The 64491-nt window shown below is 36.6% G+C and overlaps 3 protein-coding genes across 3 annotated transcripts; all 3 read right to left on the bottom strand.

Annotated features, from left to right (window-relative positions):
- Positions 1–4991: 4991 nt before the first annotated feature.
- On the bottom strand, positions 4992–15972 carry LOC110458799 (glyoxal reductase-like). The gene is made up of 7 exons (XM_021510706.1): positions 15864–15972; positions 13504–13704; positions 12122–12250; positions 10870–10983; positions 9325–9543; positions 8561–8708; positions 4992–8113 (listed from the first exon to the last, which is right to left on the bottom strand). Exons 2-7 carry the CDS (start codon positions 13692–13694, stop codon positions 8054–8056), a joined length of 861 nt encoding a protein of 286 aa, XP_021366381.1. The 5' UTR covers positions 13695–13704; positions 15864–15972; the 3' UTR covers positions 4992–8053.
- A 2532-nt stretch (positions 15973–18504) lies between these two features.
- On the bottom strand, positions 18505–25892 carry LOC110458798 (glyoxal reductase-like). The gene is made up of 7 exons (XM_021510704.1): positions 25819–25892; positions 25332–25529; positions 24401–24529; positions 21998–22111; positions 20884–21102; positions 19737–19884; positions 18505–19181 (listed from the first exon to the last, which is right to left on the bottom strand). Exons 2-7 carry the CDS (start codon positions 25520–25522, stop codon positions 19119–19121), a joined length of 864 nt encoding a protein of 287 aa, XP_021366379.1. The 5' UTR covers positions 25523–25529; positions 25819–25892; the 3' UTR covers positions 18505–19118.
- Positions 25893–34650: 8758 nt separating this feature from the next.
- LOC110458796 (fibrinogen-like protein A) lies at positions 34651–43288 on the bottom strand. The gene is made up of 5 exons (XM_021510702.1): positions 42997–43288; positions 36008–36126; positions 35618–35714; positions 35181–35348; positions 34651–34898 (listed from the first exon to the last, which is right to left on the bottom strand). Exons 1-5 carry the CDS (start codon positions 43286–43288, stop codon positions 34651–34653), a joined length of 924 nt encoding a protein of 307 aa, XP_021366377.1.
- Positions 43289–64491: the final 21203 nt, after the last annotated feature.

Below are 64491 nucleotides of genomic sequence, written 5' to 3'. Positions count from 1 at the left end.
ACACTGTCACAGTAAATATACTACATTTATAAGTGTATTACACTGTCACAGTAAATACACTACATTTACAATGTACTCAATGTATTGACAGATTTGTATGTAAACAGACTTAAAGTCCCTTTACCTGTATTGTCATATATGTATATAAGGATCCCTGTACCACTGCCAACAACTGTAACTAGGTATCTGAAATTGTTTTTCCACATGACATTAGCTTTGATAAATCATTTCTGAAAAGAAAATCATACCTTGTGGGACACTTATGAGAACCAATAGACATTAAATACTGGTATATAAGAAATAATTATCACCAGAGTTCTGAGCGAAAAAAAGACACACCTTGGCAAGACACATAACTAGAAGTTCACACTGCTAAACCACAGGCGCTTGTATCTGGTATTTCATACCTGAGCTAATATCCAAAATCCACTACTGATATATATATATGTAAATAGTGGATTTTGGAATTTAGCTGAGGTATTAAATACCATATACAAGCGCCTGTGGCTAAACTATCGCTCTAACCAATTGAGCTACCTTGTTATTCTAGTATGTTACTTGCCATATATCATCATCCTGGATCTTGTGGTTATTCAGAAGAAGTTGTTTAAAGGTATTTTTGAGAAATTGACCCCTGTTACATTGAGTATGAGTGAAGGTCATTCATTTGAGCAAACGTGGTAGCCCTTCATCCCAGCATGCTACTGCCCAAATATTACCATCCTGCATGGTTCTTTTGATTATTCAGAAGAAGTTGTTGAAAGGCTTTTTAAGTCAATCGACCCCTTTGACCTTGAATATGAGTGAAGGTCATTCATTTGAAAAACTTAATAGCCCTTCATCCCAGGTTGCTACTGGGCAAATATCATCACCCTGGGCATTTTGGTTATTCATAGCAGTTTTTTAAAAGTTTTTAACATATATGACCCCTGTGACCTTGAATATGGGTGAAAGTCATTTATTTGAACAAACTTGGTAGCCCTTCATCCATGCATGCTTCTGGCCAGATATCATTACCCTAAGCGTTTTTGTTATTAAGAAGAAGTTGTTTAAAGTAAAATATTAACGCCACTCGAGAGAGGGACAGACAACGGACTCCGCGCCACGGCATAAGCTAACTTGCCCTTCAGGCCAGTTGAGCTAACTAGAGACCAAGGGAAACCTACAAATCACATTTGAGAAAGATAACTTCAGTACTTTCTTGAAAGAAATAGCCTTCACTGTCAAAAGCCAAGCTGGCCATCTGTCGGCTATTTTGCTTATTCAATCAGTCTCAAAAGTAAACATGCACAGCTACTGACCAAGGGAAGCCGGGTACATACTAAATTTGAGAAAGATCCCTGAAGTAATTTCTGAGAAATAGCGCTAAAAATCTTTAAATCTTAAAATCCAAGATGGCTGCCTGTCGGCAATTTCGTTTATCCAATTTGTCTTGAAAGTAAACATGCACAACCACATACCAAGGCGAACATGCATATCAAATTTGAGAACGATCCCTTCAATAGTTTCTGTTCTGAGAAATAGCGCCAAAATATTTTACTCTTAAATTCAAGATGGCCCCTGACGACCATTTTAGTTTTTCGATCAGTCCCAAAATTTATTATGCATAAAAACGGGCCACGGGGAGCCTTTATCTTAAATATGAGAAAGATCCATAACGTAATAATTGAGAAATAGCGCTAACTAACTTTAACTCTGAAAATTCAAAATGGCGCCTATCCCAAAATAATTTGATATGCATAAAAACATACCATGGGAAACCTTCATGTGACATTTAAGAAAGATCCCTGCAGCTATTTCGAAGAAATAGCGCTAACAAACTTTACATAGGCCCGGAGGGCCTTATCGCTCACCTGGATATTTAAGCAGTCATAGCAAAATATCAAATAAATATACTGTCTACAAATATTTCCAAATATTGGCTCTGTCTCTCATTAACACCTTTCCTTATTGAGTCACATTCTCTTGTCCCCATTTGGATAGGGCATGGTTTCTACAACATTGAATTATGTTGGGCCAATGCTACTCTATATCAAATTAGATGAAGATAAAGCTATAGGATAAAGTAGGTAAAGGTCATTGTCATTCGCGAACTTTGTTGATCTTCATCTAAGGAAGCTACTTGTTAAATATAACGACTCAATGCCTTTCACTTCTTCTAAAGAAGCTGTTTGCAGTTTTTGCTATATTTGACAACTGTGACCTTGACCGAAGTAGGTTAGGGTAATTTTCAATAGCAAACTTTTTCGGGCTATATCTGCGATAGTTACCATCCAAATATTACAATTCTATGCCATTAGATTATTCAGAAGAAGTCATTTGAAATGTTTTCACATATTTGGCCCCTGTGACCTAGAAAGTAGGTTGAGGTCATTTTCATTCGCAAACATTGTCAAGCTCAATCCAAGAAGCAATCAGCCAAATAATATGATTATATGCATTTTTATTATTCAGAAAACGTTGTCACATAAGTTTGATATATTTGACTCCCGTGAGCTTGAAAGTGGGTCAAGGTATTTTCATTCGCAAATATTAAAATTCTATTCCTTTCAGTTCTTCAGAAGAAGTCGTTTGAAGTGTTTGACATATTTGACCCCTGTGACCTTGATAGTAGGTCAAGGTCATTTTTAATTTTCAAAATTGTCGGGCTCCATCCGAAGAAGCCACCAGCCAAATATTAAGATTCTGTACCTTTCTGTTCTTCAGACGAAGTTGTTTAAAGAATTTAACCCCAGTGACCTTGATAGTAGGTCAAGGTAATTTTCATTTTCAAACTGTGTGGGGCTCTATCCAAAAACGCTACCAGCCAAATATAAAGATTCTATACCTTTTCGTTCTTCAAAAGAAATCATTTTAAGTATTTGACACTTTTTACCCCTGTGACCTTGAAAGTAGGTCAATGGTATTTTCGTTCTCAAACTTTGTTGGGCTCTTACCAATGAAGCTACCAGCCACATACTAAGTTTCGATACTTTTCAGTTCTTCAAAAGAAGTCGTTTTAAGTAAATGACACTTTTTACCCTTGTGACCTTGAAAGAAGGCCAAGGTCATTTTCGTTCTCAATCTTTGTTGGGAACTTACCCAACACAATGTCCTTTAAATCAGGTTTTATTGTATGTTACAGGATGTCCTTAAAGTCAGGGGTCAGTAAAGTAAGGTTTTACTATATATATTACAGGATGTCTTCAAAAGCAGGTGTCAGTAAAGTCAGGTTTTGCTGTATATTACAGGATGTCTTTTAAATCAGTTGTCAGTAAAGTGAAGTTTTACTGTATATTACAGGATGTCCTAAAGTCAGGTGTCAGTAAAGAAAGGTTTAAATGTAAATTATAGGATGTCTCAATCAGGATTACATTAGAACGGATGTCAGAATCAGGATCACATTAGAACAGATGTCAGAATCAGGATCACATTAGAACAGATGTCAAAGTCAGGTTTCACTGTATATTTCAGACTTTCTTTAAAATCAGGTAACAGTGAAGTCAGGCTTTATCATAAAGTACACGATGTCCTGAAAGTCAGTTGTCAGCAAAGTCAGGTTTAACTGTATTGTTCACAATGTCCTTTAAATCAGGTGTCAGTAAAATCAGGTTTTATTGTATGTTTCAGGATGTCCTTAAAGTCAGGTGTTTGTAAATTAAGGTTAAACTAGATATTACAGGATATCTTCAAAAGCAGGTGTCATTAAAATCAGGTTTTACTGTATATTACTGGATGTCCTTATAAAATCAGGTTTTACTGTATGTTACAGAATGTCTTTAAAATTGGGTAACATGCCTTATCATATAGTACACGATGCCCTGAAAGTCAGGTTTAACTGTATTGTTCACCGTGTCCTTTAAATCAGGTGTCAGCAAAATCAGGTTTTACTGTATGTTATATAATGTCCTTAAAGTCAAGTGTCAGTAAAGTCAGGTTTTACTGTATATTACAGGATGTCTTTTAAGTCAGGTGTCAGTAAAGTCAGGTTACCCCGTATATTACAGGATATCCTTAAAGTCAGGTGTTACTTTATATTACAGGATGTCCTTAAAGTTAGGTGTCAGTAAAGTCAGGTGTTACTTTATATTACAGCATATCCCTAAAGTCAAGAGTCAGACCAAGATTAAATGCCTCGACCATATTACAGTCTGAAGTTGGATGCGGATGCTGACACTTGGGTATCTACATTGGCATCCCCCCCCCCCCCCAATTCTCACAATAGGTCAGCTAAACATGCCTTGCTATCTGTTTGCACTGTTCTTCCAGTAGTTGTAAGTCTTCGACTTGTGAGACTGTCCTATATCTTGTTGTCATCGATACTTTATGATACTATCACGACCAGCATTCAACCTTGTAATTAAATTGGTAGCACAATACTAATTGTGATATGAGACTCCCTAGTTAAAAAAAATTCAAAATCTAATTTAATATAATGTAATATATGTCGTATAAATTAAATGATAGAATTTCATATAAAATTGACAACAACTAACCAGATTTAAGATGGCCTTGAGGAGCTGAATATGTCCATGTTATGACTCAGAGACTAAGTCCCTAAGGGTGGGGCAGACCCCAAAGCCAATTATGGTAGTATGAATGTGTTCATCTCTTTAGGCCAAGCAATTGTACTAAATGTGCAGGGCTGTCACCAGACCCTAGAGTCAATTTTGTTCATCTTTTTATACCAAGCAATTGTATGTATATGATTATGCGGTTGGGATTGCAACCCTTTCAAAGTTATGACTGATGGACTAAGTCCTCCAGGATGGTACCGGTCCCCAGGGCTATCCTGGCAACAGACATGTATCCCTCTCTTTATACTCTGCTATTGTATGTATGGTTCTAGGATGCGTATCTCAACTCCTAATTTCAGAGAAGTTGCTTAAAAAGAAATTATTGACCGACACATAATGCATGATGGACACCACGTGTGGCATATTATAAGCTCAACTTGGTCTTTCAGAGTTGATCAACTCCTTTCAACAGAGTAAACATGATATAACAACACATGGATGTTTCCAACATTTTAATGACAAAATTTTCTTTTGATATTTCATATAAAACTGTAGTTTAGGTTTTCTTGTCACATCGCAGGCAAACTCTAATTATTCCGCTGCTAGTTTTCGTACATACATTTATCTCCCCTTAATGCTGTTTTGGATATGACCGTTACACCATGCAGGGTACTACCGTTGATCAGGTAGCTCATTTGGTGAGAGCGACATCTAGTATAATGACCTGAGGTCCATTGTTATTTTCCAAACCCTGGTCTGGCCCAGATGTTGCATTTTTACACTCATACTTAACTTTCACAAAGCGTTGTTTTTTAAGAAATTATTTATCAAAGCAATAGTCATACAGGGAATATGTTTCCAAGGCATAGCTACAGTTTTTGCAGTTTTGTTAAAAGGCTGATACGGGCATCCTTAACTGATATTTTGCTTCAAGTAATCCTGAGAAGGCAGTTGTGCCAGCCGGATTTAATACAGCCGAAACTGCAGTTACAAACCTCGAGGATATCGATGGGCCTATAAACAATTAACATGCCATTCAAATTGATATGTGTCGCCAGTGCCGCGCTTTGACCATCAATGCACATGTCAAGTTTGGTTGGTCTAGTACTTATAGTTTCAGAGAAACTAATTTCAACACAAAAACTTAAAGTTGATAGAGATGCTGACAAAGTCAATGGACCATGAAAGGTAGGCCACATCCAGCATTTGATGCATGGGTTGAGATGTACTCCCTAAAATGCATCTTTGGTCCAAGTTTGGTTGGTCTAGCATTTATACTTTCAGTGAAACTAACTTAAACGTAAAATCTTGATGTTGACGCCGCCGCTGGAAAAGCAACACCTTAGTCCCGCTTCCGCTATTTCGTGGCGACGAGACAAAAAATTATCAGCGTATTCATTACAATACAATAGACCATCTGATACAAACAATCACATTTTTCTCCAAAAGACACATTCTCAATGGATTCCATTTAAACACCACAAATAAGCATAGAAGATTTAATATTAAGGTTCTAAATAAAACAACAGGAACAGATGAGTATTTAAATATCCCTGCCATCTGATCTCTCTTAAAAAATGTGTCTTAAATTAAGCATTGCATGATTCTTTTCCTCTAAATTGGTGGATAAAGTGTGTTGTGAGGTAATAATAGGGCCCCGCATCAGAGATGGGGGTTCTCTATTGTAATCAAAGTATCCGTCTGTCTGTCCTAGATTATCTCTTAATCCAAAAGACTACTCTTCCTGCAATTTGGCATGGTGATACACTGGGATATATATATAGATAGGCAATATAGGGGTTAAAACAGTTTCTAAGGTTAAGGTCAATGTTACTGTTACTAAATATAGACTAGGAGTGGGGTACAGTCGGGCACATGGCGGGGCCCTTGCTGACCTGTGATTAGTGTTTTAGTTGTGTACTGTAAACCTACATACATGAGCAGTGGACAAGTTGCCCAAAGTCAATAGGTTTATTTGCATTTGCAAGAACAAATCACACACCAAGCTTGAACTTTGTATATGATCAATGATTTGTAAGTTATCATGCTGATAGGCACCACATAATGATGGCTCACCAATATATACTGTATTTATTTACCCTTTTTTCATATTTAAACTAAATTGGGAAAGCAAGGGCATTGGATTTGTCCAAAATGTATTTCAAAACACTTTTGAAACCATTTCCATTTGCAATATCTGGTTTACTGTATCTGTTGGGGACACCGATAGGGGACACATACTGATTCATCTATACCCTCAGGACGCTTGGTTACAGTTGTTAACTCTAAAATATCTGTGTGAAAAGATCACCTGCCGATAACCACGGTTCAAAGAATCCTAAAATGGTGATTTCCATATATCAGACAACCTTTCTATTTATAAATACAATTCTTAGTATGTCTCATATGATATTGTCTTTATATTACAACTTTTCTTTACAAGATAACCTGAGTATTAAGACCTTGTTGTCATAAGAGACCCCGGGGACCCCAGGGACCCCAGGGACCACACATAGACATGGATCTGTGGACGACAGCCGCTGTGACAGCCTATCCACATCTGAGGAGCAGTCTGACCTTTGGGCGTGATCTGGACGGGCCTATAGGTTTGAATCTTAAGAGGGTCTGTATGGTAAGTGGCAATTTATACTCTCATGTCGGCCGAACACAGGCCATCCTCAGTGAAGGAAGACGTAAAACCAGTAAACCAAAGCACACAAAACCAAGACCGTTTTTGCTCTCTACTTTGGTGGTCTTCATGATAGATTTGACAATAATATAAGATAATTATAAATGCCTTTGGTTATGTATACATACATTTAGATTATTACAAAGGTAATCAATAATAATACACATGTACTAAAATACTTATGTTGTACAAAATAACTAAGTCATCAAACGTCAGGTACTATTGGTATGATTGACATTTTCTTCGATAATAATTTTTTAAACCCTAACATGCATTGTGTCATAACTTTTATTCTCAACAAAGTATTTTCTTGATTGCAATTGATTTAAATAAATTTGAAATTTTATACATGATATATGATTTAAGATAAAGGGTACGACCGCTAGTACCAATAAGTGAAACTATATCATAACAACAAAACACCACTGACACTATTTTTATACATTTGGTTAAGTTTTCAAAAGAACTTTTCTATTGAAAGTACATGTTATGAAGTATTTTACATGATTAAAGTTGTTTGAAAGAAGACTTTTTGAAAATATTAATATGAAAAAACCCACCAAGCAGGACATTGGAATCAGGGCCTTTACAAGCCTCCACTTTACCAGGAATCCAGGATATATAATTGAAATCAAAGAGCACTAAAATGAAAATCCAAGTAACATGACAGGGGAAGTTACTCTAAGTCAGAAAAGCTCTATTTGGTTGCTTCATCTTTTATCTAGATAAAGGGAGATTTCTCCAAGTAAAAAAGTCAGAGTGGAACTCTTCTTTGCATATATAACTGATGTAGTGGTACCCTTTAACTTAAAATGTTAACTCGTGATTTCTTACAAACTTTGTAATTTATTTGTGATATTCACTAAAATCAGCCCATCCAGGGAGTTTTACAGGGATTCCATGTACAGGAGCAGTCAGGCATATCATTCTGAAACAAAAGATAAAAAAAATCCTGGGAATATATTGTTTTCAAGTCATTGCTTCTAAAATTTTAACAATACATTTTTTTGTGATTTTCTATTTTTCAAATCTTTTTCCATTTAACGATACTTATGAGTCTCTTAAATCCAACAATCATTAAGGATGCCTATCCAAATGAAGTTAATGTAACATAAGAGAATTCCACTTTTGTTTTTCATACATAGTTATCTCCCCTTAATTTCATTTTGTATTTTGATTGCTGTTTGACTGGACAAGAGTTATAAATCGTGTTCATAGGGCTATGAATGCAATTAGACCAGCATCAGTTTGAAGTTTCTTCTTCCGCCTTGATTAACATGAGACAACCGTTTGAAGCAAACATGTTGGTGACATTAGGCTGTTCTAAGAATCAATGGTATCTGACATATCAGGTTATCTAGTATTAATTACATACCAATATTTGGAGATCACTGGGATCTAAGCTCCAGGAGAAAACGTCCGCATTCTGTTCTATCCGTCCTGGATCTGCTGACTTGGGTATCGTTATAAAGCCTCTCTCAACGGACCACCGTATCAAAATCTGGGCGGGTGATTTGTTGTGTCTGTAATTTAGATATATTTAAACTCTGCATTGTGTTGACTATGAGCCAGTTTGAAGATAAAATGTTTATATTACCATATAAAAAATATATATCTATATGTAACGGGAAAAAGAGTAGTGTGCTTCCACCAGGGATAATTCCCTCCAGTGCGAAGCTAGAAGGCAACTGTAATCCTTTGTACAATTAAAACCTGCCATATATATATATGACAACCTTACAAATATTCAATATAGCATAGAGCAGTTCAAAGATTGTCATTCACAGAAAACAGTACATGTATATAATATTTGTTACATTTATGCTGATTGAGAAATGCATATCTGTAAGTCTTTCTACCTTAAGTAGCATAATAATATACAAAACTCCTACCTATCCTCGGGAAAATGATTAAATAGCGTGAAATTTAAGTGTACGGGGTGAGGAGGATGGTAGAGAAGACATAACCATTGATATTTACAACTAATTACTGTAGACAAATTTAAGGTTCAGTTACTGTAAAATATCGCAAAGTTAAGATGCTTGTAATACGATTCAATCATAGTTGAAAATAGTCTTGCAAGAAATTTCAGCAATACAGTATTTTCCAAAATTAATTACCACTGGGAAAGGGAAATACCTTTTGGCGATTTCTAATAAAGTTTTATCGGAGAGCTTTTGTCCTTTGGTTAATGGGGAGTAGCCCATGACAGTGATCCCATTTTTTCTGCAGTACTCAACAATGTCAGTCTTCTGTTGCCAGGGGTGGAGCTCAATTTGATTGACAGATGGTGTTGGAAGCCCTGCCTCTCTCAAGCCTTCGAGATGCTGTACCCCAAAGTTGGACACGCCCACAGATCTGAAGAATATCAAGATAATGATATGACTGGTACCTATGACTGGAATAAAACATTTTTATTATGACAGTGTTCCTTTATAGAGATATCAAAGAAATGAAGACTGATGTTTGTAGGAGTTTTCATTTTTAGTGGCTAAAACTGTATACATCACTGTAACTACTGCTTATCAAATCTGGAAGTCTCATGGACTGAATTTTCGGTAATAACTCTAGATCTATGATTATTTCAAAAGAATTGATATAAAATGAATATTAACATAATTTTATTCAATGAATCTTCATGTGAATATATATTACTTAATGAATAATCAACAGAATTCTCTCACTGAATATTCAACAGGATTTTTATCAATGAATATTCATTAGATTTTACACATTGAAATTTTACCCAATGATTATCCAAGCAGAATTTCACAAGTCATACATAATTTTCTTTCTTCTGCTAAATCAGCTAAATTTAGCTACCTGGTCACCCACAATCGACCCAGTCGAGTCCTACTACATTCCTAAACTTGTAGCTGCTGTCCAAATTTCTTGTAATTTGATCTTATTAAGGAATATTCGCATTGAAATGGAACTTTAATGGACAGATAGACAGAAGGGACAAAAGCAATACCAGAATATAACCTGTCCGAGGTGGACGAATAACATTACTATCTATTTAAGACAAGTGTTTGTATACTCCTGAGGAACGTCACATTGTGTCAAAATATTAGTATTTTCAAAACAGTCTATTAATGCTAAAAAGATTTCGACAATGGGCAAGGAACAGCCCCAAAACTTTTTCTTCCTGCGAGTAATTCATATATGGAACAACCTACCAGAGATCCTAGTAATGGCACCAAACATAATCAACCTACCTGAGATCGTAGTAACGGCACCAAACATAAACAACCTACCCGAGAGCGTAGTTACGGCACCAAACATAAACAACCTACCCGAGATCAAAGTAACGGCACCAAACATAAAAAACCTAACAGAGAGTGTAGGAACATGCAGCACCGAACATAGACACTTTTAAGAATAGATTAGATAATCGCTGTGAACTTTGGTATAATTATGAATCTGAAATTCATCAATATCGAGTATATGTATATGTACTATTGGGAGGCTGGTATAGAGGATCAGAAATGAAACTGTACCAGAACTGAATTTATAATATTATAAACCAGAGTGTGGAGCTTCCTAAAAAGACTCTAGGAAAAAATGAGAAAATTGGATTAAATTCAGAAAAGCAAAACTACAAAATGAGTTTATAAGAATGTAGTTATCTCCCCTACCAATAAATATAGCTGTACATAGAGTAGGGCAGCATGTCCAGATTACCTGACCAGTCCCTCCTGTTGGAGTTCCAGCATGGCTTTGTACGTCTCGACACACTTGCCTGGAGCGGAGGACGGATTATGTATGAGGTACAGGTCCACATAGCCTATATCCAACCTGGAGTATTAAAACTATATATATATATATGTTACTGTAGATAACTCTTATTCCATAAACTCATTTGTCAATAATATTTAGTACATGTTTCATACCATGTATTTAAGCTACGAAAAATAGTTGCAAAGCATGATACAAGTGTGAATGTAATTTTACATGAGGATATCTACAATGGAACAGGTTGATCTACAGTATATCCTTTATATAAACCTTTAAGAATAACCTCCCTTTGATGTTTCAATTGGCATTATCCAAAAGCATCAGCTTTACTCATTACACTGATAAATTTACATAAATCTGTGCATTTTTTCTTGGTGTTTTGGAGAAAACTTTAATTAAGAAAAAAACGTGGGATTTTTAAGAACACAGAGACTGGAAATGTTGATAGTTTGAAGGTGCAGTGTCAATTATGCCTAGCCAGCTACTGTTGGTAATTTCCAGATATTTTTCTACTTCCAAGTCTATTTTGGGAAAAAAATATTCCTAAAACAAGTTGGTAACATGATTGTTCCTCTAAAACAGCTGAAAAAACACTGTAAGTTATACATTTTTGTGTAAACCATATGCTGTGTTGTGTCTTCTGGTATGATTAAGGACATTTTTTTTTTAAATAAATAGGACAAATATTTTCACAAATTTTGTAATCGTTAGTGGGCTTATACCAGGGGATATATATCTCTGTATAATATATATATTGACAGAGATGATTTCTGGAATTTCTACGCCATATCCCAATTATCATCTTCGGACAAATCGTAATTTTTCCAGCTTCAGCATCTTCACACTTCAGTTTTCCAGGTATATTTGATCTCTTTGTCGTTGTTCGCACACACACGGTATCAGTGGTCAATGATCAGTCAGTGTAAATTCTGCCTTAGGCTAACACTAGCCAAGGGGCTTATTGTTTTCAAAATATTTTAGTTATATCCTATTATATTTCAAATATTGTTTTTATGTAATGTAACTGTTTTGTGTTTTTTTCCTTTGTATTGATAAAGGAGCGGATTGCTCCGAAATTTTGACAACATCATATTGTCTACACTGTAAGAATGACTTCCTTGCCCATATATATTTTTACAGAGTAACATGTAGGCTCATATAACCAACCTTACTTCCCTGCGATGTCACATGTACTTACATTTTCAGGCTTTTGTTGAATATTTTCTTACATCGACTGTAGCCATTTTCCCAGAGTTTTGTAACTACAAACAAATCCTCTCGCTTCAAACCTCCATTCTGTATTCCTCTTCCAACATCTGCTTCATTTCTGGAGATTAAACAATAAATGGCTGTTCAACATGATCATGTATACAGTATAAATAATACCAGACATGTGTTTTTATCTAACATCATAGAAATCACAATTTTATCATATGGATGTGTGCGTTGTAATGGTAGAGCTGGGATGTAAATCACATGTAGGCAATCTGAAGCATTATTTTCACTTACATGTCATCAGAAAACCACTACTGACAAAATTTTATGCATATACATTTTACTCGAGCATAATGTGTTCTCAAACCCTGCATTGGTATATCTCCTATTTTAGCCGTGACAGATCAGCTTGTCACCACGTTGGGATCGACAGCCTAGTGCAGAATAGCATGCGCTAAACTGTGACGTCATAAAAAAGTGAATGCCATGGCTTTGTGACGTCATAAAAAGGTGAATGGCAAATATTCATAGACCAAATATGCTTTTGTTTACAAATATGACTATTGTTGTTTGAGTTGTAACTGAAATATTTAGATTGGAGAAAAATCATCATCCTCTTCCTTGAGGGAGTGACAGAGAAATCTCCAACCCTCAGGGTGATTATTTGGTTGTCCAACTGGAGGCTCTACCAAAGGTTATTTGGTAGAGCCTCCAGTTGGACAACCAAATCAATCACCCCTTGGATTAGGTATTTCTCTGTCACAGAGATTCTATTTAATAGTTCGAATATGTGATACTGCTTTTTTTATGCATATACCAACAATTTTTACCTTACATGTATGTTGTAGTTTGTGTATGACTTTACTCACAATTATCCCTGATTTAGATATTCAACTTGCTTTGGTTTTTACAACTGTAACCATAGGTCATTATTTTTTCAATGCCTCCGCTAGGAGTCGAACCCAAGACCTCTACCGATTGAGCTAAAGTGAAATTCTCCCTAGCCGAGTCGGTATTTTACCAGGATGACACAACCCGGTGATTAATATAAGTTATATAGGCTTTATTCATTTTACAACAATTATTTCAACTTATATAAATCGCTCTTGTTGGCCTGAGTGTTAGTGTGCGGGGGGTCTTCATGTGAGAGGAAGCCGGAGTACCCAGAGAAAACCCACCTGGTTGGCCCGGTGACCCCATACCTCTTCACGTCTGATCATGGAAATGAACTTCGGCTACCTTGATGATAGGCAAGTGCGCTATCCACTGCACCACCCAACCACTGACCACCCTACTATAAGTTGATAGAGCTAGATTCAATATATAATTGTTTTAATATAAAACAAGTTTATTATCAATACTTACCCATAGAACTCTGCAGTGTCCAGTAGTCTATATCCCTTAGATAGTGCATGGATGGCTGCTCGCTCTGCTTGACCACCCTGTCCCGATGCTGACAAGTACATGCCTAGGCCAAATAATGGCATGGTCACTCCGTCGTTCAGCTTGACCGTACTGGTCAAGGCTGTGGCTATAGTGGGCATGGCTTTCTTCATATCTGTCAGACTGAAACACCAAAAAAGTTTAATTAGAAACTAGAAGAATTTAACAATATCATGTAATCAAAATTTAAATTGTAAATATATTCCTCAAAGGGCTGTGTCAAAGTAAGAATATTTATGTACATTGTACACATTTCTGCATCCTCGGTACTCCAGGGTTACGCTCACTTTAGCTGTCTGCACCCCTGGAATCATGTCATAGCAAAATCGAAGGTTCAGTGTGCACAACTATGTGAATGAGACAAGACTATAATTTGATCCTTTGAAGCATATCAAAAGAATATGTTGGTCATGTAACGGTAATAAGACGGATGTCGCTCCTCTGTAGTCTTCAAAGGACAGGTATTAGCCTAACAAGTGTGAGGTGTTTTTTTTTACACGAGACCAATCAATAAGCAAGTTGTGTGCCTTCAATTTTACTATGACATATTCCAGGGGTGCAGAAAGCGAAATTGAGTGTTACCCCTGGAGTATCGAGGATGACATTTCTGTTACAAAGTCCCCAGAAAAACCTACCACTCAAAAATGTTTTAAACCAATACCTACAAGGTCTTATTACAAGGCAATGTTTTCCAAATGGAAATTATTTAAGTCTTAGATTATTATATAAAGAGGAACTGTCACCATATGACATCAAATTTCAATTATAAATAATAATAATAATTTGAGGTTCTTACCGCTTTATCAAAACCTAGTTTGTAGGTCATCTCAAACTGGTTCACAACTTATTATCTGTAGTTATAGGACCTTTGCAACCAGCCAATATATTTCTCAACTACCTGGGGAGCATACAGCCGATGCTGCCATTTCGGCGCTCACAGCTAGCATTCAACAATTCAAGCACTACCCAACCACATGTTCAAGGATGCAACACACGTGACGTGACTCGAACCCACAACCCTTTGATCATGAAGATACTGGTAATGACAAATTTTCCAGAATAATAAGAAATAATTCACTACAAAGGATCAAAAAGGGTTTTCATTGCTGTTTTGAACTTGAATAGGAATGACATGCATCTTTTTTAACATTTATGATTGTATCAAGCACATTTGTGTTCAAATATTCTGTGATTCCGTGATGCAAGGCAACACTTTTTGAAAAATAAGTTTTAACCAGAGGAAATGTTTAATCCCACCTCAATTTCCTCCAGAGTGATATACAACTTTTGAATCTCTTGCTCCTTCTTGTTCCTAGCCCGTGGTTTTGACAGCAGACTTAGACGATTTGACAGACCACTAGCTGACATCTATCTCTCAACTCGAAATGTAAGTTTGGTGCCTGGGCTAGAGGAAACTACGGCTAACTTGCCCCCATCTAACAGTGTCACAATCCACCTGAATCTCACTAGTGTGACTGTAGCAGAACTAGACTTGGTCAATTGTCGGGAATCCGCTGGTAATAAGCTCAATTGGTAGAGCTAGCGTCCGTCTAAGTTTGGAGGGTCCTGGATTTGTACCCTGGCCTGGCCGTGCATTTCCCCTCTCCTGTTACAGTGGTGCCAGTGACCAACCCTTGTTTCAAGCATGGGGTTTACGTTTGGCTAAAGGGTCTGATACCCTAACCTGCATGGGTTGTAAATACGGTGATGTCTTCGAGGGCAAAAAGAAGGGAGGAATGAAGTGAAACTTAAGACAGGTTTCATTGTCGGCAACCAGGTAGCTCAATTGGTAAAGCATCCTTCTAAAGTTCAAAGGGTCCAAGGTTCGAACTCTGGTCTGGCCGTTCATTTTCCCCTCTCCTGTTACATTACAACCAATTAAAAAAATCCCCCTTTATAGAGTTAAAACTAACCTGAGTCTCTTGTCATGTGATGGGTGATTTATTAAATATCACTATACAAGTTCCAGAACCGATTGCTAAATCGTAAATCTTAAAGTCAGATCATGTCTGTGTTTTAAACGAGATAAAGTGGACTAAGTTAACAACTGTAAATAGAAACGGTCTGAAAACTCCATTCAGTGTCATCGACAATAGCAGATCGCATAACGTCTGTTCTACTTTCACTTTACCACGTGCGCTGCAGTCCTTTAATATCATGTAAACATTACGCAATCAATACCCTTACATCTAAACTTATCCCTACATATTTTACAATCACTACATAATGCCTTCGTGAACCTGGCCTTTAGTTTGCAACCATACCCTACAAGCAGTCTTTACCTGATAGAAGTATAGTAGGTGGTTGCCTCCCACTTGATAGCTGAGGTCTGTCAGCTGTACGTCAGCACCACAACGTAATCCCAAGTGTGGATTATCAAACCAGAGTTATCGTTCCTTACTTTCAGGTTACGGCTGTGAAAAGAACGACAACTCCGACCGAGCAGATTGTCAGCTGTATGATAGCTATAGGCCGTTGAAGACAAGTGCCGACGGTTCCCGATTAATTGCAGATACATTACGTTAGTTGCATATGCATGCATACATGTATTTGGATACTAATGGTAAATGCAAAGGCATTTTGTAGATTTTTTTTAATTATTATTTCATAACAGTTTTCAAACTTTTTTTTCTTAAATTATACTCACATTAGAAGCAGAAATTTACATCTGTATAACAAGAAATATGGGCAAGAAACATTGTGTTCCTGTCTTGATAAAGGGACAGATCGCCCTGAAAATTTGACAATTTGTTTTGTCTGCGCTGTCATTATTACTTCTTTGCCCATATATTCGGATCCAGTGTCAATATTGGATCATGCTGTCGTTATTTTTCATGAGACCTATATACATTTATAACAAGAAAAATGTGTACAACTATATCAGAAGAAAATGTCTCTAATAACAACATATGTATCAATTAAAATTGAATTAAAGAAAACGAAACAATTACCATGATATTTTTTTTTTTTTTAAATCATAACAAGGGGCTTTGACAGGTTATATTTTAGGTACATATAGCGGATCTATAGCTGGCTCCTTAGTGGAATATGGTCCTTGTGTTTGAACAATTGAAGCGGGCACCTTATATATTGATTATGGGCCTATTTAATATAGAGTTAATATACTTGATGTTTGTTACATTCAAGAAGGTTTTTCTTCGTTGCCTTTGCCTCTGAACTTGCTTCATCATTCTCGTTGTCGATGGTCAAGGGACTATGCTTAATCAGAATCCACGTTTTTCGTCTAGACCAATCAAATCTCTGTCCTGAAGAGCTGATTTGTTAACTAAAAAAACAATAGGGTAAGGGTGGGGGAAGGGAAAGAGTGATGAGAGTTTGAGGGGTATCTTTAACTGCGACTGATTTGATCCCTAAAGCAGCGTCAGTAGATAGAATGTCACTTCTCGATCAGTCTGCTTCCAATCGAAATCGCTTATAACACTTGATCGGGCGCTTTATTGGGTAATATTTCATGAGATCAGGGTCCTGTCTGTGTCGTGAGCCTCGATCTCTTCGTAGTTCGGTTATGCGTTTCAGGTGGTCATCGATATCTCTGAATTTGAATACTGTCAAGACATCTCGGTCGCTCATCTTGTGCCACGGGGAGGTACCAACTACCACTTAAAAATGGAGTGTTTTGGTAGTTCCATGAGCTCTTCCTTCTTCGAGTTCTTCTCGAGTCTGCCCCGTCAGCTTTTTACTTAGTCTGCATGGAGTTTGGACTCTCTAGCTATTTTTGTAAGACGAATTCGCATATTAAGTAATACAGTTATGTTGCCCATGTCCGTCCCGTCCCGTCCTGTCCCGTGATCAAACTGGGACGGGGACATTCATGTCTTACAGACATTTTCTCCTTTTTTTGTGAAACTAATTTTCATGATGGAAATATAACGCAAAGTCGGTGAGTTTTTGGTCAAAGTTTACATTTTGTTGACTCAACAAACATATTTTGAGTCACAACTTTGCAAACCATTCTGGTCGACTGTGAAAAAATCGATAGGAAAAAAACCATATCAATTAAATTGATGTCAAATTGAAAAAAAAGTCCTATTTTGAACACGCACAAACTTAATATATATGGTTATCCAAATTCACACAAAATAGCAACTTTCTCGCGTTATTCTTGTTTTTAAACCCCACTAACTATCAACATTTTTGGCTTTAATAGGAGTTTAAATATTTTTTAATTACATTCGATCATTGAGTGTCCAGTCAGATTCATTCAAAGTGACAATAAGATTAAGCTGGTGGACTTATGGGACGCTCATGTTAAGAAACAGCCCAAAGTGTTTCCTTTATCCTTGTTAGATAGCGGGTTCAATAGATGGCTTGATAAGTAAGACCCAATTGTTGTATTTTTTTTTAAAGAACAGGTCCCGTATTCCTGAAACTGTTCTCATGCTCAGGTATGGATTTTGTATTCATTTTTTTTCTTGTTTCAGTTATAAATCATAAAAAATCTTACTTTTTCAATGATTTTGGAAAAACAATTTAAGACACTTAAGGTTCAACAAGCCCCCTAAAAAAAAAAATAGTCACCCAATATTTCAACCCCCTGGCAAGTCATATTCAAATACCCTTATCAAATGTCGGAATATATATATGTAATTTAAATATATTGAACATGTACATGAGCTATTAAAAAAGTACATAACCAGGTTAACGAAGTCAAAATGTGGCATTAAGGCTGATGTAATGCTAAAAGTTGCTTACCAGATATTTAACATGTCAATCTCTTAAGCGACCCAGCTGAATGTTACGAAATGACATGTTATTTGAAGATCATTTNAACATTCAATATTTTTTTATAAAAGAGCTAGACTTGGTATAAACATTATTGTACTTTTTATTTTCAGTGTTTATAACATGTCTAGCGCATTCATATAATCACAGAATGTTATCAAATGGCACATCATCTAAAGTTCATTTATCGATCAAGGTTACTTAGCCTTTGTTTTCTTATTTATAAATTTCTATTTTTTTACCAGGGGGTTTACTATGATTTTAGTGGTTTCGCATGTCAACATCTACCTTTATCTGAGGTCGGAATTCCTCTCAACAGCTAAAAGAAGAGAAATAAAGCTCCGCATGACCTAGGTATATAAATAAACTTTAAATTATGGGTCATTTCTCGGCACTTAGTTGGATCGCAAAAGAGATTGACATGCTATAAGTCCAGTAAGCTATTTTTATGAAGACATCAGCCTTAATGCCTTATATTTGACTATGTTAACCTGGCTATGTATTTTTTTGTATAGCCAATGTACAAGTTCAATATATACAAATAACATTTTGAGTTCCGATTTTTTAATTGAGGTCTTTGAACATGACTTATCAGGGGGGTTGACATTTTAGGTGTCTGCAACATATTTTAGGGGGCTTGTTTAACCTTTCTGCCGAATAATGTTTTCGATGTTTACATTTGACTTTTTGATTATTTTACATGATTTAAGTTAGTTACAAGAAAGTTGGTTTGAGCACAGAATCCATGCTTGAACATGCGGTTTCATGAATACGGGTCACGATCCTTCCTGACTTCAGCCGCTCCAAGGTGTTATGGTAGGATTAAACGGTGTACATGACCATTCAGGCATTTCGTTCTGAAAGTACAAAATATTAACTGCTTACTTCAAACACAATTTTATTACAATGGGATATTTCCAAACTAATATGAAGTATATATAAAACAAACAGGTTACGTGAAATGAGAGAGTAGATGGTTTAAAACAAAATACCAAACGGTTATGATGCAAGCATAAAGGATTTACAAGAGTATCTATTGTCTTCGTTGTTACATCATAATAGTCCAAATCTAGAAGTCTGACGTCATTTCATTATCATTTTATGACGTCACAATAGGTCACATGACATGATTTCCTAGGCAAGACTATTGAATTTTTATCATTCAATTATTGTCTACGACACAACTTGTAGCGCAGTGGATAACGCACTCGCATAAAACCAAGACGGTCGGGGATCAGGGGTATTGGGTCACCTGACCAACATGGGTTTTCTCTGGGTACTCCGGTGTCCTTCCACATTAAGGTCCCCACGTACTAACATCCAGGCAAACATAAGTGATTAATATGAACTGAAATAGTTTGTTTCATAAATTGTTGTAAAATAGATAAACTTATAAACATTTAAACACCTACCAGCGTCTGGAGATCCCTGTGATTAAGAGTCCACGAGAAAACATCAGCATTCTCTTTAATTCGAGTTGGATCCGAGGACTTTGGGATTGTTATAAAACCGTGTTCTAAACTCCATCGTATCAAAATCTGTGCCGGGGATTTATTGTGCCTGTAACGAATTGCATATATAATAAAAAAACGAGCTGAGAAATCTATTGTTTCAGCAGTGATTATAAATAAAAAGTAAGAAAATGCATTTATATATATAAATACATAAACAACTTTGGACTGCTTCATCTTAGTTTCATTCGTGAGATTGTTTACGTATTACAAACACTTAGAAATATGTATTAAGGAGGTACCTAGGTTGAAAGAAGATGTAAAAGGTTAATCAATGTTAAAATCTTTACTGCACCATGCAATCTGTTGTGTTTATATATAGGTGTCAACAATATTACGTTAAACGATTGAACATTTATAAAGTGTTCCGAAATATGTGTCAAAATAAGGGCAAACGTGCCTATAACATTCTTTATGATTTTACAAATTGCAAAAATGATTGGAACAAATCATTTATTTTAAAATAAGTATTTCAAACAAACAATACTAATATTTGAGATCTATATTATACCTGTATCATTTTTTAAATGTCTTTGAAACAAATAAGATTTGTCAATCAACAAATGTATAATGTATTATATACATCTCCGATCGGCGTTGAAGCCAGTTGGATTAACGTGATATGTAACAGCAGAGTGCACATCTGCACATATCCTTCAATACTATTTTGAATTTGTATTGGTATCCCACTCGTTGTTTCTGGAGAAAAGTGTCAGACAAATTACCGTCAGCGTAAAAACTTAGATCCAAGACATTGTTTGAGGGATTTAACATTACTGAGAAATATGATATATGTATATTATATTTTGTTTCCAGTAAACAAAACAAAAAACCACAATGAATAACTCTTACAAAGAAGACACAACTACAAATATTATTCTGAAAACGAATGTTATAGTATACTGAAATGTCTACAGCAATAACCATCTTGACAAAGTGTACTCCATTAAGACCCTGTTTTTGTCTTTTTGTTACAACTTTCTGTACTGAGTGTTTCATTGTGTGTTTTTGGCCGGGTACATGTAAATTTAGTATGGAATTTCATTACCTTGTAGCGATATCTTGCAGTGTCTTGTCCGACAGTTTTGTGCCTTTTGTTAAAGGGGCGTAACCCATGACCGTGATTTTATTTTGCTTGCAGTAGTCAACAATATCTTTATTCTGTTGCCATGGGTGGAGTTGAATTTGATTGACAGATGGGGTTGGAAGTCCCTCTTCTTTTAATCCTTCAAGATGTTGAATGCCAAAATTGGATACTCCCACAGACCTAGAAATATTAGATAACATAGACGGGTAAAATTGGCACCTCCTGGATTTTTTATTTTGTATCCTAGAGGCAATTTCAAAATAATCTGTACACCTCCTCGACGTAAATTATTTGTATCCTAGAGACCATGTAAAATGGTATGTTGAAATATATGTTTTTTAAAGTTACACCAAGTCACATTCTCGGTACTCCAGGGGTTACGCTCACTTTCGCTCTCTGCAACATAACAAAATTGAAGGCACGCGGCTAGCTATTTGACTGGTCTCCAGTAGCTACCTGTTTTTGAAGATTACAGAGGAGTGACACCCGACATCAAAGCTAGCCAACTTAATCGTTACGAGACCGAGAGATTCTTTGTTGTACATCACAGGATCAAACTGGTCTTCTTGTCTCATCCACAAGATGGTCCAGACTGAGCCTTCAATTTTGCTATGACATATTCCAGGGGTGCAGAGAACGTCAATGAGCGTAACCCCTGGAGTATCGAGGATGTATGGAAATGATTTAAAAAATATGTGGTGTTATTTACTCACGCAAAGGCTTTTGTACAAACACAAAAAATATGTTTCTAACCCATCCAAGATACCCAGCACGGGAAAAAACCCACCAAAAAACCCGTTACATTTTGTGTGCATTATATGTATGATACCACGATTACAAGTACAAATATTTCTAACAAGATAAAACAGGATATACTCCCAATCAATTTCTAAAACATAGCAGCAAAAAATACCCCAAATAATACAACATCTTTGCATATTTTGACATGCGGAATCAACTTTCACTATATCGGAGAAATCGAGGATTGCCCATAAAAAAACCCGTTTAGATTGACAACAACAATTCTCTGTATTCCAATGTCAAACCTTACACAATGAAATAAAGAGGACCATACCTGACCAGTCCCTCCTGTTGGAGTTCCAGCATGGCCCTGTACGTCTCGACACATTTACCAGGTGTTGATGAGGGATTATGAATAAGATACAAATCTACGTATTCAAGGTCTAACCTGTAACATAAATAATCACTAAATAGATGAACGTAACACACAAACAGGTGATTGAACTTTTTGTGAAAGTTTCATACTTATCCCACAATGCCTTTTTACTTAAAAACACTTTTCTTGTGTTTTGGAGTACAAGGACTAAAGTGCATCTTCTTTCCTAACACCAAATATTTCCTTACAATACTAGTCACATGAAGGTATGTAGATTAAACAGGCTCATTAGAGTGTTTATAGTAGTCAGAGGTGCGTATGACATGCTAGGCTGACCAAAAGCCAGAGAGTTCATGCTTTGAATACGCCAAGAGAGACTAAGTCGTATAGACTAGTATTGTAAGGAAAAATTTAGTGTTAGGCACAAATTTTCACAAATTAAATATCATCATATAACTAATGTCTATGCCAAATTGCATGCTTATTCAAAAAGACTTTTATGTACAATCAGGCCTTATTATTGGAAATAGGCAGAACAATTGATAAAACAATGAAATGGGTTAACTGTCACGATTAAAACAGATACTTTCTTTGATCCTAGGAGACTTAAAATCACCAGCAAAATCAAACTTCATATAATAAATTAATCATTTGTCAGTAGTTATGGTGGCAAATGCCATTTTTGATTTGTAAGTTAACTCTGATAAGTAAAAAAACAAATCAGTGCCTTGAACTCACTTCATCCACATGTGTTGAGCAAATATTATATGAAATATATAATATATAATGTTAATTATTAATATATTATGCTTATATATCATATAAAGGGTGTCCTGCACCTTTTAATTCACTTAAGACCGAGCGAATTTTGAAATAGCCAAGTTTGAGATGTGTCTAAAAGCCATAACTCAGTTATAAAACAAACGGAAAGTGTATAGTAGATATGTATTTTATGCAAGTGTACTTAAATGAGTAAAGTTGTAAATTTCAACTCAAAATATAAATAAGAAAGGACATTAATGAGAGAAAGAAAAAAAAATTCATTTGAAAATTACCTAAAGCAATCCCCTGACTTAGTCCTCCATTTTATATAAACAATTTTTAAGTGACGATTGAATTTCTGTCATTTTTCAATCTTTTATATGTGCTTGTTAATTTACACATATTTCCAAAAACAGAAATGGATACCATTTTGGGTTTTAAGGTCTTTTTGAAAACAGCAATTTATAATTTTGATTTACCCTACCCCTTTTGGTATCCCCAAAAACCCACTTTTGATCAAACTGTTACCTTAGTGTTTCCGCATGTTATACAATAGGACAATTTTGAACAAATTAAGAGGTGGAAATCCGAATACACCGGGGCCCAAAAAAGTTAAATTAAAATTAAAGGAAAATATGCCTATGTAACAAGCTCTTGCTGAAGCAGATACTTTATTTGTTAGCTAGCTGTTTCCATGAAAACCGTCCCAGAAAATGATCACTGGGAATTCAAAGAAAACAATAATATATATTGCCCTTATTTGAGAGAACTCAGAAATCTGTAATATCACAATAAACGATGTAGTAGTATACCAAATATTACATAAGACGTAATTGACCTGTATACCTTTTTAGACCTTTTCACTACGGTATAGAAGGCGAACATCTATTGGCAGCAAATAAACTGCCTGGTCTTAAGTAGTCGGTCCACAGTATATATTATTCATGGTGTTAACGGCCCCACAAAAAATAGTTCACGGTATTCTTACCGACCCACCAGCATAACATGATCATAAAGGGCCACAAGATACTCTTAATGGCCTATGAACATGATTACAGTTATACAGGACTACCTGGAATTCTCAACGGCCTGTCAACATAATATTAATATACAGGGCCACAAGATACTCTTTACGTCCCATCAGCATAATATAATCATACAGGTTCACACGGTAGTCTGAACGGTCCCTCAATTTGATATGATCAACCAGGACCACTTGGTCGTTTTAATGGTTAATTACCACACAATTGTCTTTACAAGTCTTAACGACCCATCAATATCATATCATCATACATGGTCACACGGCAGTTTTAATGGCTAATTAACACAATGGTCTTACAAGGTCACACGGTAGTCTTAACGACCCATCAGTGTAATATGATCATATAGGGTCATGCAATAGCCTTAACCGCCAATCAACATAATTCGAATAAACAGGGTATAACGGTAAGATCAACGGCTCAAAAGCATAATATCAATACACATGACCACAAAATATTCTAAACGACCCATCAACCAAAAATGATCATGATAGAAAATAGATAGAATGACAGTTTTGTCAGGACAGACACTGGATTAATATATATTTCTGACACTTACTGCCTCAGGGCCCTGCTAAAAATCTGTTTACATCTGTCGTAGCCGTTTTCCCAAAGCTTTGTCACAACAAAAAGTTCCCTTCTGTTGATACCACTACTGCGAATTGCCCGGCCAACGTCTGTTTCGTTTCTGGATATCAACGGAAAACCAATTGTTCAATTAGCGATATAATGCATAATAATAACAAATTACGTTTAAACTGCCGTTCGATTTCTCAAAATGTCCAAGGTCTCATCAATACAGACAGTTTTGATCACATCCAATAACGAATAAGATATCTGAAACAGTCTTTAATAAAATTTTGTCTCCTAGATATTCTTTTTTCATCCATTGATTATAATTTTATACCAACCTAACACAGATCAGCACCCATATTAGCGGAATATATTCTTCGGCTGTTATGTACTCATATTCAGTTTTAGTATATTTGGTTTGGTTTGTGCTTTGCGCTCTATTAACAGCTACGGTCATTACAGACGAACCAGGTTTTGATGGTGGAGGAAACCAACGACCTGCGACTAGCACCTGGCGACTGCCCCACGTAGTGGAGGGCTAGTGAGTATAGACGGTAGAGCGCCTTAATGACGCAATAGGTCCATTTTCTGTCTCGATTTCTCAAGAAAAGTACAAACCAACCCTAATTGTGCATTAAGGTAGAGTAGGTTATGTTCATTTCATTAGTTGTATTTTATTTGCATAAAATAATAATGTACTAGTGGGCATGCTTGTGTTTTTTCTCACGTTGGGTGAATACGCGCGAAGGCATCAACACGACAATGTTTATTGAATGCTTTTACATTCATGTATCAAGAATGTATAGATTTCAGATAATCTTTCAATGCGAATATTACCACACTGCGACTAAGTGAAGAGTCACAATGCAAACATTTCCACACGCGGACAGTTTCAAATTTTACAGTATAATACTTACTCATAGTACTCTGCATTGTCTAATAATCGGTATCCAATGGATAAGGCAAGCTCGACCACCCTGTCTACTTGGTGAGTTTTCCCAGAGTTTAACTTATTCATCCCAAGTCCAAATATAGGCATTGTTACACCATCGTTTAGTCGGACGGTACTAGACAAGCTAATATTTCTTGACGTCATCGTGTGAATCATACAAAATCTGAAAAAAAAACGATGCGAAATTCACGTTTTAATAAGTCGAAAGAGGTTATACTTTGTAAATAAAAACATCTGACAAATTTTGTTTTTAGTCATATAAATGGATGCAGATGCACTTTAACTATTTTAATAACACTTCCATGTTCAATTGAATAAAAGACATCCATATAACTGACCTATAAAATTGCATAATTATAAATGATGTCTTAGTGACATAGCGAACATATATTGTACATAAATCAATTACATTGGTTGTGAAACATTGAAAAAAACATGTTGATAACATTTACATTTGCGCCGTATACTCTAAAAACGTTCCATGGAGAGTGATGTGATTGCATTTCCCAATAACATTTCTCACCTGATCAGCAAGTGAATGAATATTTATCGATCGCCTCATCACCACCAAGGACTACAACGGCCGTCTACTTCGGAGACACACACACTCTGTTTGACCTGTTTGACCTATTTGATCTTTGACCCGGTGAACACGTAATGAATATTTATATTCAAAATCCCTTCTTAGTTCATGCCGCTTGGAATGTCAGATAGAATTACATGGGATGCGTTTGAACTTGCACCATTTTTTCTTGTATCGTTCCCGAGGCTTCCGGCTGTTCAATTGACATAGTTTGCATTGCAGTTGTATCAAGCTTAAACTTCAGTGAAACGTGTTTTGTTTTGTTTGTTGTTTGTTCGAGGTTTAACAGCTAAAGGCATAGGTCATAGAAAGGCGGATGTCCAGGGAGTCACCGACAAACAGAGACCGCAGACTGAAGGAAATAAAAAGAAACAAGACCCCCCACCCCCCAAAAAACAAACAAACAAAACCAAAAGAGCTGTTTTGAGGACAGTAAAAAATGTTAGTTTCTCCGAACTGCCATGAACAGAAGACACAAATTATAACCTACTATTCTCGGGGGCCCCATGTTAGTCATTTCATGTATCGACGCGCTCATTTGATAGTCTATGAAGGTGTTAGTAGATGTACATGCAGCCACGTTTTATAGAACACGTTATGCGAGCACAGGTAATATACAAGGACAACGCCCCTTTCTACATGTGTCGAACAGGTAGTTATGCAAAAACATGCACCATAATCTTATGAAACGAGGACAATGATCTTTTCTACATGTGGTCTGGACTGACTTTAAACTACAGCAGAACCTCATCCTGTAACAATGACCTTTTGAGTATTTGATAAAATACATTATTAAGAAAAGATACTTAATATTTTGAAGAAAAGGTATTTCACCTTTCCCTCATCCTTGAACGTCAATAATGCAACATTTATGTTTTTTTATGATTTTTTATTTTCTCTTCTAGCGTCTTGCTTAAAAATACCCCACTTCTGACCTTTGACCTTAGTGAAGAACGTTCGATCAAGTGAGGAGGACAATAGGTTCTGTCCCAAGCCAGTGGAAATACCAAAGTCCCTAAAAAATTGTAGTTGTTATTCCATGCTTAAACTTCAGCAATGAGGGTAATCGCAACAACTAGCTTACCCGTTGTAAGTGCATGTATAATGTGAGCTGGTGATTCAGTGAATACTTTGCTGGGTGCCTTCGACATGGTATTGCTGTACGGTTCCACTCTTAAGTCGGCATCAGATCTGCACTATTGTAAGAAGGCAAATACCCCAACATACCGCTCCATCACAGACACATGGAAGCACATATTTAAATTACCTTAGCCGTTACAATAGTATGTTAACCTCTATTAACCATACTAAACCGTCAACATATACAGTCATTATACACCCGCACACTATGATACATTCTCAACTTAAACCATCACTTTCACCTTACAATGTCAAATTATCAACGTACACAATCTCGTTACACTGTCATCATACACTGTCATCCTAAACCATTAATTTACATTGACGTTCTTTGCTTTAAACTAGCATTATCATCCCACACTGTTTACATAACCTTCTCAGAAGAAAACATCCGTTTTCATTTTTTCCCATCATAGTCAACTTACCGTCAACATTGTCATTCGCCAATGCATTCACATTGCTAAAACCTTTGTACCTAATACATTTATCATAAACAATTATAGGGCACCAACACCGTCGCCAGAAATGTACCATAGACAACTCTAGGTTTGGTTTGGTTTATTATGGATTAGCGTCTGTTAAGAATGTTTGATATATTTAGGGATACACGTTCTATTTAGTTTAGGTTAGCGGGTGATAACTACAATTGAACTCGAGCAAATTGAATAATCGGCGAAGCCGATACAAAATGGTGGGTGGTGGGTGGTTGTTCCAGTCAGGGAAAAAAGAGTATTTCGGCAGTCTGTTCTACAATGTGGAGTGAGATAGGAGAAAGAGTGAGAGCGTCGTGTCTGTCGCAATTGTTCTGTTAGGTATTTTTCTTTTGTAATTTTTACAGTATTATAAATGATTTTAAATATCATGGTTAGGCGGGCATCCTTACCCCTATCAGCGAGGCTGGGCCAGTTAAGGTCGTCGAGCATGTCACTAACACTGGATGTGTTATGGTATCTGTTAGTGACAAGCCGCGCATCCCTACGCTGAACCATGTCCAATTCATTTATGTCACCTTTTTGGTATGAATCCCACACGGTGCAAGCATATTCCAAAGTCGGACGCACTAGAGATTTGTATGCTTGTTCTTTTATTGTTTTAGAATTAATTTTTAGATTACGCCAAATGAAGCCATAGTCTTGTTAGCTTTGCTAGTTATTTCAGTAATGTGAGAATCAATGATACACCCAAATATTTCGCTTTATCAGTAAGCTCTAGACAATGACCATGAAGGAAATAGTTATAATTTACTAAATTTTTATTTTTCGAAATGGATAAAATGTTACATTTTTGGGGGTGGAATTCCATTTTCCACTTTTTTGCCCAAACTGTGAGCTTATCTAAATCCCTCTGCAGTATTGCGGCATCATCACTGGAGGTAACAGTTTTGTATCAAATTGTATCGTTAGCAAACAATCTGACCGAGGAGTAGAGACTCAGGGGCATGTCATTTATATAGTACAAAAATAATCTCGGGCCGAAGACTGACCCCTGGGGGACCCCCGACTCGACTGGTACATATGGAGATAGTTCGCCTTCGAGTAGGACTGCTTGTGTCCTATTGGTCAAGAAGTTTTTGATCCATGTGTTTATTTCCCCCTGATTCCAAAGTGATGAAGTTTATGTATTAATATGTTATGGCTGACTTTATCGAAGGCCTTTGAAAAATCTAAAATAAGAACATCCGTCTGTTTGTGGTTTTCAATATATTTTGTGACATCTTCAAAAAAATTTGAAAGCTGTGTTTCGAATGATCGTGACTTTCTAAAGCCGTGTTGGAAGGGATATAAAATTTTATTACGACCAGCATGTGACATGATGCTGCTTACTACTATCTGCCTTAAGAGTTTACTACATATACAAGTAAGAGAGATGAGCCTTTAAATTTCTGGATCGTACTTAGTGCCTTTTTATAACTTGGTGATACACTGGACACCTTCCAGTCAGATAGTATAGCACCAGTTTCTATTGAACGATTAAATAATAATGTAAGGATAGGTGAGATTTTATTTGCCAATTTCCTTTAGAAATTTGGGGTTTTTAGGTCACCTGAGCTTTGCTCAAGTGACCTTTTTTGATCGCTTTCCGTCCTCGTCGTCCGTCGTGCGTAAACATTATACATTTTTCGACTTCTTCTCAAGAACCAGTGGATGGATTTTTTTCAAACTTAATCAGAATCATCCTTGGTAAATGAGGCTACACAATTGTAAAATTGGGATACCTACCCCTACCCCAGGGGCCAGGGCGAGGGGCGAGGCCCCAAAGGGAAAATTAACCAATATTTCAAAAATCTTCTTCTCCAGACTCACCGGTACAGCAGTCAATTTCTCTTATGGAAGGAAACATCCTCAGGAGCTTAATTAAAATTGTTATTTTCAGTACCCCCGGACCATTCGTTCTCCCTTGGGGAGAGGGTAAAGTTTATTATGGTTTATATAGAGAAATAACACTTTTGGGTATATTTTGTTCATTTTCAGTAGGAAATTATTCTTACTTGGTGAACATCATTCTTAGATGAAGATGGTATCGAATTGTAAAATTGGTATTCCTGCCCCAATCCCAGGGGCCAGGGCGGGGCCCATCAGGGAAAGTTCAAAAATATTTCACCAAAATCTTCTTCTCCAGACTCAGAGGCACTCCAGTCAATTTTTCTGCATGGATGGAAAGATCATCAGGGGCTTTATTAAAATTGTAATTTTCAGGACTCCCGGACCATCCGTTCCCCTTTGGGAAAGGGTAAATTTTCTACCACAGTTTATATAAGGAAATAACACTTTTGGGTATATTTTGTTCATTTTCAGCAGGAAATTATTCTTACTTGGTGAGAATCATCCTTGGAGGAAGATGGTATCAAATTGTTAAATTGGGATTCCTGCCGCAACCCTAGGGGCCAGGGCGGGGCCCCAAAGGGAAAGTTCAAAAATATTTCACCAAGATCTTCTTTTCCAGACTTAAAGGCACTACAATCAGTGTCTCTGCATTTATGAAAAGATCATCAGGGGCTTTGTTTAAATTATATATTTCAGTACCCTAGGGCCATCCTTTCTTATTTGGGGAGGGGGTACAGTTTACTATAATTTTTGGGGGTATATTTTGTTCATTTTCAATAGAAAATTATTCTTAATTGGTGAGAATCATCCTTGGAGGGAGATGGTATCAAATTGTAAAATGGGGATTTCTACCCCAACCCCGAGGGCGGGGGACCAAAGGGAAAATTAACCAATATTTCAAAAATCTTCTTATTCAAACTCAGATATAGTACAATTGAATTCTGTGCATTGATACAAAGTCTGTCAAGGGCTTTATCTATTTTTCAATTTTATTACCCCCGGGCCATACATTCTCCTTTGGGGAGAGGGTAAAGTTGACTTTAGTTTATATAGGGAAACAATGCTTTTGGGTATATTTTGTCCATGTTCAGCAGGGACTTATTCAAACTTGATTGGAATGATTATGATGCCAGATGGCAATTAGATGGTATGAGAAAATAAGATCCTGCCCCATCCCCAGGAGTTGGAGGGGTGGGTCAAAAATAGGGATTTTGGTTAAAAATTAATAAAATCTGCTTCATCAGACTCAGACTTTAGAACTTTATATATCAAACAATTTCCACTTTTGAAAACAGGAGAACACATTTTTCATACTCACTTTCCGATCAAATTAAAGTATTCGGCATACATTCATAATATTTATAATACACGATCTTATTAAAATGAGCATATTATTTGAAAGGTACCGTGCCGCTATTTGTTCTCAGTTTCAAAATAAAACTTATATTTGTTATACACGTATTACTTTGACATCAAAAGTTAATAACTTTCTGCTGTGTCTTGTAGAAAATAGGGGAGACAACTGACAAACACCAACGTTCATGTCGGCCCCATTTTATTCGACTACGCAAACAATGGTGACGTCACGCACAATATGGGTAATACTTAAGGATCCTCGTCCCTCCACCTTAAAATGTAATGAGGCATTTTTTTTCTCTCTACGGCATCGCTTTTGCATGAGCAAATCATTTCTGAACAATAACCCATATTTTTTTTTTCAATTGAACAAAATGAAACAAAATGTAACAAAATGTATATTTTTTGATGCAACAATGGTCTATTAGAAACATAACACATAAAAGATAACAACAATGTCAATATTGATGAACAAAACACAGTAATTTCCTAACAATAATACTAAAACAAACAAAAATGCGCATTACATCAATCAATAAAAATTCTGAATGCCAATGCAACACGTAAAGGACAAAGAAAAGAAAATGTAGTTAACAAAAAATAAATATCTTGCGAACTTACTTATTCTACAAAAAAATAATATATATAGATAAAAAAGGGAAAAAAAGAGAGACAACTCTTACTTACATTTGTAACAATAATAATTCTAAATCCCAAAAAGTCATATATACAATTTACAACATACAATATAGCACCTTTGTATACAAATATAATACAGTAGGCATTACCAACCAATACAATTACTTCAAATGTAATAACTAATATAAAACAAATTGCACATTATGTATGAATAACATTATAACGAACAATGTACTTTACTGTGTCATAGCAAAAATGTCACAATGAACAACAATTACAAAGTTCCACATACTTCACACAACAATAATACATTTCTACATACTGTACAAATAACATACTATGTTGTGATATGAAAAATCACACTTTACAACAAAAATGAACTTTTACATTCTGAACAAAACAATAATAAACTTTCACATTATGTACAGATAACAACATACCATATTATGATATAAAAAATATCACACTATAAAGCAATAATAAACTTTGTCATTATATACAGATAACAACATACTATATATATTGGGGTAAAACAAATATCACACTATACAACAATAATAAACTTTTACATTATGTGCAAATAGGAACATACAATATTGTGGTATACAAATATCACATTGTAAAAATAACACTGTTGTATGTAATATTAAAAATGAACTTGAAATATAGGACTATTGGGCATATATTAACAACTATAAAATATAATCCTGACTATTGTGATGTCGTGTGATACACTTGCTTGTATTTCTAAAATACTTACCAGGCCAATATGCCTTTCCTCTTGGGTATTGCACCACAGTTGCCGAGTATCGCATTGCTTACAACCTTTCTGGTCCAGGTATTCAGATAACACCGTGAGTTCAACCACACGTCTACCCTGCGACCAGGTTAACAAGTTATTGGCGCATTCGTGATAACTAGTACTGGAAGGATCCTCATCGGACGTCGGTGTCGGCTCATCAGTCAAATTGTCAGTAGTAGGGGCCTCAGTAGTCAGTGTCTCTTCAATGTGTGAACGAGTGTCACTTTGTTTCGTCGCATAGTCGTGGTCTAGCAGTTGATATTGGACATCGTTGTTGTTATTATTGTCAGTTAATGCGTTTAGTTTACATTCAAAACGGCAGTTTTTACGTCGAGCTTGCGTGTCGGCCATGACTGCCACGACCACGTTGTTTACATCGTTACAACAGCTTTTTTTCCCACACTTTCGCGATTGGAGATTTTCAACGCAAGGGACACAACTCTGGAGTCGAAACGTTCTTCAAACGAAATCTATTCAAGGGAAGATAACAACATTGTCGAAATGGTAATCAGGGACAGGTGACTCTAACACTGAAAAGCGACAGTGGAATTCTTTAGTGTTTTGCTCGGGGATCCTTCTAGACTAGATTCCAGACTATTAATCTGCTTTGGAATAAGGCTGTGACTTACATCTGACATGTGACCAAATAAAGCTGCATAAGAATGTAATTATTTGCAATATTAATTATGCTTTTAATATTGTTAACTTAAACATGAAGAGTATGGTTAAATGTATTATTGTTTCATGATCCTTAGGCCAGGTATTATGGGATGGGTAAGAGTTCATTAAATACGAATTGGGCAAATGAATGAAATAACTAATTCCCCGACGATATCAATGGCGACCAAAAAACTTGGCAAAAGTCCTCACCGATCTGTATTTCTCGGTACCCTGCTTTGTATGTCTGTCCGCCAGTAATCGACATTCTGGTTTGAATTCATGATATTTGGAGAAAATATATGGACACATGATTTGACAACTGCAACATGTAAACATCGACGGCTTTTGATGTGAGAATGTTACTTTCAAGATAGGGCATGTTCATAATCGATAAATCGAAATCGCTTAACTTATCATACTGCTATGTGGTAAGCTGTCCCCGTTGGCATGATGTTAATAAAGTCGATCAAAAAGCTGACATAACATACTATGTTGTGTCGTTGATTTTAAGGTCAGGTTAAGATGTGCTATCGATATGACCGGAAACCCGCCGGGTATCTAAACGTAAAATTGAAGAACGTGAAAAGGTTTTTGTTTTGTTAAATTCTTCAATGAACTCGGCATCATAGTAAGCACACACGTATCTGCCAGAACGGGGACCAAAATGAATATGTACATTTTGCTTTAAAATCCTGCCTTTTAATTATGCCCCAGTCACACATTCACAGATCAAACGTCAGATTAGCCACAATCTGTAGTGGTTCGTAGCTGTCCGAATTGTATCCTAAGTCAATCGTAGTAGTACTTGTTTATCAGTGACACTTTCTTAGCCTGGATCAGACAACCACAGTATATCCTTACTGATCGATAATAGAACGTACCGTAATAAACCGTAATTATCCGTACTTATTCGTTTAAATCCCCGACCTCAAGTCGCCAAAGATCAGTACGGTTAGTTATGGTGACTAACGTACTTGTACTAACCTGTACTAAAATTAAAATGAAGTTGTGGAATGAACACGCGAGCGCAATAGTTTGTATACGGATTGTATACCGTGGCGCCCCGTGTGAGTTCGTACCACTCCGTGCCAGACCGTTCTAATTCGTGCTAATGCTCGTACTAAAATCGTGTCGAACCGTAGCAATCCGTATCAATTCCCGTTGTCAACTTGTCCATATCCGTAGTCAAACCGTGTTGCATCCATAGCGGACCACGGATATAGACTATTCCAGGTGTCCATCTATAGTGGATCCGGCGAAACGATCCGTAAATGTGTGACCGGGGCGTTATCAAAGTCAACATAGATATCTCCAACTCAATCGTCCTAAGTATGCATGCTAAAAATAGTGTATTATCATACATGATACATTCAAATTACTGTTCGGCCATCATGAAAATAAAAGTCCTACTAATAGAGCTAAAGCTTTCCTTCAGTTTGGTATGAGACATGGTAAAGCAGAGAAAAGTAACATTTACTGAAAGAAGTTTTGATGAGAGAAACTATAAAAGTTATCAGAAAAACGTTTTGATTTTTTCAAAATCCATATTCAAGAAATTCCACGTCCTTTAGTTGACAGTTTCACAATACATATGTAACCTTGATCTGATCGAACGGAGAACACATTATTGTGCGGTGTAATGTTTTTCAAACATAAAACAAAGCTACATTTTTTTGGAAGTGGAACAGACAAATAATAAATGATATATTTTAAAATTACGAAAAATACATACAGATTCAGTATAGCAGTGCATCACTCGAATAGTGTTGTAACTGTTGTTTTACTTTTTCTTAAGCATCATCCTGACTGTTTTAACCGCTGTGTGTGATTCGTTATTGGCGTAGAAATTAAACCAATTCATGGCTTGAAAGACTTCGTTTGTCATCCATTTCCCGAACAGGTTGGATTGATAGCAACTTTTATACCACCACGCTCCGTGTGCTCTACTAGTACAACTGTAGCCGCTGATATAATTGCCGTTGTCATAGGTGGAGAAAAGCCGACCATTGTGGTGATTGAGGGCGTCATCTATAATGTTACACGCAAAGATTTTTTTTATTGTGAAATTAAACACAATTCTTGCATTAAGCTTAGCTTCAATAAGCATAGCATTGTTATCAACTCCATATGTTTAGATGAATTTTGTTCGTTGAAATTGATAAGACAGCTTTTATTTTCTTAAGCTTTACGTACAGATTGTTGTCTAGAAACTAATAAAAATGTCCGTAATTCAAAAATGAGAAAATGATTAAGTACATTGCAAATTTGTATGCCAAAACACAAGGTATCCATTTTGGAATGTCAACTTACATAGTCCGTCTGGCGAGCTGTATCCGCCAATATTCAAAATGTATTCAGAAGCCTCGTCAGAAATATCGAAAGTATCGTATTCTACATGTTTAAGAGTGCCACTCCATGCTTCCATTTCAATCCGAAGCTTCATATTCTGGACTAACAGTAGTCTTACATTCTTGAAAACTAAGGTAATGAACACACAAATATGTGATAATGGTAGAAGATTGAAACTAATTTATAATTAGCTAACTACCTTAAAGTCATCTGGCGTTTCTGTTGTTTTATTTTGATCGTGGATACAAAATGATATGAAGATCAGAAACATGAAAAACAATATGTGTATACAAAAAGGAAACTTTTGTAAATTTCAACTATTTTTCAGACTTTTTTTTATTTATATTAAGGATAAGCATACTGCTATGGACTACCAGGTTACTATCATGAACTCATACCTAGCCAGAACTCTCCAGTCAAACTTCCAAAACCATTCTTGTACTCATTCCAAGACTTGTAAAAGTCAACTGATCCGTCATATCTGCTGGCGATAATCTGGTGGATGAATGTAAATATCGTTATAGAAAATACATATACAATTTCAATTTTAATTGTTGCTAGCTTTTCTTCTTTCACAAAGATCATTTCAAAGTAAAATCAATGTAACGGTACCATTAATAGGAAGTATTTGAATAAAACTAGTAATATATAAAAATTAAGATAAAATAAATTAATTGATTAAAATGAAAAAGTAAAATACACATCTGTTATACAAGTTTGAAACAAGGTCATTAGTATGTAATTCCGAATGATGTGATATCTACGTTGAGGTACTCCGAACAACTCACCGTCCACGGTCCTCCGGCTGTGTCCAAATCACAAAATACATCAACGTTACTGCCGGTAGGTGTAAGGGTGTACACTCCTGAACCATTGCATGTGGGGACATCTCCACAGTTATTTAAAGCTTAAATTAAAATAGAAAATTATTTGAAACAATTATAACCCCGATATGATTAAACATATTTACATAACATGTTCACAAATTTAATCAGAAACTTTCGAGTATCAAACTATGCCTACTACATAAATAGAATATTACTTACAATACAATAGAAAAAAAATAAAAGTATAATTTGCAGAAATGAAATATTATACAATTAAAGGTAAACCTTCTGAACATTAAAAATCCACCGGAGGCGAACCGAAGGACCCCAGATGTTAAATATGCACGTCACACTTCAACCACAAAGACTCTATTATTTAAAGAGGGAACAATAACTACACTTCCATGATTAGATGACGCGATTTCATCATCAAGGATCATGACATGTATCATAAATAAACAACGGTAAAATATAAAACAGGGCTTTTTTATGGAACTTTAGTATATATTTAATGCATTTGTTTTTGTCTTTTAATATTGTTTTACATACTGTGTTTTTATGTTAGCGACAATCAAGAGTGTAAGTAGTGTTAATGTTGAACAACTGCCATTCAACAGAGTGTAAATTATAGACATCATCTTTTTAAAATCAGTTTTAATGATGAATGCTTTCAATGTCACGAAAATGTATCGGAATGTAATTGATTCAAATCAAATGTTTATATCATTAATAGACATCAGAGAGTTGATTTCAAATGTCTATAAAGTTATCAAAATACAAAAAAAAACATAACATTATTGATAGAGATTGTTATCTATAATGTCACTGACGAACATAAGAGAGTTTATGATGATGGACATCAAATGTCTGTGTTGTCAGTGATAGATATCAGAATGTTAATTAAAGAGATCAATGTCTATAATATTACTGACAGACATCGAATATTGATAAACACCCGTTTGTCTGTAACGTCATTGATAGCTATCTGACCCCTGCTGTTCCAGGTTAGTTAACTTTAACCAGCGGTTAGGGAAACATTCAAAGTTTTATCATCAAAAAGCTGGGCTTTCCAAGAATATGTTATTCCAAACAAAAATTAATCTTATAGCATAAAACAAATCTATAACAGGAACATGAATAAATGGTCTTGTTTGTTTTGTATCTTAAATTTGCTGTAATCACTGAAGAACAAAAATAATAAGCGTTGTACAACCGGGATCAGAATGCTTACATTGAACAGTATTTGTCTCAAATGTCACGGATATACATTAGAGTTTCTCAATGTTTATTTTTAACACTTGGTACACTAATAGTATATAGCGATTGTTTATACGGCGCCAAAAAAACGTGGATCGTAGGATCGTGACGTCACAGATGAATTGGACTCGCCTACTTCCGGAGATGTGAGTTATGGGGGAGCCACGTAGTCCAGTGGGGAAACAGGAAGTGTATCCTTGAAGCAAAGACAACTATGTTTCAACCCATACAATGTACATGAACATCTTCATATAGTGAAAACAATCTTCATGTTTTATTACTTGTTTATTGAGATAAAAACTAATATACATTCTGAATCAAAAAGTCTATCACATAAAACTGATACTAACAGGCAAGAAACTTCGTTCGGAAATTATCATACTATGTTGTCACAAGCACGTCACAATCCATCGGTCTTCATCGGTTATTTCCGGAAGGATGAAAAATAACTGGAAAACTCTTGAACTGATGTCCGTTGCATTTATCTCTTTATCGGCGCTTCAGGATTTTTTTCATTTCAGTTTTTGTCACTAGCATAAAAAGTAAAAATGGGGATATTTTCTGGAGAATATTTTTATCAATAACAGGTTCTGTTAATATTTCTACCGGGAGATATCTTCAAAAAGAGCCGGCATTAAACCAAATGGCCAATGTGTACATTTCTGTTTTCGTCATCTAAAAGTTTCATCAGCTTTTGATTTCCATTTGTTGAGAATATGACAATTAACATATTTGAAAGTCTGGTTATAGATTTTACATAATTTATTTATGCATCACCACTCGGAAAAGAAACAATGGTTAATGCATTTATGACGAAATTAACAATAGTTTTCCAGACAACCAACCCGAGTTCAACGCCCTTATTTTCAGCAACGTATTACTTTTTAACAACGCGTGCCGATTTATAACTAGTTACAAACAGAAACTGTTAAATTCTATTTTGCATCATTACCTGTCAAACCTCGGTGACAGTTACAAAATTTGATATTCAATACGGTGTTTCAGGATGGAACAGTGATTAAGACTACATATCGATTTAACGACGATCTCAGTTACATCAAAGTACACTGTATTACAATGTTTTATTTTATTTTGTTTTCTTTTTTAATTAACATCTCTTTACATTTACTTAGACTAATTGTCAAATATGTAATATGCACTTTTTCTATAGCAATTACCAAATAGTTTTTTCCAAGACTAATCTCAATCATTCTTTTTGTGCCCTGACGGAAGCACGCAGATGATTTAATTCTTAATGTGAGTATCCGAAGAAAACCCGCGTGGTCGGGCAGGTGATCGGGATTGAACCAGGCCATATCATTTACGTTACGCACAAGAACAAATATCTATTTTAGCTTTGATTGGAAGAAAATGGCGGCATTGATGTTAAAAATATATTGTGAATACATTTTTACCAATAATCAATAATACAAAAATCTACATACGGTAAACCGGTGCAAGTTCGGCCACCCTTGACATTTTGATTTTTTAGCTAATATTTACATCTGTAAGGATCTTAGCAGTTTAGTTGGCTGAGCATTGAACCAGAAAAATAGCGAGGAAAACTCTAATGTAAAATTACTTAACAGGGAAATTATTCTGAATCAGTTAACATCAGAGATTTACAAAAGCTACGTTCTTTTAAGGCTTTGCCTTTTCATATTAAATGTGTCTCATTCGATTTTTTTTTATTATTAATCATAAGTTATCTCTGTTAGGGGATCATGACGTCAGAAGGCATGGCCTTAATATGTACACGACGTCGGACACGTGTGGCTCCGCCAAGTCCCGGGCATTGTCCAATCGCGGCACGAAGTCCTTGCGTGGGAGTGGCCCTGTCTAGATTCAGAGGAGTTTCTGTGAAGACCACGTGGGGACATGAGTCGTAGGAGAGCAACGTAGTCCTATGTTTCATGATCTGACACACAGTTAATACGTGAGTTGAGGGTAAATCATTCTCTCGAAATTACAAATCTGCACGGAATGATGACGTCAGAGAAAGGCTATGCCATTTGCGTGAGTAGGGAATCATCATGAACGACCGGATCATTGGTGCGCGAGAGTTTTGTTCCGCCTGGTTCCGATCATCGTGATATCGTGGGGTTTCGGTGCCGGTCACTTGAAGGCGTGAGTCATACTCGTAGTCCAATCAGATATGACAGCCGATTTTGCTGGCCAGGCTAACGCGTTTTTATATGATAGACACGGATTCGATTGTTTTAATGAAATATTCTTGATTACAAACAGACCAATTAAATTAAATGATAATAGATACATATGTCTTTGTTTTTATTCCAAACCTGTTCCCTTTCTTCATTCCGAGCCAATCAGGCGAGAGGTGGGCGGAGCTTGTTACCGAACTCGAAAGCGACGCGCGAGGTGGGCGGATATTGGTACCGAACTCGGAAGCGACGCGCGAGGTGGGCGGAGCTTGCTACCGAACTCGGAAGCATTTGGCTCCATTGCCATCAAAGGAGCAGTTGGGACGTGAAGCTATACAGCTTATGGTTTACAAATATTTTCTAGTTAAAACTTTCTCTGCAGTGTGTATCGGTATAATAAAACGGTTAAAGTATGGGGTTGAGGGATATAGCAAGTTTCTGGTGTCCCTTGATCATGCCTATTTCCCTCTGCTTCGCCTCGGGAATAGACCTGGTCTCGGGTCACCAGAAACTTGCTATATCCCTCAATCCCATACTTTAACTGTATACTAACACACAGGAAACAGTTAACCTGTTTATTACTCTTGTTAGCAACATATTTATATACAGTAATACATTTTGCGCATCAGGGGCAACAATTTGTATACCATATACTTATGTTACTATTTTTTGAATAATCTAGACTCCGCGGGTATTAAGAGAAGCAGCTAGACTCTGAAAATGTCTCTAGAGAAGCGACTAGACTCTAGTTGTAAACACCCCTAGAGAAGCCATGATGAGAGCCGCTAGACTCCTGTGATACAAGAGAAGCCGCAACCCAGAGAGGCAGCTAGACTCTGCAAATATCTTCAGAGAAGCACCTACACAGCCCAGAGAAGTGAGCATATAGACTCTGAAAATGTCTCCAGAGAAGCGGCTAGGCTCTGGTTGTGAACACCCTAGAGAAGCCATGACTCTAGGTGCTAAATACAGGGAAACAACAAAAGATAAGTACTACATTACAATTGGAAGAACGTATATGCATATATGAAACTGTGCATGTATCTGGGGATGGTGGGTGGGTACACATAAACAACCGTGGTTCACTGCAGCCTCCCCGGATGAAGGGGGCTGCTACCAATTGAAGAGACCAATATAGGGGACAATATACTGCTTTGTGATTGGTCAATTTCTCATCTACTAATTACCATACCTTCATTAACATATAAAACCAAACAGCCAATGCCATGATCATGACTGAATAGGGAAACATCATGAGTTGGATATAAACTATACAAAACAACTTATATTATTATAACGGCTAAAACAAAAGAGGAGCTGTCTACATCGTTGAATATAAACTATAATTCAATACATTAAATATCAAATTATCATTTTATATACAACTAACACACAGGAAACAGTTAACCTGTTTATTACTCTTGTAAGCAACATATTTACATACAGTAATACATTTGGCGCATCAGGGGCTACTCACTCCAACAATTTACTACCATATAAATATGCTACTATTATTTGAATAAGCTAGATTCCGGGGGTATTGAGAGAAGCAGCTAGACTCTGAAAATGTCTTCAGAGAAGCACCTACACAGCCCAGAGAAGTGAGTAGCTAGACTCTGAAAATGTCTCCAGAGAAGCGACTAGACTCTGGTTGTGAACACCCCTAGAAAGCCATGATGAGAGCAGCTAGACTCCTGTGAAGCAGCTAGACTCTGAAAATGTCTTCAGAGAAGCACCTACACAGCCCAGAGAAGTGAGCAGCTAGACTCTGCAAATGTCTCCAGAGAAGTGACTAGGCTCTGGTTGTGAACACCCCTAGAGAAGCCATGATGAGAGCAGCTATACTCCTGTAATACAAGAGAAGCCGCATCCCCACACTAATATAAAACTATATTGAGATTGGGAGTGAATTCCCCTAGAAACAGGAAACAGTTCAAAGCCGACTTATAGGTGACTAAAGTTCTAGCACTAAGGGCTGCATTTCATAAACAGTCCACTTCGTGATTCAACGCATGAGTAGGGAAGACATAGGCAGACACGGCACCGGAAGGACCTCTGCGTGTGGAGCCAACATCCGTAAACGCCCCATCTTTGATCTCCCTTTGGAAAATATTTCAACAACGGCTAAGTTATCACAATGAAACAGTATTCTGTTCTTGTGCCACTGATGCCCCCACAACACGCAAGCCATCACAATTGGGTAGAGTTCAAAAAGGGCCATAGATCTAGATGTGTCTACGTCACTGAGCTCTGGTGGGAATGTCCCCTGAAACCACTGGTTCATGTAGAAACCTCCAAATGCTTTTGGAGTAGTATCAGTGAACAAGTGAAGGTCTGCTAATGTGGTAATCTGATAATCTAGGAAAAAAGATAAAACAATCCAATACCTTAGGAAAAGAGACAACATAGCGAGGTCTGAACGACATTCTTCCGTTAATTTAACATGGTAGTGTAATTCACGCACAGCCGAAGCTAGATATATGAGATGAGATACGAACGATCTTCCCGGATTAATACATCTACAAGCATAATTATTTAACATGCCTGTATCAAATCCATAAGCAAGTCCATTAAATGATTATTCTGCAAACTCTCTATCCGGATGAAATTGTAATTCTGATTTTAAATGTTGCACATTCTTCCGTTAATTTAACATGGTAGTGTAATTCACGCACAGCCGAAGCTAGAGATATGAGATGAGACACGAACGATCTTCCCGGCTTAATACATCTACAAGCATTATTATTTAACATGCCTGTATCAAATCCATAAGCAAGTCCATTTAATAATTATTCTGCAAACTCTCTATCCGGATGAAATTGTAATTCTGATTTTAAATGTTGCACATTGATAGCAGTGCTGGCTGTCACATGTATCATTTCCTCTTGGTGGAGGGCTGAATCACTTATAAATGGTACTTTGATTGAGGATGGTTCCCCTTACAGGACAGACACAAATGCATGAAATATTAAGGGTTTCTAATACACCCGAAACTACCAAAGTTGTAATTTTTACAAATTTTCCGTCCTTCATTGAAGACCTGATGGCGACCCAGAGAGTCGACGTTGTCGGAGTTACACGATCTAGATGTTTCTTGTTTTCCTTCCTGCCCCGAGGCTGGACAGAATCCCGTGGTATGGAGGGTACTGTCACAGACACTACATGATATCGGACGGATATTAGAAAAAATGTTGCAGAACAGCGTGTTATCTCGCACAGACCAATCGATTGGTTTGTTGTTGTACCCCAACTGTGCGGCTGCCCTCAGGGAGAATTGACGGTGGTACTCATAAAAACCTTACGCGTAACGCGTGCCCATTTCACCAATGTCTCTTTCGTACAATTCTAACTCCACACTCCGGGACGGATGCGCCTCGCACATGACATGATTGTAGACACCGAATGCCAGAATGAATTCACTTAAAGTTAAGATTCTATTTAGCGTGGGGTTTGCCTTGTCTGTTACACAGCTTTGGTCGCTCTGACCACAAAAGTAGGGGATGAGCAGCGGAGCAAGATTAACATCCCTACCTGTTATAATGCTTTGTCTTAGGGCAGATGAAAATGTCTCCACTAACGGCAGGGACTCAGCAGCATAACCATAATTTGTCCTCCTAGCGTTGTTGTGGTCTTGTGATGTCGATTCTGTCCTGAAATTCTGGTAGGCTGAATTAAGGTTAAACTCAGGAGTCGTAGGAACTGTATTTGAAATTCCCACACTTGTAGCGATTTGCCGTTCACCCCCGACCGTTGCATTGTTGAATTGCGCACCTCTGACGTTGGGCCTAGCTTGAGCATCTCTCAATAGTTTAACAAGCGCCATTCGTTTTGAACCCTTCCGAAAGACGATGTTTCTGCGTGACATTTCCTGCTGTAAACGAGTCAGCGTTCAGTTCTCCAGAAGTTCCCGGTCGTGCGCAGTGGATCGGTTAGATGTGCTCTTAGGACCCATGATGGAGGAGAATTTCGGAGAATTTAGCGAACTTCACTCCAAGAATCAAGAATAAGGCAAGAAAGACTACTGTATACCTGCGTTGTCTAAGTCAACTAAAAGTACAGTATCTTACCGACGTAAACAGTTATATTCCGTAGCACTTATGAAAAACCCATCGCCAACGAAACTGTACACTTGTAATCCCGTAGGCTACTGATCCTAGTCCAAAATGGCACGGTGAATATCCGACCGCTAGCACACCGAATTAAACTGAATTCGTTGGTCCATATTGATACTGAACTGACCCAAGAATTAAGGAAACTGTTCAAAAGATTTTAGTACAACACTTCTCCAATGTAAGGCACCGTAGTTGTTAAACGTGAAGGAAGCCGTAGAATAATACACATAAACCACCGTAGTTCACTGCAGCCTCCCCGGATGAAGGGGGCTGCTACAATTTAAGAGACCTATATAGGGGACAATATACTGCTCTGTGATTGGTCAATTTCTCATCTACTAATTACCATACATTCATTAACAAATATATGACTGAATAGGGAAACGTCATGAGTTGGATATAAACTATACAAAACAACTTATATTATTATAACGGCTAAAACAAAAGAGGAGCTGGCTACATCGTGGTATATAAACTATAATTTAGTATATTAAATATCAAATTATCATCATATATGTCTCAATATATGTGTATATTCTACTTGTAAATTATTGTTATTATTATAATGTCGTTTATTCAAAAAGTCAAATTGTTTGAACAAGTGCATTAATAAAATTTACAACATGCGTATGTTTACAAACTTTGTGTACTGAAACATGGTAATGTCAGAGTGATTGACGCTGCACACCCTCCCTCCCGCAGGCTTAATGGTCAGAATTACGCACGCACCACTGGTATGCAGTTGATTTGCGAGATATAGGACTACATATGTTCATCGCACGCGCTTCTAAATGTTATTTTATCTACTGGATATGTATTTATGGTATAACTTTTGGTCGGATGCATACGATCTCTCGAAAATGAATGTAAATATTCGTAAACTTTTATTTTATTTCGGATGTTAAACGTTGAGATTTTTTTAACAGATACTTTGTAACAATTGACCCCGATGTACGTTTTGGATGTATCATCGATGTAAATAGATTTTCCGTAATGACCGTAACAATACAGGTGAATATGTGGTGGGAATATTTACACATAAACAACGTGGTATGCAGTTGAACTTTGAGATAAGGAACGTGATACAACCTAGAGACGTTGCAACACGATGTGAAAATAAGTGTGCATTTTGATGGTGTACACACTGTCCAAGAGTCGACGTTTTAACCCGGTTCACTTGTTTTACGTTAAAGATTCTGGTCTGGTGGTATTGCTAAATCATAAATACTGGGACGGATGTTTATGTCTAGTTATATATCTATGTCGTTATTTTGAGTAGGATGTACGATCCTTCCGTACAAAGTAAATGTATGTGTAAAGGTGTAAAATTTGAGGTCGTCGGGATTGCATAGCGTTAATTGTTTGTCTCTGTATTCGTGTGTTGATCCCGATTTACGTATCCTTAGCGTTGTTTTATTGGCTCTATGGGTCCAAAACTCATTTCGGGTGAATGGATTTGAACGTTAGTTTGTCTGGAGCATCACTCTGTCAAACTATTTCATGCTGTATAAACGAAAATTGGTGGTCCCACTCCCTCTGATGCGGAGAGAACAAAAGATAACAAGAGGCCCAAGGGCCTTAGCGGTCACCTGAGTTATATCATAGGTACTGGTAGCTTTATTTTATTGTTTAGATGTGATGTGGAAATCAGCATGTAAACTAAGTGAAATACAATACTTGTCATGTCATCAAAGGATAAGAATTTTAAAATATTTGTAAATGTTCCCTTTGGGGCCCCGCTCTAACCCCTGGGAATGGGGAAGGGATCTCAAGTTTACAATATGATACCGTCGTCCAGCAAAGATGATTCTGACCAAGTAAAAATAATTTCCAACAGAAAATTGTCAAAATATACCCAAAAGTGTTGTTTCTCTATATAAACCATAATAAACTTTACCCCCTCCCCAAGGGAGAACGGATAGCTCGGGGGTCCTGAAATTAAGAGAAAATGACTGTAGTATAGGACTCTGAGTCTGGAGAAGAAGATTTTTGAAATATTGGTTAAATTTTCCTTTGGGCCCCGCTAAGGCCCCTAGGGTTCGGGTAGGAATTCCAATTTTACAATTTAAAACCATCTTCCTTCAAGGATTATTCACACCAAGTAAGAATAATTTCCAACAGAAAATTGTCAAAATATACCCAAAAGTGTTGTTTCCCTATATAAACTATAGTAAACTTTACCCTCTCCCCAAGGGAGAACGGATAGCTCGGGGGTCCTGAAATTTACAATTTAAATAAAGCCCCTGATGATCTTTCCATCCATGCAGAGAAAATGATTGTAATACCTCTGGGTCTGAAGAAGATTTTTGAAATATTGGCTAATTTTCCCTTTTGGGCCCCGCCCTGGCCCCTAGGGTTAAGGTAGGAATCCCAATTTTACAATTTGGTAGCCTCATCTACCAAGGATGATTCTGACCAAGTTTGAAAAGATTCCATCCACTGGTTCTTGAGAAGAAGTTGATTATGTAAAAAGTTTACGCACGACGCACGACGGACGACGGACGACGGACGACGACGGACGGAAAGTGATTGGAATAGGTCACTTGAGCAAAGCATGTAAGCAAAATGGAGATGCATCAATGGTTGGCTACCATACATACAATTCCTACTACAGGAATTCACTCCGGGTCAAGACTCGACCCTCATGACTTAGTCACGTGGTCATAACATGACAACAGTTCAGGTCACTTCCCTATAGACTAAGTGTGCCGTTACAGTCAGTACCGACATTGTTCTGTGAATGTAACGGTCTTAAGGGTGGCAGAGTTATTTCCCTTTGTCCATGTAATCAGCATTTGTATCGGTAGTGTCAATAAGAACTCTTCTAGGTAATAAGGTGTAAATGTAGATTACTACTTCTATAGGGATGGACTAGTTTCAAAAACGGAAAGTTATCCTCCATCCGGAACCCACAAAATATAACAAATACAAATATCATATACTAACCAGTTAATATAAATTACTTTATGCATTGCATAAATACAATAATATTATCGTGTTTAGTCTGCATTAAACCCAACAGCACACACAGGTTATACTCTGCTGTTTTTTGTCGATAAAATAACAAACACATAAATTGTCGAAAATGAGCATTTATTCTAAATGCCAGAAATCGAACATATGTATACATCTTTGTGTCGATTTTTATAATAAGGTGTACAAAGAACCAAAAAAGATGGGGCTTGCTTCAAAATAAACGCCACAAACTTGAACTTAAATATTACCATATTTCTGTTCAAGTGCCCCACTCCAGAGAAAAGGAGATTTTTCAAAATGTCAGCATGGAAAAATATTCTGCACAGGACACGTGACTTTAGTACACCAAAACATCACGTGACTACTTCTATAGGGATGGACTAGTTTCAAAAACGGAAAGTTATCCTCCATCCGGAACCCACAAAATATAACAAATAAAAATATCATATACTAAGCAGATAATATAAATTACTTTATGCATTGCATAAATACAAATATACGAACAGAAGTTCGTTTCTATTTGTTACAGTCCTTTACTTAAATTCAACAATAAATTGCCACGCTCTAAATGAGGCAGTCTCCGGTTTTTCTATGATATGAATCGCCCAAGGCCGAATCGTGCGGGCACAGTGAAGGAATTGGACGCACATGCTCTTGTCCAGATCTCGCTTTGATCATTTGGAACTGTGAAACATGGATAGCCAACCAACGGTAGAATCTGAAATTGAGGAACGTTGCCTCATCAATTTGACAGAGAAGGAAGCAGAGCTGTTTACAGCTAGAGTTAAAACACTTCAAGGCAAGTTAAAATCATTATGGACTAAAGTACAGGAGTTATTGGATGAAGGAGTCAAGTGTGAGAAGAAAACAGAACTATTAAAAAAGCTACACAGTTCTATATGCTTCGAGAACGCCAGTTATCGTCTAGTTTCTCGTGAGTACATAATATTCTGAGTGGTTCAAGGTCAAAGGAAGGTGAGAGGCTACTACAGAGACATGATGTTGATGACAAACATAATGATGAATTAGTGAATAAGATTCTTGAGGATATTGAGACAAGAAGGTCCTTCATAGACATTGATGTGAAATCAACTTCAAAAAGGTCACAGAGTTCAAGGTCATCACGGTCTGAGGGTTCAAATTCAAGCTCACTTCTCAATGCCAAAGCCAAGGCCATAGCTAAAGCTGCTAACGCAGGGATAGCTTATATACAGAAAAAATCATTATTATTAAATAAACAGGCTATTTGGAAGGAACAAGAAGCTTTTTCTGTAGCTAAGGCTGTAAGGAAACACCAAGAGATAGAGGCAGACAAACAGCTCCTTCACGAGCAAAAGCTGTGTGCTGAGGCTGAAGCTGAGGTGGAGGCTCTGGAAACAGTCAGTTAATGGAACGAATAGATAAGCCTTGAAAGGAAAGGATTAATTCCGATATATTTTGTTGATTCGAGTGAGCGTACAAGGAATTATGTGACGGGGCATTCAGCATCTAATCAATCGTACACTTAAGTCAAACACAATCTGCATTTGGATTCAAATATTTCCTCACATCGGCCCATGAGGACAGACTTTGGTTCACAGTGTCCCACAGGTACATCCATTGAGACTGAACAGTATGTAACACCAAATATTGAATTAAACCCAATGGGAGCTACATATATTCCTGCTAGTATAACCACTGAACTCCCAAGATTTATGTTAAAGAAAGACTTGTTGTTCTCGAGGCTGACACAATTCAACGACTTGCCAGAAAATTATCTCGCCTGGAAGGCAGGGTTCTCCAATGTAACTATGGAAATTTGTGTCTCTCCCACAGAGGAACTGGATTTGTTGCTGAAATGGTTAGGACCGGAGTCGTCGAAACATGCGGTAAGTATCAGATCTTCCAACATTGCCTTTCCAGAACGTGGTTTACAGAAAACATGGGAAAAACTTGATGAGAGGTTTGGCTCCACTCAGATGATTAAAGCTACTCTTAAAAGGAAACTGAATACCTTCCTGAAACTTGGAAATAAAGACTACGAAAATCTGTATGTGCTCAGTGACAGATAGCATCTGGGGCGTCATCTCACTGAAGGTGCTGTGCGTAGTGCAGGATTCTGGAGCATTGGCATGAAACACTTGGTATCATCAGTCATCCATAAGTGTGTTAAATGTCGAAGACTTAGAGGAGGCCTGAGCTATCAGCAGATGTCAGAGTTACCACGTGATCGTATGGTTCCAGGACCACCATTTACCTCCATTGGTGTTGATTGTTTTGGACCATGACAAGTGTCATCACGTCTTAAAAGGGGCCGACAACTCCAATCGCTGGGCCGTACTGTTTACATGTCTGACGACAAGAGTCGCCCACATTAAAGTTATTGAGGAAATTACTTCTTCTTCCTTTATTTATGTTTTGCCTCGCTTCATTGCCATACGAGGGAAAGTAAACGTGTACAGATCGGACAGCGGATCCGAGTGTGGGAGCGTATGATAGGCGTGACAAGAAGAATCTTAGATTCATTATTGATGGACTTGCCAGGGGGTGGTCTCACACATGAAGTGTTGTCAATTTATTTAGCGGAAGTGTCAGCAATAATAAATTCGACCACTTATACCAGTTTCGTCAGCACCAGATAATCCATATCCATTGAGCCCATCTGTTCTACTGACGCAAAAAAGTGACTTAACTGCTGACATTGCGATTCCAACGAATGTTACGAACCTGTATCGAGCACAGTAGAAGAGAGTTCAATTATTGGCTGAAATGTTCTATAGACGTTGGAAGTCGGAGTTTCTTAAGACTTTGCAAAGTCGCCGCAAGTGGACAGCTGAACAAAGGAGTTTTCATTCTGATGATGTGGTTCTTCTACGAGACAAAAGTGTAGCAAGGAACTATTGGCCTTTGGGTGTGGTAACAAAGGTTATTCCAAGTGAAGATGGGAAAGTACGTAAAGCAGAAGTGCGTGTTGTAACCCAGAACGGTAAATCCACTAGCTACATGCGTCCAGTTAACGAGATGGTGGTGCTGATTCCTTACGAGGATTCTAAATAGACAGTTCGGACCTATTGATATTTTCTAGTAAGTGAACTAGCTTAGTTTGTGTTATTTTAATGAACTGTGTATCTTTACGAACTCTAAATGTCATGTACAAGTAAGGTCATATGTTAACATTGCTACTGGTTTCTTTAACGGATATTTGTATGGGTGTGCTATTGTCATACCAGACGGGGAGTGTGCCGTTACAGTCAGTACCGTCATTGTTCTGTGAATGAAAAGGTTTTAAGGGTGGCAGTGTTTTTTCCCTTTGTCCATGTAATCAACATCTGTATCTGTAGTGTCAATAAGAACTCTTCTAGGAAATACGGTGGTAATGTAGATTTCACGTACATGACACATACCATGCGGTCGGCCATTATACGAGCTTTTCTTCTTTTCTGGAAGCTTGTGATACCATAATGTAAGTTTTTTACCTTTATAATGATTAACATGTTATGTTACAGTGTAATTGAGACTGTTATGCTATTGTCATAGAAATGTAAAGATGTTAACCCTGGCATTGTCGTGATAAACATTGGCATGGGGTTAATGCCATCATTTCTTTGTAAATATGGAACATGTACATATAAAACCTGTTGTAGAATATTTTATCTCTGTTAGAAATGATGAAACTAATTTCAATGTCACAAAAGTAATGTGGTATACATCACTTTATTTGACGGTTGTTATAGGTACGAATGTGTGAGTGTGTGTCGGTATGTTAGCATTGTGCTGTGTATGTCTATGAAAATGAAAGAAAAGTACTAAAACAAATAAGAAAAATAAAAATAAAAATGTGTCTTGCAATACTTAGTAAATATGAAACAGGTAAATATATTAAATGTTGCAGAATATTTTCATTTCTGTCTGTTCGAAACTTATTGAAATTCTGTGAAAGTATTCTTCTATATATCACTTTAATAGATGTATGCATGGATGTTAATTTGTTTTTTTTTATTTTTTTGTCTGTGAAAATAAAAATGAAATAAAATATAGAAAATAAGATGAATAAGTGTCTAACATTTCTTAGTAAATATGGAACAAGTATATATAAAACTGTTGCAGAATGTACTTCTCTGTTCAAAATGATAAGCTAATTCAAACGCTATCAATGTTTTGTGATATATATTACTTGTATAGTTGTATGTATGTAGTTACGTGTACGTTTGTATGCTTATTTGTTTTAATGAAAATTAAAAAAAAAAAAAAAATCAATTAATAAAATAAAATGTGTCTAACATTAACATTCTTTTGTAGATATGAAACAAGTATATATTAAACTAATTTCAATGTTATCAACGTATTGTGTAGTTCGACTTATTCTGACGTTTTATCGACTGTTTTTCATATCGGTCTGTCGTCGATTAACGTCAGAACTCCGGCCCTCTATAATATGCGGGAAATATGCGACACGCGCCCGAAGCGCACTTCAAGCTGATATTTTAGAAACAAATCGTCACTTTCATACACCACATGTCGCACATGGATCGAAAGATCTATTCTTTATGCACTAGGTGGTATCAATAACATGTTTCAAAGATCATTACGAAAAGTAATGAGCAATGTCACATGACTTGACGAGATCTCGTGTTACCGAATGTATTTCCCAACGTTATGACGTAGGCCGGCGAGATTTTAGTTACGTGGCATTAGAAGGCGGGGCTATCAAAAAACTAGAGTAAAACAGAGTAAGTTTAAAAAAATATGTTTGTAGTGATTGTATTGGTTTTTTGAGGCATGTTATGTATGTTCATCTTGTGCATACAGAATAGATCTTTCGATCCATGTGCGACATGTTTGTGAAAGTGACGATTTATTTCTAAAATATCAGTTTGAAGTGCGCTCCGGGCGCGGGTCGCATATTTCCCGCATATTATAGAGGGCCGGAGTTCTGACGTTAATCGACGACAGACCGATATAAAAAAAAGTCGATAAAACGTCAGAATAAGTCGAACTACGTTTTGTGATACATCAATTTATGAAATGTAGAGGTAAGTACATTTGTATTTAGGTAAGTGTGTGTTTGTGCTGATATTGTGTCGTTAATGTTTGTGAAAATAAACAAATATGAAAATAATTGATAAGAAAAAACAAACAAATGGCTAATATTTCTGTGTTAATATATATAGAACAGGTATATATATATAAACTGTTGTAGAATATTTTCCCTCGTATTATGATGTCGGAAACTACACAACAAATGTTTACCGGATCTAAATGTGTCACTTTTATGTTAGCTTAACCTTTTCATTCGTAAAATATGGATCGATATTTACTTGAAAGTACATTTTAAAAAACCAAGTCGTAAAACACTTTCGAGAGAAACATGGTTAATAGTACATTTGTATGATCAAATATGTTAATCGTTAAGTATAGATCGTTATAATTATTTACATGAACGTTAAATATGTTATAAACAGAGCTCTTCTATCTGAATCGACGATCCTCTGAACCGATTTTGGAAGTTTGATTGCGTTCGTTTTTTCTCCTGCCCTGTAAATGTGTATATGGTTAAAGGGTGGGAATCTCAACCGTTTCCAAGTTATGACCAAGGAACTAAGTCTCTCAAGAACGAAGCCATACCCTTTGGTCAATCTTGCTAGTTTTTAAATGTTAATTGCATCCTACTAAGCAATTTCATATATGGTTATAGAAAAAAACCATAGCGAAGAGTCAACTAAAGCATGATTCGACTTAAAATCGATAAAACTAGGGCCAAAAAGGATTTAACGCATGGCGTTAATAACGCAGAATTAGCGGTTAACGAGTCTTTAAATTTAACGACATCGTTAGCTTAACGATAGTTTTGAACAACCGGACCCTTGTGTTATTATTTCTGTAATTGTAATGTGAAGGTTATATATGGTGTAGTGGTCATACTTAGCGCTGTGATGGTTATATTTGGTGTAATGGTCACACCTTCGATTATGTGGTAGTTATATTTGATGTAATGGTCAAACTTTCCATTGTGATAGGTATATTTAGTGAAGTGGTCAAGCTTTCCAATGTGATGGTTAAATGTTGGTGTAGTGGTCACAAGTTTTAATTTGATGGTTTCGTTAGGTCAAATGTTGACGCTTTCAAACGTGAGTGTTTCATTTGGTGATGTGTTAGCCCAGAATAATAGATTTGTATGTACCTTTACATATAATACTATTCATCAATTTGTACTGTTCTGTCGACGATACCATGTTATTGAATGTTATGAATTGTAAAACTTACTAGGAGGTTGGAATGGTCGGAAGGTAATGGTTTGGTGCCGCAGATGGTCAGTTTAAGACCCAGACAATGCACGAGATCATACATTATCTTCGTTCAAAGTTTGTATCTTTATCTTACGAATGTAAATGAGTATTAGTGTTGTATTATAAAAAGATGCCTATTTTCAAATCCCAACTCGTGCATATTTGTTTAAATGAAAATGTATTGATTCCAATCAATGCTTCTAATGAATGTGTCATTGAATTGAGCAGACGTGTTCCACATGAATACTCTTGATTGACATGACAAACGAAAACAATGAAATCGGCATAGAATTGTTCGATATTTTGCCATCATAGCCTGTGGTATAATTACCCTGAAATATATTATTTATACAAGTCTGATGGTTTCACAATCATAAGTAATGTTGGAATGCAATGTCGGTAATAAATTAACCATGAAATGGTGTTTAAATTGTGAAGGAGTGACATAAACAATACAACCGATTTCAATTGATGTTGTTCTTCAATGGCGTTATTTCATTGCGCTATCATTTTTTATCGATGCTACATGTATATATTTCAATAATACATTTGGATACATGATACCTTCTGTATATTATCGGTATGTTGATCGAGTTGTCATAGCAATATCACTCTTTTCATCAATTTCTATTATACGGTATTATTGATTTCTAAATTATAATCTGCAGTCGAATGGAATTATGTATTACACTTTGTATGGGTGCGAACCAATTACATGTGAATAAAGACAACTTCAATTCAATGACTGGTATTTTTATATTCCTCGGTATAAACATACCAGGCTTTTCTGATTATGGTTTTCATATGTTAGAGTCGTCCTAACTCCAGATACTGTTCTAGGAGTTTCTCGATAGATTTATTCATTTGACGAACAAATGGCAAAGCTTTCTAACTGAGAGGTTTCAGCTGAAATAATGTAACGGATGTCCTGATGACTTCCTTGTTTGATATTTTGCTATCTATTCTGATTGAAACATTTTCACTTTGCTTGACAGTGTTACTGCCCTACGCACATGGCAGGATTAATCGGGGTACACTAGTTTTGTTTAGGTTCACAATAAATATCATTTTTCTGTATGTCACTAAAGTTCCAGTTGCAGTCTGTTAGTATTGGCTTCGAGTTTATATTTTGTCACAGAAGAACGCTGTTTCGGATGGTTTTCTTAGACAGGATTGACATACCATCCTGTCTTTGTCCATCGACTTACGTCACGATCCCCGATCATTGGTCTTTTGGCGTCGTATAAGTAGGCAGGTCCATATAATACTATTCATCAATTTGTACTGTTCTGCCGACGATATCATGTTATTGAATGTTATGAATTGTAAAACTTTCTCAGAGGTTGAAATGGTCGGAAGGTAATGGTTTGGTGCCGCAGATGGTCAGTTTAAGACCCAGACAACGTACGAGACCATACATTATCTTCGTTCAAAATTTGTATATTTATCTTACGAATGTAAATGAGCATTAGTGTTGTATTATAAAAAGATGCCCATTTTCAAATCCCAACTCGTGCATATTTGTTTAAATGAAAATGTATTGATTCCAATCAATGCTTCTAATGAATGTGTCATTGAATTGAGCAGACGTGTTCCACATGAATACTCTTGATTGACATGACAAACGAAAACAATGAAATCGGCATAGAATTGTTCTATATTTTGCCATCATAGCCTGTGGTATTATTACCCTGAAATATATTATTTATATAAGTCTGATGGTTTTACAATCATAAGTAATGTTGGAATGCAGTGTCGGTAATTAAATAACCATGAAATGGTGTTTATATTGTGAAGGAGTGACATAAACAATACAACCGATTTCAATTGATGTGGTTCTTCAATGGCTTTATTTCATTGCGCTATCATTTTTTATCGATGCTATATATTTCAATAATACATTTGGATACATGATACCTTCTGTATATTATCGGTATGTTGATCGAGTTGTCATAGCAATATCACTCTTTTCATCAATTTCTATTATACGGTATTATTGATTTCTAAATTATAATCTGCAGTCGAATGGAACTATGTATTACACTTTGTATGGGTGCGAACCAATTACATGTGAATAAAGACAACTTCAATTCAATGACTGTTTTTTTTATATTCCTCGGTATAAACATACCAGGCTCTTCTGATTATGGTTTTCATATGTTAGAGTCGTCCTAACTCCAGATACTGTTCTAGGAGTTTCTCGATAGATTTATTCTTTTGACGAACAAACTGCAAAGCTTTCTAACTGAGGGGTTTCAGCTGAAATAATGTAACGGATGTCCTGATGACTTCCTTGTTTGATATTTTGCTATCTATTCTGATTGAAACATTTTCACTTTGCTTGACATCGTTACTGCCCTACGCACATGGCAGGATTAATCGGGGTACACTGGTTTTGTTTAGGTTCACAATAAATATCATTTTTCTGTATGTCACTAAAGTTCCAGTTGCAGTCTGTTAGTATTGGCTTCGAGTTTATATTTTGTCACAGAAGAACGCTGTTTCGGATGGTTTTCTTAGACCAGGTTGACATACCATCCTGTCTTTGTCCATCGACTTACGTCACGATCCCCGAAAATTGGTCTTTTGGCGTGGTATAAGTAGGCGGGTGCAATTCACCTTCTGTGACGTCATCATTCCGATTGTTATTTCACGGACCAATAATCCGTTCATGATGATTCCCCAACCACGCATTTCGTTTGTAAATTCGTCAAGATTATTAAACGTCAACGTATTAACTAAGTGACAGTATGTATGACTCATAGGACTACTTGGCTCTCCCATGACTCACGTCTCCACGTTTTCGGAAATAGGCGGGTCCAAACGTCATATTAACCTGACTCATAGGACTACGTGGCTCTCCCATGACTCACGTCTCAACGTCTCGGGAAGTAGGCGGGTCCAATTACTTTCTGTGACGTCATGATCCTTCGATCCTTGGTCTTTTGGCGCCGTATAAGTAGTCGGGTCTAATTCACCTTCTGTGACGTCATCATTCCGTTTGCAATTTCGTCAGGATTATCAAACGTCAACGTATTAACTGTATGACAGTCTACACCTCAAAGGACTACGTGGCTCTCCTTTCACTCACGTCTCCACGTCTCCGGAAGTAGACGGGTCCAATTCGCCCCTGTGACGTCACGATCCTACAATCGCTTTACCCTTCCTACACTCGCCTGTTAATTATTAACACTAAACTATTTTTCAAAATTGTGGAAAGCGTTGTTCTAAATTCGATCGATTATATCTTTAATTCAGTATTCAACTTTTCAAAAGAAACAGAAACTATCAGACCACTCAAATACTCCTGCAGCTATGAAAAATATTGGAGCATTTGTTGACAAGAGCATGCATTTAGTGTTAGCGAACAAATCATAGTGTCCGTAGTATCAATGAAAGTGATCAATGTCCAAGGCATTACTGATGGATAGGACACTCTCGGTAGTGATTATAGACATCACACTTATGTTAGTATAAGCGATAGGCACAAGAGGAGTTTAAGAACCGAAGAATATAAGGGTCATGAAAGGAACTTTTCGTTGTAGTAGCTCGAAGTTTCGAAATTACTCGAAATATTGATTTCTGTACTATACCATTCGAGACACCGTCTCGAGATTTTGAGATGCTTACTTGAAATTTCAAAATACGTACTTTCATATTTACTATAAAAAAACCCACAGGAACTTGTACTACACGTGCATTTAATATTACACCGAAATCAAATACATTTAGTTAATTGGTATTTCACAGGTAAAATATTAAAATAAAGAGATGATATATATATATATATATTGCTCTAATACACAGGTGCTGCTCATGTATAAAAACTAATATTGATTGTAAATATACTTTCATAGACATATATTTTACATATATTTACTCACACGCACTCGTATGGGCATGTTTCTGCTACATTAAAACTTGATCATAGACAGATGTAATACAAATGTATATAATAATAACAAAAGTTTTACAGATATATTTAATTTTATAAAAAAAAAAGTATGACAAATGTGTATGTTGGATTTGAAACATAAACGCATGTATTTCACATGTATCAAACTGACAACAGTATTGCATACGTATAAACTCTCCAAGGAAACTATCACTGTTCCCCAGTCAAAAAGAAAAAACATGAGTCAAAATCTTTGTTGTTCATAACGAAACTAACAATTGAAGAATGTAAAAGGGAAATTCTTAGGTAATATCCCTCAATGTTGTTTTTTTTTTTTTTGATTTCTTCTAAGTTCCTCGGCATTTTGATTTGATAGGTCGAAATTTCGAGATAGTAAATGCTAACATCGAATTTAAAAAAATATAATTTCAAGAAAGCTTAAAGAAAACTCAAGCTGCTAAAACGCAAACAAAATACATTTATATTCATTCTACTTGTTTCTTATGATATTCCGTATTGAAGCATTGCCATTTTAAGCAAAACAAAAGAAAGCAAAAATGTAACATGGAAGAAAGACGATGAACATAAAAGAGTAAACTAGATGATCACTTATTTATATGTAAGTTATATAAGTTTGCTTTTATTGCAGATCAGAATTGGACAAATTAAGTTAACAAATCTAGGATTACCTTCTTTACGTAATTGTTTAGGTGTGTTGCTATAGCGGTTGGGTTCATTAGGCCTTTTGACCCACAAAACTACTTCGTTAGGGGTTTCAAATGGAGATGGTTCTATCAATTCTTTATACATTTCCAAATTAAGAAATCATTATATTTTAACATGTCTGATAATAGAAAAACCTGTGGTTTAAACTTTGGATGACCTGTTAATTTCTGGCTTTAATAGAATACACCAAGACATACGCCACGTGCTGTTTGGGAGTTTCTGACAATTCCCGACTATCCATGGTATATTGTATCATTATACGAAGGTCACGTTTTGAACAATATAAGCTCAGAGTACTATCATGAATGATGCTGATAAGGGGGTTAACTATGAAATACAATCATATATGAATCCACTTCGTTTGGAGACCCTAAATGCGTAATTAGTCTCTGGTGCTGAAAGTTGAACCCTTAACTTCAAACAGGAGTCAAAGATATGTAGGTGTCCCCCCCATCCTTGTCAATCATACTTACTAACACATTGAACTATATTTGTTTAGTACCAGATTGCAAGCAACAGTCTAATAATTAAACAACTCAATGTAGAGAACCAAACAAATTAGTTGCTATAAGAATATTTCGTTCATTTATGACTAACCAATAATACTTAATCATAAAGGAATAACAATGATCCGTATTATACTTACAGTCAAGCTGGACTACTTTCGTGTAGAATCTGATTGATGATGACCCGACACCGTCGTCCCTGTAACAAATCTCCTCCCCATACGTCTTACATTCCTTTGTTACAGAGTTGAAGGAGAAGGAAATACACCGGGGGGTATCGCATGTACTAGCACATCCAAACTTGGAGTTCCAGGACGACGTCCTTAAAACTGACCCCGCGTGGTTCTGTTCTATCGTTTTTGTTACTTCTCTGTATTTGTTGTCAGTACATGTAGTTGTTGCCGAATTTATTTGTAAAAAGGTTGCAAGTATATACACTAAATAAAAGTACTTTTCATAGTTTGGACGAGATACAGTTTTGGACAGATCCATTATCCGAATTTCATAACATGTGAAAGTACCTATTCATTTGGAAGATTTGAGCAACACAAATCAATATATTATCTAGTGCAGAGTTCTGATAAACAGTCGAGTAGTAAGAAGCCATAAGTACACAGAAGAATATTTTGCTCATGGATACAAGTTCAACGTGTTCGGTTAGACTATCCTTTCGTTGTGTGGTAAGAATTATTTACCTTTAACACAGTCCCTACATCTACACCCGATGAAGACGACAAATATGTGCATGTATCTACTGATTACCCAATCACTATCGTGTATTGGAAAACGACTTGCTATCAACAACGGCTGTTGAACGAGTATAAAATCGTTACACCTGTATACTCAAGATTAAATAATATATTAATTTCAATGATACAAGACTTCGTGTATTTATCTGAATACATTGTTCTTATCTTGGAATGTAGAAATTAATTATAATAGAAAACGTGCCTCAAGCATTCCAGTCTTTTGTTACCCAATTGAACCTTAAGATCTCATATTTTAACTATTTCCTCCTCGTGTTGTTTCCATCGTCTGTTTACCAATATTAGTCACAGTCTACCACAGTTTACTGATAATCAGTTGCACGGAAACTGTTACCACAGCCACGCTCTTGCGTCCAACCCAAAGAGAACATCAGTGAGCGTAATCGTTGGAATTTCGAGGATGAAGCCCGTGCTAATCTAAGAAAACCAAGACAAGTACTACCCTACTATTGCGACACTTGCATGCTTCCTTCTTACCCTACAAAACCACAAGGCAATCTTTTGAGCATACTAAAAAAAAGTGGTTCTTCATATCACACGAAGAAATACCGTATTCTTTGCTATATAATGATGGCAGCAATATAACTTGTCCTTTGTCTTAATCAACCTACATATTTGGCAACCCTGTGTTGTATCAGTCTGTCCCTTCTATAACTGCTAACCATAACCTAAATAAAATATTGTAAACAAGGCATCTTTAAATGATATGTAACGGACTTCGTCTTTGTCCGTTTTCATAAAGGCAATGGCACGACAAAGGGTTTACGTTTAGATTTATGGTTACAATATCGATACCGTATGGATTACTTTAGCGCGTAACTGTGTTGATATGACATTTGAAATATATCTGACTGACGCAGCGTCATCATCATCACAATGATGCGTTATGATTTATTTGACTGTTAACCATATTCAGGGCAATAAAAAGAGTTTACGTTTATCATTATCATCATCATCACAATCATGCGTTATGATTTATTTGACCGTAAAGCTCTTGTCATTCATATAAACTCTAAATGTCATATCAAAACAGTTCCACGCTAAGTTTACCATTTTCAGGGCAATTAAAATAATTAGTTTTTTTTTTTAAATTTCCACATTTATTCAAATTCGAATATTTATCATGTGGGTTTGATCAACAAATAGAACATTTTCAATGGAGTATTCGTGGTATCAAACAGTTATGACGTTATAAACCAGTTACGTCAACACGTGGGTAATGGCATTTATCAACAGTTTATTTGAAGGTTATCTGATTTTGTCAGGGTTATATAGTGGTAACACCAAACATTGGTAAATATATTTAATATTGTTACACCTCAAGTGAATTTCTAGCTATTTGGTTGGTTGGGAGAAAATTAAACAAAAATATCTGTCACCCTCCGAAAATACATTGGTTTTAAGGGGCGCGGGTGATATTGCCATGAGACAGAGAAATATATTACATGCGCGCAAAAAATGTGCGTTCCGGGCTCTCAGTGGCCATTTTTCACCGCTTCGTTTCCCCACCGTGATGGTCACAAAAACGTTTGACGGCAACAGCCAATTTTATCAAGAGCCGGTGCGATAGCGATTGTAAACAGCAGACTATCAACAAACAAGATGTCATTATCGAGGTTTGCTGCCGTTTCTGAGCTACATATAGAGAAGATTCTTTCCTCCAAGGAATCAAAAAACACTCAGAGGGTGGTTAGAGGAAGCTGCCGGGTATTCAGAGAGTTTCTAGGCGAGGATAGTAATTTTGAAGACTTCACGAAGCAGAAACTCAATGAAAAACTTAGAACATTTTTTGCTTCAGTGAGACTTTTGGTGTTACAAAATAGATATGACATGCATTAGCAGGTGACAGTGAATATTGTCAACCCTCAAAAACCCATTGTCACCCGAGGCGAAGCCGAGGGTGACAATGGTTTTCTTGGGTTTTCACTGTCACCTGCTAATGAATGTCATATTTATATAATAACTGATGGATGTTCATTGACAATATATTTACCTGCACGTTTTTTTGCCATTTGATATAGTCAACAACACGCTTAGTGTACCTGTAATCGCTACTTTATTAGTATATGACACANCATATGCAAATGTTTTCGGCAGCAATTCCTAGCATTTTCATTCATACCGTAGTGACGCAATTTTGTGGTTTGCCAACTAATAGGCAGAGAAAGCATTCACTTCGATACTTTCTTAACTAGTCATATGTATGTGAAAAATACAACAATGCATGCATTTTGTGAGTATAAAATTATTAAAAAAAACATATAAATTATATAATTTTCTGACGTTGCTCTGCTTGCTGAAATGGTGCTTCCCCCACTCTTCCCCGAAGCGGATGGTTTCCTCTGACCTACTTACTGTAGTGTTCCTACCTAACTACAGTACACAGTTCCCGTCACAATGTTTGGTTCACTAACGTATCACAAAAAATACCACTGCAAATAAGCCTGATATTTTACCACTGACCACTTGAATATGACTACTCTTTCCGGCAGAATTCAGAATTAAGAAACTCTGTGCAAAATATTCAGTCCATTTCAGTATAGTCACAGAATTAATCAACAGGACCAATACATTAACACAAAAGAACTGTAAAGCTAACCATGCTTTGATAACTTTAGCTACTCTTCAAACAGCAAGCAGCCGAGCTGGCTGGATGCGGCCGAAGGTCACCGTCGCGGTTTACCTGTATTTCTGCCAAACTTTATCTACCTTAGTAGAAAATTGGACTAACTTGATCAGTCGGATTTGAATGAAGTCGGTCTATTTGTAGGGTCGAACCATATTTGTGAGCTAACACAAAGCTATATCTCCATCAGATATAAAATTAGACTAACCCAATCAGTCAGATTGTAGATGATTTTGTGCCGCTTTTGTAACACAAGTAAAAATTAAAAGAAGTACTAGCAGAGACGTATATTTTGTAATATATACGTCTTTGGTATTACACATAATATTTGATAGTATCCATGAACTGTTTACAGATAATGAACGGCAAAAGATGGAGTGCAATAATTTCTCTATCAAACGTACTAATGAAACTTGATGCGGTGTGTTCAAGACAGGATTTGAAAGACATGTTTGTTACAAACTTGTTACACATTTATTGAATTTATCATGTTTTATGTTGTGAAAAATAAATCTTTGCTATATTATAGGATTTTTTGTACTAGAGTTGAACCTACTTATTAACATGTCTCTTATTATACTTCTTTTCCCATATACCGATTTATCCTTTAACTAAGCAAAACAAATCGTTTATTATGATATGGTCAAAGGTTGGATCCCGCTTATTACTTTTTTCTGCCTTGAATGGATTTTATAAGGTTAAAGCTTAGGTAAGTTGTCCGTGTTTGACACCAGGACAATTGAACAATAGGTCGGGCTAACTGTATATCCCCCGAGGTGATCAACTGTCCACTCCAGGTAAAATTTTCACACCTCGCTTCACCCCCGTCAGTGGAAAACAAAAGATCGACCATCGGTTTCTAGTCTTAACAAAACATGCGCGGTAGTCAATTGCTATCTAAATTACACTGTATGACTGTGTATGAATTGGAAATGATTAGGCCAATCTGATTAAAATCCTCTCTAACATGGCTCCGTTAACCTACTGACATTTTCTGACACAAATTCTGATAAGAAAACGAGCATGCCTTCCATTAATATTAACGGTTGCCTTGATAAGTCATGTGCGAAAAATCATGCAGATTTAATGAAAATATTACTTCAGAAGGAAGACGTGTGCTTTTAATCATTTAAGCAATGGTTTCTCTATTCTCTATTGCATTACAAGTTGATTCCCCCGTGTCTACGTTGAAAAGTGTCAAAATCGGGGCATGGCGTCCTGACAGCATGGTGCCGGAAATCGATCCAAAGTAAACGTTATTGTCGTAAACAACTGACGACGACAGCATTTTTTTTACAATATACACCATTTTTGTTGAGAAGAATATTTGATTATTATTAAAAAAGAAATATTTTGTGTTTTAAGTTGTTAATGTTTCTATGCAATTTGATTTCACCGCACTTCTTTCATCTTGTGGTCTGTTACATTACGATATCGTTAGCTAGGATGAAGTACAACGATAGTTCTTATAGTTCTTGCTTGAAGTTATCTGAAAGTGAAAATAGAATATATACGTTTTTGGTTCAGACAACCTAAACACCTGTTAAACCTAACAACTTAATCGGGTTCTTTTTGTAATATATCGTTTATTATATGTTTTTCTCTGGCAAATAGAATATACTGTGCTGTTATTATTTATTTCTATATTTGTTTGTTTTATTGAATTGTCGGGGGCTTGAAATCCCTGAAAAGCCACAATAACCGTTGTTTTAGATGTGGAGAGGAGGGGCATTATGTCAGATAAACAATGTCCAGAATGGAAACCCCAGGGCCAGTCAAGAGGTCAGAACAGAATGTCGGTAGACAATTTTTCAAGGTCGAGGACGCTCTCGAGGTCGTGGTCGGAGTAGAGGCCGTAGTCGAGAGGTCATACCAGTAGTCAAGGTCACTCAAAGGTGAAATGCATTGGTGAGGAATCAGAAAATGATGGAAATATTTATTCAATGTTTCATATCAATGTTAAGGATAGAAATAACCCTTACAAAGTAACTGTTTCTCCGAACAATACCCCTGTAACCATGGAAATTGATACTGGTGCTTCGATAACAGTCCTCTCAAAGGACAATGTAGATGAGATTCATCAATACGGTTGAGGTCATCAAAAGCCAAGCTGCGAACTTACACTGGAGGAAAAATTGGAGTTGCAGGTCAATGTAACTTTGAGGTCAAGTATAAAGGATACCAGGGCAACTTGTCAGCACTTGTGGTACAAGAGAGTAATAGTCCCTGCCATTGGGCGAGAGTGGCATAGAGCAATACAGCTGGATTGGAAGGACATTTTCAATGTAACCAAGGTCAAACCAGAAAATGGTGGCGAGTTTAGTAACATTTTGAGTAAACATTTCGCAGTCTTAATGAAGGTTTGGGAAAGGTCAAAGGTACGAAAGCGAAAGCGAAAATGTATGAAAACCAGGATGAAGCTCCTATGTATGTTAATGCTCGTCCAGTCGCTTACGCTCTCAGAGACAAGGTGGAGAAAGAACTTGATCGGTTGGTGCATAATGGTACCATAGCACCAGTGGTATTTAGTGATTTGGCTGCTCCAATTGTACCCATAGTCAAAACAGATGGGAAAATCTGCTTGTGTGGAGACTACAAGGTAACTGTGAACAAAGTGTCGAAGTTAGACAATTATCCAATACCCTAAACAGAGGATCTCTATGCTACACTTTGAGGAGGTTCAGAATTCACCAAGCTTGATTTAAGCCAAGCTTATCAACAACTGAAATTGGACAATGACTCAAAGAAATATACAACCATTAATACACACAAGGGACTTTTTCAGTATAATGGATTACCCTGTGGAATCTCGTCCGCGACAGGATTTTCCAAGCAAACAATTGAGAAGCTTTTGCAATGAATACCAAATGTAGTTGTCAGAGTAGACGATATTCTGGAAACAGGACGCACGAGAAGCATACACCTTCAGAACTTGGGAAAAGTCTTGAGTAGACTGGAGAATGCTGGGATTCATCTCAAAAGGAACAAGTGTTTGTTTATAGCGCCCGAGGTCGTTTACCCAGGTCATCGGATAAACAAATTTGGAATCCAACCTATTGAGGAGAAAGTGCAAGCAATCAAGGAAGCTCCAGCTCCAACCAATGTGACGGAATAACAGCCATTTTTGGGGATGCTGAATGTTTACGCATGTT

The sequence above is a fragment of the Mizuhopecten yessoensis genome, unplaced genomic scaffold, assembly GCF_002113885.1.
Source record: "Mizuhopecten yessoensis strain PY_sf001 unplaced genomic scaffold, ASM211388v2 scaffold9801, whole genome shotgun sequence".
Lineage (NCBI taxonomy): Eukaryota > Metazoa > Mollusca > Bivalvia > Pectinida > Pectinidae > Mizuhopecten > Mizuhopecten yessoensis.
This window is presented reverse-complemented; position numbering and strand designations above follow the sequence as displayed.

Coding starts and splice junctions, on each gene's coding strand:
- LOC110458799 (XM_021510706.1), bottom strand. CDS start 13,694: ATGAAGAAAGCCATGCCCACTATAGCCACAGCCTTGACCAGTACGGTC. Junction 9,544..10,869: donor CAACAGGAGGGACTGGTCAG/GTAATCTGGACA, acceptor GATATTCTTCAG/ATCTGTGGGCGTGTCCAACT. Junction 8,709..9,324: donor TTATTAGAAATCGCCAAAAG/GTATTTCCCTTT, acceptor TCTAAATTACAG/ACACAACAAATCACCCGCCC.
- LOC110458798 (XM_021510704.1), bottom strand. CDS start 25,522: ATGATTCACACGATGACGTCAAGAAATATTAGCTTGTCTAGTACCGTC. Junction 24,530..25,331: donor GACAATGCAGAGTACTATGA/GTAAGTATTATA, acceptor GTTGATATCCAG/AAACGAAACAGACGTTGGCC. Junction 19,182..19,736: donor ACAGGGATCTCCAGACGCTG/GTAGGTGTTTAA, acceptor TTGTACTTTCAG/AACGAAATGCCTGAATGGTC.
- LOC110458796 (XM_021510702.1), bottom strand. CDS start 43,288: ATGGCGCTTGTTAAACTATTGAGAGATGCTCAAGCTAGGCCCAACGTC. Junction 35,715..36,007: donor CAGCCGGAGGACCGTGGACG/GTGAGTTGTTCG, acceptor TTCATCCACCAG/ATTATCGCCAGCAGATATGA. Junction 35,349..35,617: donor GACTGGAGAGTTCTGGCTAG/GTATGAGTTCAT, acceptor TCATTACCTTAG/TTTTCAAGAATGTAAGACTA.